General features: G+C 40.0%; 1 protein-coding gene across 1 annotated transcript; it reads left to right on the top strand.

Moving 5' to 3' along the window:
- Positions 1–45,294: 45,294 nt before the first annotated feature.
- On the top strand, positions 45,295–45,657 carry LOC129673016 (mitochondrial import receptor subunit TOM7 homolog). Its single transcript, XM_055602685.1, has one exon. It carries the CDS (start codon positions 45,323–45,325, stop codon positions 45,488–45,490), a length of 168 nt encoding a protein of 55 aa, XP_055458660.1. The 5' UTR covers positions 45,295–45,322; the 3' UTR covers positions 45,491–45,657.
- Positions 45,658–72,089: the final 26,432 nt, after the last annotated feature.

Here is a 72,089-nt window from a genome sequence, read left to right as displayed (position 1 = left end):
TTCTACACCTTGTTATTTTCTAACCATCTTCTACGTATCAATTTGTAAATTAGTGACCCGAATAAAGAGTACTACTAGTCTCCAGCTTCTGTTTTAAGAAAGATACTCCAACTAAAGCAATTCATTAGAAAAGTAAAAATGTAAGTTTCCTATCAAGTCTTTGGTTATCCTTGGCCAGCCAGAGCCATGTTTCTCTCTTCATAGAACTTAGAGCCAGAAAAAAAGACTCCAACTTTCCAACCTAAGGAGGAGAAACAAAATTACTGAATAACAGTCTGACTGATGTGTTCCCTAAGATAACTGGAATGCAAGACCCAAAGGAATGAACAAGTTCAGACCATAGAATAATTCTGTAACACCAGCCAATGTGCCCCATTTGAGGTGTTTCTACAAACTAACCAAGCAGAAATGCCCAGCCTGAGAATCATCTATATCAGAGAAGTAAATTTATTACAGATTTTATTCTTACACGCTGACAGTGAATGCACCACTTTATTGCTCTTATTCTGTAATAAAATCCTGGCAAGCTCAAATTGTGATGAACATAGGACACAATGGGTTGTAGAGGCTTGTGGACTTCAAGGGCAGGTGCGGGACCCTGATGGCAAGTATCCCTCTTACACCTTAGATAAGTGTTTCTTGAACAGACAAAATAAGCTGCAGTGAGCTCCCGGGATACAGGGAAGGAATAGCCTCTGATAGTGTAAAACCAACACTGATGGATGGGGCATGATACACAGCGCTCTGCAGGGCGCCATGATAGGTTAATCTGCTATTCTCAAAGTGCAAGTAAACACGAAAAATGTTTCTATATTTTCAGGAAACTCTATTCTGTGCAAGCTGGACAAATGAGCCCCTCTACAAGAAGACATGAAGATTCCGCCTTAACAAACCAGCTTCAAACGCCACTCATATAGCCTGAATACAACCTCCTGGTTTCCCTTTTGTATTAACAGATAGGCCTATGGAGGTCTATGCATGCTGATGTGTTTCTAAACCATGGAACTTTGTAAAAGTCTTATTTTTCTCTCCAGAAGGTGTAGAGCAAATATGATTTATGTTTTAAATTTGTCAAAGAGCCTTTGCTTGGGAGCCAAAAGTTCATTCCAAGCATCATCGGCAAAACAATCTTATATATATATATATTTTTGGGCAAGTGCTTAAAATAGTCTGTGTCCTCGGCCACTTGTTGTATTTGTTCACTGCTTTTCCTTCAGGATCTTCCAATCCAGAAGTGAGACTGTGTACATGAGAAGCAGTGTTAGAAGGCAGAGTTTCTTCCAGGTTAATTCTGCTGGCTGTGCATTAGCATGGGAGGATGAGGAAGAAAGTGAGGGGTTGCATCAGGAATGACATAGAAATACAAAGAGGAAAGAGGGTAGCTTCCAGGAATTTGTTGAAGAGCACAAGGCTGCAAGTGTTCATAAAAGAGAGGTATCAGTGATAACAGAAACCCACAATGTTGGATGCTTTTGTTAAAGAAGGCCACCCTAATAATTGACTGAAAGCCCCAAGTTTGGATGTTTCTATTGTAAAAGCAGCCATTTCATGCTTCAAGAGATAAAGGAAGGTATAAGGGTTATTTTCATTGTGGTTCAACACAACTTTCCAAATGTATAAAAACAACACTGGTCTGAATAGTGACTATAAGAAGAAAACATCCATCACTTCTGGGGCACATTCATACGGAGGATAAAGAATTGTGACGCATTGAACTTAGAAGAGAGTAAGTGTAGAGTTGTGCTCTTCTTCTACCGTGCTTGTTTGGGGCATAGGAAAAGCTCCACCACCCTGGAGAGTGGAGAGTCAGCATAGATCAGTCTCCAGTGGAACTATGTTTGGAGCCTGAAGCTTCTCACCACGGTCACTCTGCCATTTCCAAAAGACAGTTAATAGTTCAGCTTTTTCCTAGTAATATACTGAGTGTTAAAATGAAACCTGTTTTCATTTCTCTTATAAAATCTAACTCTTAAAAGAAAGTAATAAATAGTTGTTGCCATTAAAAAAAATGTTGAATTTAAAGTTATTTCATTAGCCAGTCATATGTGAGTGAAAGAAATGTACTATGAGTTTTGTTCTTTAAACCTGTGACCCACACTTGCCAATTATTATCTTAACTAACCCTATAATTAGCAACTGTGATGAAGACACTTATCAAGGGTTTAAGGCAAATGGTAATTTTATAAAATTATTTTAATTGTCTGGGAAGTCATTTTTCATATAATCTCACAATTTTTAACTTTACAATCAAACACTGGTGAATATGTCTCTAAAGCAAAAACAGTTAGACATTCCTAGTTTAAAAGGTTAATATATACTCCTTAAGTTTTAATTTTTCCCTCAGAGAACACATTTCAACCCGAAAGCATGGAGAACAGCTTCAGTATGAGGAATGCTGGTGCCCCGCCCACAGCCAGACACGTGGGTCAAGCGGGTGTAATTATTCATGAAATCAATATTTCTTCAAAGGCTGGATACTTCTTTGCCTCCTGGAACTGCTGAAAACAAGAATGAGTCACATCACTCCAATCACAAGCTTTGCTTTTCAGAAAGTGGCTTACACTTCTTAGAAGAGAGAAAATGGCTAAAGATGCAAATTAATAATTGGAAAAGTTTAAAACCTTTTAAACACTATTTAAACATACTCAATTATGGATTTATAAGCTTATAAAAGAAGATAGTGTTTCTGCCTCTACTGCCCATTGCAAAAGCTAAGCAGACATAGTCACACACACACACACACACACACACACACTACAACTATCAAATTTATTACAAGAAAAGAGAGAAGGAGATCCACATCATTATTCCTTGGCTGGATTTGGTCCTGTTCAGGAATATATGAGATCTTTTCCATATTTACGGTTTATAGAAGACAGTTGGGGAGTTGTGTTTTCCTCCCACAAGAAGGGGGAGTTTTACCATGTGAGCCAGTGATAATCATGCCGACTTATGAAAAATTACTCTTGTAAAGATATCAGGGCCACACAAGAAAAACTTGGGGGTCTGAAGTCAAGTTCTTGGCAGGGGAAGGGACAGATTTTAAGCAAGAGAGCAATTAGTTCTGGGTTTTCCTACTTTTCTGTGTCCAAAATCTACCGTTGGGGGGAAATTATGCAGTTACTTCAGCCCACTCTCAAGAGTTCTTAAAACAAATCTCCACCCCTTTCTCTTTTATTCTAATATGCTCTGTGGCAAGGCAAAATTCCAGGGCTGCCATTTAAACATAAAAGCAAAGCCACAAAAATTTGCTGTCTCAATTTGAATTCCAGAGCATAAAAGTGAGTCTCAGGTTGCCTTCAGACGCTCAAGATACAGGGTGAACTTAGAACCGGTCAATACCCTGAACTGGTACTTACTTTCTTGTCCATGATTAGGGTCTCCTGTTGCTACTCCCTGTAGCATCCGTTTCTTGCTGAATGCAGTTGGAAGCTTAGGTGAGCTGTAAGCATCCTACTGCATTTCCTCAGGGTAAACTGCAGAAGCATTATTGAGCAGAGTGTGAGTCAAACTCTTCTGGCAAGCTTAATAAAGCACAGAATGGTAGGCCCATCCTAGAGCTTATGGCTGGCTGGGAGCAGGTAACAGGAGTAGTAGCAGACAGGAGATTTGTATTTCCCAGGAGTTTCATTTCCTGTTACCTGGGAGCAACTCTTTATGTAGAACCTTTCTGGTATTGATCACAAATACAAAAACATTGATGAATTCTTCTCACAACAATTACATGAATCCATACCCTAGGTCCTCTGGCTCAACAATGCACATCTGAATAAAGCTTAACGAAGGAAATCAAGCACACACATTGACATTATAGTTGATTTATGTGGTGAAGTGAGGTATAAGGAGGAAGGGATCACGTGCCTGCAATATGTGACTGGCTTGGCTCAAAAAGTTTGAAGAGAAGATGAGTATATTTTCTGTTGGTCAGTTTTCTCACTGTGACACAGTACCTGAAGTGAGAAACATAAGGGAGGAGCAATTAACTGTGGCTCCAGTTTCAGAGATTTTAATCTCTCAGCCAGTTCTACGAGCAGTGCTAAAGAAACCATGTATCCATTCACAGAAGAATGAAATTATATACACATCCCTCACTCTTTACAAAACTTTACACTGAAAGGAAGAGCTTAATTTAAACCTGAATCCTGAAACAATAAAAGAAAAACATAAAAAGACTTTTCAGAATACTGTATAGACAAGCTCAGTAGCATAAGAAATAGACCCCAAGAAAAGACAAATACTGTTATATGAAATTAAAAACATTTTGCACAGCAAAAGTGAAAACGAATTGAATGAACTGAAAGATGGATGTATGTATGTATATATATATATATATATATATATATATATATATATATATATATATATAAACTGCTAAAAATTAAGGACAAAGAAACTCCACAAACTTACACATCAATAAAACAAACCAAAGAATTGAGAGGCCATTTCTTAGAAGAATAACTGCAGGACGGAAGAGATGACTTAATGATTAAGATCATGGGTCCCAGTACTAATATCAGGTAGCTTACAAGCTCTGTACTTGCAGTTCGTAAGGACCTGATACCATCTGATTGTCATGGGCACCTACATACAAATGTTTCACATAACGTTATACAAACACATAAAATTATATTTATATATATGCAAATATAAATTATATAATTATATATGCATATATATGCATATACTTATATATGCATATAATTATATATGCATATATATTAAAAGGACAACTGCAAATGACCTTGAATATTCTTTTAAATGTTCAACATCCTAAACAATCAGGAACATACAAATGAAAGCTACTCTTCTATTCATACCAGACAGAATGGCTATCATCAAGAAAAATTCTGACGAGGTTATGGGGAAAGAGAAACCCTTATTCACTTTTAATAGGTGTGTGAACTGGTACAACCATTATAGAAATTAGGTTGGAGCTTTCTCAAAAAAAATAATAACAGTAGAACTACCGTATGATACAGTTATGTCATTCATGTATATAAGACTCTACATCCTTCTACAGAGGTATGTTCGTATTTGTGTTTATTACAGCTATATTCACAAAAGAGAATAGATTACATTCCGAAATGTAATAAACTTAGATATCCACCAGCTACTGCTTTTTATTCCTTGAATAGCTGCTTTAGAAAAGAAACTCCCTAGGTAGTTACATTTTAGTGGAATACCCCAGTAGCTTTCTCCTCAGACTATCTCTTCGTGAAAAAAAAAAAAAAAAAAGATTTTTCAAATGGGCTTTTATTTTTGTGCACTAGAACAGTCAGCTATTCTCTGGACACCATTCCTGTTGACCCAGTGTTCTTGGCTTATCTTTAATGTGACTGGCCGCTGACAACCATAGCTGACTTGTTTGCACTGTCTTTGTCTGTGACGTCAAACATATCCATGCTTCTTTTCTTGTCAAACTCTGCTGGTCTGTGAACCACAACGAATGGGACTCAAAGCGGAGTAGTTTGTGATAACCTAAGGGCACATTGCCTTGAGAGTTTCTTCACCAAATAAGTTAGCCTCTCACATCTGCATTTAGGCCCACTTCCAGTTTCGGGACTGGCAGAGTACAGGTCAAGCCTTCTCCAGAGCACAGCACAAATGGCTTGTAGCCCAACAGGTAGTTGAGTCTTTTTTCACTGGAAACCTTGTGGGCACAGTATTTTCTATGTTCATTTCTACAGTCTGCCAGACTTCTGAACTTGCACAAAACTCACACATCAAGATCTGATCACAGCATTCCAAGCCCTCTCTAGACTCCACACTCTTCCACATTTGTTTCCACAGCCCAGACACAAAGGCCTACGAGCTAAATTACAGGGTTAGTCATGACAGCCACCCATCCTCTCCCTGCTGCTGATTTCCTCATCAGTGTGAGAAAAGATCCGATAGAAGCAACTTAAAGGAAAAACATTATGTCTTAGGGTTTCAGAAGTTAGTCCACTGTGACAAGGAGTCCATTGGTCAGAATATAATAGAGGATCCTCTGTTCACAACGGACTAGAGGTCAGAGGCTGGGTTATAACTTTCTATGCCTGCTCTTAGTTACCTACTTCTGTCAACCAAAACCTTAGAAGACCTATAACCTCCCGAAATAGCTCTCCAAATGAGGAAAAAGGTGAGCCTAAGCAGGTAGGCAAACCATAGCAATCATCTGGGCACTATCTGGAAAGGTTATAGAATGTTGAGGGCATAGATCCAGCCTGAAGGAAGTATGCCACTGGGGTACAGCGTTGAGATTTTTATACTCTTGCTTTACTTCCTGTTTACCCTGTCTTCCTGACTTCTGAGGCAATGTAAAGAAAAATGCCCTCATGCTACCACATCTTCTCTGCTATGATGGTCTCTGTTTCTCTGGAATTGTAAGCCAAAATAAACCCTTTTCCCGTTAACTTTTACCGTCTCTCAAACTTTTCCTTTGTGTTAAGAAATTTTACATACTACTTGTACAAAATGGATTTTCTGAGCCATGAGTTAGAATGCAGACCCTTCCTCAAATTGCTAAGGCAATGAGACACACACAGTGAAGCTGTGCAGATTTTATTTTACAACATTCTATCTTTATGAAATTTGCATCAGCAAACTGAATTTCATGTCAGATGTTGAGGTATGAAAAGAGTGGTGATGGGGTAAAGAGAACAAACTAGATGAATAATTCTTTTTAAATGAAAAAAGGAAGGCTTAGAATCATTTTATTGGTTTTTAGATGGAAAAATGTTGGCCGGTCAAAACGTTAATTTCAAAAATTCAGAATTTTGAAAACAAAAGATAGAAATATAAAATTAGTACAGGCCATTGAATATTTAAAAGTGGTTGAGGAAATGAGCAAGGTGGTAGGTGAGTGAGTTCGTTTTGGATATTATCATTGCCTATGTAAAGAGTAATAAGACTATGGAAACAGGAATGTACAGACGTACAGACAGAGCATGGAGTAGAGAGCGTAAGATCACGGCCTTCTCACCTGATTAACTGCCCACCATTACTTGATTTTGGGAAAGAGTATCAACTTGGCTCTATGGCTCCTGCCTCTCCCTTCTACATGTTGGAATTAGAGGTGTGTACCACCACATGTAGAGTTCAGCTCTTCCTTTCTATCCTGGAAAGAAAAAAACAAGGGGGAGGACACACACACACTCTCACATATACACACACACCTCTTCTTCTCCTCCTCCTTTTCTTTTTCCTCCTTCTCCTCCTCCTTCTCCTTCATCTTCTTCTTCTTCATGACGCCAACCACCACAAGGTGATAATCTCTTGGGTGACTCGTATGACAGCTGGCAACATCTGTATAGACTTTCTAATCCCAAAAACTGTTCACTACAGAAAGTCCTTGAATATATAAAAAAATTAGTATCATTGATTTGATTATATTAAGGTAAATTGACAAGTAGATACTAATTGTTAGGACCAGCAACAAAAAAACTGAGAATAGACTACTTGAATTAAGAAGTGGAACATCATTGTGACCTGTATATCAACTGGAGTCAGGTATTTGGTTATAGTGGATTAAAATAAATTAGGAGACTCCCAATTGTTCAAAGTCAGTTGACTGTGACATGGTCATTTCTGCATCTCAACAGGTGAGAGGATTTGCTCTTCATAGAGCTGCATGCTTTCCTGGAGAGTTTTAGTTAGTTGCTTTCTGTGAAGAGTGAAGTCTATGCCTCTTTTGATATGTTTGTGTTTGCAAGATGTTTGCAGGCCTAAGCTTGAGTAGAACATAAAAGCTTCACTGCAATGAGGTGGGCTGGGGAAGATAAAGTCATGAATGCAATCTTATTAAAAAAATTTTCTATACATATATCATCATACCGCCTATATTTTCTTCTAGAACTTTTAGCATTTCATTTTCACATTGGAGCTTTTGATTCACATAACATTAATTTTTGTGCAAGGTGATAGATGAGTATAATTTCATTCTTCTACATGTAGACACTGAGTATTTTTCCAGCACCATTTGTTGCAGATGCTCTCTTTCTTTGGTGTGTGTTTTGACACATTTGTCAAATATCAGTGGTGGGAAGTTTCAGAGATACTAATCATTATAACATACATCTACAAATATGGGTGGTTTACTTCCTTTTTCTATTTATGTCATTTTGATTTTTTTCTTGTCTTATATCTGGAGCTAGCACTTCAATAACTACAATGAAAAAGTAAAAAAGGGATTGAGCAATTTAAACCTTAAAATGTCCAGAAAATGTTTACCTATGGAACGAGAAGAAAAACTGAAGATGTTTGTGGTAAAGAATACTGGTATTCAAGACCTCCCAAGTTCTTGAGGGTACTCCCAAAAGACATGACTCAAGATGCAAACAGAGATTGTTGAGTGATGTGTGAGAAGCCAGGATCTCCAGACAAACAAGATGATGGCTGAAGGAGATTAAGGAAGACAGACATGCAAGTAACAGTGTTTGAGGCTCATCAGAGTTGTCTAGTTCACAAGAGGGGTGTTGCCTGAAGGTAGGAGCATAAGGATATACAGGTTATAATCAATGTCATCAACATTTGTTTATACAGGCATAGATATTGTCATAAACATTTATAAACCTTTCCTTCTATCTTGACTCTGCTGAATGGCATTACCTGGAAAGATCAGAAGAATTCAGTGCCACTCAAAGACAAACAAGACAAGATAATTACCATGAGAAAAGCATTGAAAATTGTGTAATATATAGGAATCCAAGTCAGATGTACCTGGCCAAATGCCTACAGTCAAGCCAAAATGAGCACGGGCCCAAGAGAACACAGACAGAATAGTGTGCCAAATTCAACAAGAATCACCTGTTTAAAAAAATATTTATTTTAATGTTATGTGTGTATGGCTGTGTGTGAGTATGTGTACTTGGGTACATGAGGAGACCACAGGTTTGTGATAACTGCAGCTGAGGTTAGAGCTGGTTTTAAGCTGCACAAATGGGTTGTGGGAACTAAACTAGGATACTCTGCAGGAAAAATCCATGTTCCCAACCACTGGACCACCTGCACAGCCCCTAAGAATTGCTTCTTTTAATTCTAATTTTTATATGTGTGTATATTTAGAAAAACATGAATTCTTTATTGAATTGGCTGCATATTCTAAGCTAAAGGTCACGATAAACAGAAAGGAATGAAGAGATGAGATTGAATGGAAAATATGGCTCTGGGCCATATAAGAGTGTGTTCCAGGAAAACCTGCCCACTGATATTGATAGGGAAGACCCATTGGGGTGCAGGGACCTTAACATTGAGTACTCTGCCTCCTTGCTTCTGTACACAAAGCAAACCTTTGAAAAAGGTAGTAAGATAACTCTACGTTTTCCTGCTTTCTTCTCTTTGTTTTCTTTTATTTATTTTTTTTATTATTTCAGTTTATATAATTTGCATTGCAAGGATGCCTCCTTCCTCCTATCCTCACAGCCCCTCCCCTTTCTCTCCTTCTACATTTTCCTATCCCTTCCCCCCAGAAAATGAAATCCCCCTCCTTGTATCAACCCTCCCCAGCACAACATGTCACATCAGGACTGAGCATAACCTCGTCCCCTGAGGCCACGCAAGGCAGCTCTGCCAGGGGGAATTGATCCAAAAGCATGCAGTAAAGTCCATATTAGAAACACCCTCCTCCACTTGCCAGGTGCCCATGTGAAGACCAGGCCACATACGTGCGGGGCCTAGGTCCAGACCATGCATCTCCTTAGTGGATGTTCCAGTCTCTGGAAGCCCCCCATGGGACTAGGTAGGCTGTCTCTGTTGGTCATCTTGTGAAGTTGCTGTCTCATCCTTCTTTCCCCTAACTCTTCCATAGGACCCCCAGAGCTCTACCCCATGTTTGGCTGCAAGTCCCAGCATCTATCTCAATCCAACGCTGGCTGGAGCCTCCCAGAGGACTGTCACGTTAGGCTTCTGTCAACAAGCATAGCAGAGCATAGCGGCTTTATTCAAAATAGCCAGAAACTGCAAACAACCTAGATGTCCCTCAACCAAAGAATGGATACAGAAATTGTGGTACATTTACACAATGGAATGCTACTCAGCTATTTACATGGGGAGTAAAGATGCAGAGGCAGTGGGAAGAATCTTCCATCACAGAGATATAAACTGCCAACAAAGACAGAGCCTTTAAAGAAAGAGAACTGAGGAGGAAAGCAGGAAGGTAGAGAGGCAAAGAGTAAACAAAAAGCGTCTCCTGGTGCTCTGGTGGGACATACCACAGAGCCTGAAAAGCACTCAACATGTGATAGTAGAGAGAGAAGAGAATCATTAATAGTGTCTGGAGCTGGCTATCTACTGTGGGGTGGGTCTCAGGTTGGGTCAATTATTGGTTGGACATTTCCTCAATCTTTGTTCCCTCTTTATCTTTGAATTTCTTGTTTCAGCTAGAATCACACATATGTCCTCACAGGAGCCTACCTGTCACAGGCCTCCATCTTGACAAAGAGATGTCCCTCTTCAGTTTGCATTCTTATTCCCAGCCCTTTCCCCTCCCTCCCTCATTCTCCCTGCACTGATCCCCAGGCTCTTGACATTTACTGCCCATTCATAGAAAGTGCCATTAGAGACTGAATCTGAGCCAACTGTGAAATGCCAATGACTCTAACAATTTATCTACAGCTTTCTGATGACCAGATCTTGGAAGAAGTCGGTCTAGTGCTGCCTAGCTCATAATCCTCTGAGGTATGAATAGAATCATGGGCTTCCCCAGAGCCTAGTGTAAAAGCAAGTTTCTTAACTGTTCTGTCTGTCCCACAAACACGGAGAACAGCACAGCCTACCCTGAAGAGCTGTAGTCATAAAACATAATAAAGGGCCACAAACGGGTCAGGATTTAGATGTGAATAGAGGGTTAGAGAAGCACTGAAATGTGAGGCAGCAAGCAGTCTACAAATGAGCACTCCAGCATTCTGCCAGCCGAGAGGGTCTCTCTGCTGTAGGGAAATGCTGTCATCCTCAACCTTTCTCTTTCCCTGATTTGAAATTTCTTTCTTGAGCTCCAGGACACCGATTTCCCTTACCAAATGATCCTTTCTTTTCTTCCCACCAAAAGCCTCCATCTCTCTATTCCTTCATGGAGCAAGCTTCATACTGGTACAAATTATTTTCTCTGCACAGCCCCAGAAGTTAGGTAGGAATCTGTTGGACACTATAAATAGTGAGTGTATTAACACAAGCTGTAGTCGTGGTAAAAGTAAATGGTTTGTTAGGTCTGGTAGCAAGGTTAAAACTCTGAACAAATATGTAAAATGTTGTAAGTTAAGTGTTTATTGCAGATTTCAAGACAAATAAATACTTCACAGCGTACAGGGCAGGGTTTGCGTTGCTCATGCCTTCAAGCATGTTTCAGCTATTATAAAAGTGGCTGCTCATTCCACACCCACCCCTGAGGGTCAACTGTCTATTAACTGCAGAAATCATTGTGTTGGGACACAGTTCCTACTTGGCTTCAAGTGAGTGGGTAATCATTATGGCCACTTTCTCTTCCATACCCTACTGAACAAGGGGGGCCTCTTTGATCTGCCCCAATACTTCAGTATTTTAGAAAACACATACAAATCAGGTTTTCCCTGTACAAACACAGCTTATATGATAATCTCATCTTTCCCTTTAGCATTGTCATTAATGTTGTATGTTTGAGTCTTCTGAAGGATTCACTGTTGCCGCTACGGCTCCTTAGTTTCTCCATACCATAGTGATAATCTCTACAATTTATTGGACATTTTTTGGTTTTTAAAATATTTCCACATGTGTTACCTCACTTGATGGAGCACTATAACTAGTCCATAATTGAGAGGGATGGCTTTGAAATAATAACATATTGCCATCCAAAATTTTCTTGGGACGGTACATTCTAGCATGTTGGAAGTTGATTAAGAAACAGGAACAAAAATTACCTTTGAGGCATTATTGGTCATTGATCTTGGCCCCAGTGGAGCGAGCAATTATTTCAACACCAAGTGAGGGAAGATGTAAAACTGAGCAGAAGCTAACCAGTGCTCTATTCACCATCTGCCTCGCTTTGGGGCTCATATTCTACAACATATCCTATTAAAGCAAGATCAAAGTCACAGTTCACAGCGAGTCTATACTTGTGGTCAGCTGATCTCTAGAAACTATATCAAAACAAGTTAAAATAAGAAGTAAGTGTTTTCAAGAAATGGAGTTAGGGCTGCAGATGTCCATACATCTCAGCATGAAGGAAGACTCCTTCTCACAGAGTATGTCCTTCACTTGCAGTGCAAAGAGGTTCAGTTTTTGGAGCATCATGATAACATTTGCATGTGTTACACTAAGGGGGTTTTAGAATGTGAGGTTTTTGCTTTTGACTTGTCATGGTTACTAGCTATAAGATTTTTAAGTAAAATAGCTATTTTTCCCCAAGGGAAAAAAAAAAACCAAACAAACAGAAACTAGACTTCTGGGCCTGAGGCAAGGGTGTACAGCAGTAGCCTGGGGAATAACTGGAAATGTGTGTTCTGGACCTGACTGGTATTGGCTTGTAAGGTCAATTATAAAGCTCAGTTATTCACCAGAAAACCATTGCATGCTTTTACAACATATGCATAGTATCTTAATAACGTTTACACACATTTGGGATATAGAATTAAATTTCCCTGATCCACCTTGACTTAAAAGAAAAATGAAAACTATTATCTTTTAGGCTTTTCTTACATTTTGCTTTTCATGTGCATTTTTACATTCAGTTGTCTCTGGATTCAATAATTCAGCACAGCAAAACTGTTCTGAAAGCAGAAGACAGAATTCCATTTTGTTGTTGTTGTTGTTGCTGTTGTTGTTTTATTTTTTCTTCTTCCTCTATCTTACCTCTGCCTCTCTCTGCTTCCTGTTTTCCATCGTGTGCTCTACACAAAAGCTGTGTGTGTATGTGTGTGCGTGTGTGTGTGTTTCAGACTCTCCTGCAAATAGAATCAATCACCTTGTAGCATGTTTTTGTACAAAGAAATTTGGAAGTACATGGTTCAAAGTATAGGCAGCAATGTTATTTAACTAATTGTAAGTTTATGGTCATTCTTAACCACAAGATTTATGTGTATGAATAGATTATATACATATATATGAAATTGAGATTATGAGAATATAGTTTGATACTGGAAAATTTGGAACCATGAAATTAAATATTTCTGAGGTCATCCTCATAACTAATTTATGCCTTTATGCCTCAATGCATATACAGCTTAGATTGAATAGAACTGAAGTGATGTTAACAAAATTTGCAGCAAATTTTTAAAATTTGCTTCAAAAATTGAAGCAGGGAAGTATTAATATGTTAATGAATGTTAAACATCACTGGCTTAGATAATCAGTTTGAGGTGTTAAAATTACTTTCAGCATTGGACTGTTAATGAAACGCTCACAGTATCTAACTAGGATACCCACAGGAGACAGAATGTCAGCACATTTTAACTTAGAAGTAAAATTATTTTTTCAGTAAGTAATGCTGGCAAAACGTTTTAAACAATCCCCATCCCTACAGTATATTCTCTATATCAGTGCTTCTCAACTGTGGCTCACAACCTCTTTGGGAATCGCTTATCAGAAATCCTGCATATCAGATATTTATATGGTACATGACAGCAGCAAAATTACTGTTAGGAAGTAGCAACACAGTGCATTTATGGTTGAGGGTCACCCCAACATGAGGAACTGAGTTAAAGAGCTGTGGCACTGGGAAGACTGAGAACCACTGCTCTATATGATCCCCTCCACGTCTATGCGAAAAGTTGCCCACACAGAATGGAACATGACGCTGATTAATGATATTACCTGGAGGACAGAATAAATGCTTTTCACATGCAGTGGCTGCCCCTCACTTCCCGACTCTAAATTAGTCCTAAGGTAGTACCTTGGTTTGTTTTAGTCTACTGGTTCTATGGAGCATGAAGTGAAAGATTAAAGGACGGTATCTGATGAGTGTCTTCTTGGTCCCTCATTCTAAGAAGGAAGGTGGCAGAGTATCCATTACACACTCCTTTGCATGGGGAAGAGATAAGGCAAAGCGCTCTATTTCGCATTTATGTCTGCTGCAAGGAGCATGTAGGTCCTTGAACTAACCATGAAGGCCAAGTCCACATGACCTAAAGAAGGAACTCAGAAGTGACATTTTCAGTTGGCTCTGATGAATCTAACTGCCATCTGTAAGGAGAATTGACCTCATAGGTACTCCAAGATCTGAGGTCCTTGAAATTGCTGTAAAACTCTAAGCTCTGCTAACAGTGAGGAAACTTCAGAGAGGGCCAAAGGGAAGATTTCTACCAAGGGAAACCCTGAGCAGAAGGTTGAACTAACCCGTACCAAAATTCTGTCTCATGGAAACTAAACAATGCATTTGTGAAGGTGTGAACTGCTAAGTAGGTAACTGTTTGTTGCTTGGTGGGAAAGACAGACTACAGTAATATTTGGGCAGAACATAGACTAGAGTACCTGAAGAGGGCCAGTTCACACCAATCCTATCCTATCCACTGTTCATGTCCTAGCTGGAAGCCTGATTGACTGTTCCTCATCTTCAAATGGATGCTATGATGCATTCCATGTTGCTGCTTATTCAGGGTGGAGGAGAGAGGCTGGAAGCAAAAGTTCACAGAGGTGTGACAGGACTCTGCCTTTGTTGACCTGGGAATCTTTGACAAAGGCCTTTTCCAGCAAAAAGAAATGACACCATTTGTCTTAGAGTAGCATAGATGGATGGCTATTGCTAGAAGTGCTTTGCCCTTTTCCAAATGGACTTGATTTTACCTTAGAAAGAGCACCAGCTAGCCACCTTAAGTAACTGAAAAAGTAACCCAAAATGAAGTTTCTGCTTGCCTAAGCATCCTGATGTGTGCTAACTCCCCTGCCTCCTGGGCATTGCACCTCGTCTCATACCAAAACCTCATAGATGTTTATACCAGCAGCCATGGAGAAACTCAGAAGAGATGGCAAGTGTCTTCTGAATGGCTGATCCAGACAGCCACCTCTCCTCTCCATTCACTGGGCCTGTAGCACACAGAGCTACTTTGCTTAGCACAGCCTTGCAGGATGCAGCTACCAGTGGAAAGGACCAATATAGTGTCTGGCTGCTGGCCCATCTCAGCGAAATTACCCTGCCTGGGTCTCTGCCAATCATGTAATAATGAATTGCTTTGGTGGAAAAGATCAAACAATGGGGAAGGCCTTAAGAGGAAGAACACATCTGTTAAGAACCCCACCAAAAATGTTGCAAAGTGTTTTTGTTTATGAAATAATTCAAGTCTGAAGCTGACTCAAGGACAACTTAGCAGCCTTCGGAGGAGAGGAAGAGAGACATAAAGACTAAATCTACCAAGGATAATTTTAAAACAATAATCAGTCACACACACACATACACACAGAGAGATAGCAGAGGGGTGATACATGAAATTATGTGTAATTGTAAGTATTATAACATATAACTTAAGATTGATTTTTTTTTCTATACATCTGAGATAAAAGGATTTCAGCAGTTCACAGAAATGCTTTAGACACAGCACATGTGATCCTAATTTAGTGTTGTTTGTAGAGATTTTAAGTTCTTGGCTTTGGACTTGATTACAAGTAACTTAAACGAGCAGAGCTAAACATTTGTTTTCTGGCATATATCCTAGGAATTCTCTGTTAGTCAACAAACAGGATAAGTTCCAGTAATTACTAGACACTTGTATTATCCACTCACATTCTATGAATCTACCTTAGGAAAAAGAGGAGGGACGAAGCCTGTCATTTCCCAGGATTTTGAAATCGTAGATTAGGCACCTGCTTCATTACACCTTGATCCACCGATGCTAACGGTGAATTTTATTCTTCTAAGTGGGTTCTATGGTAGCTTCAGTGTGGCAGAGTTTTCCATCGAGTAACTGCTAAATGACCTGAAAAAAAATCTCTAACACAAAATCCTAAATGTATATCTGTTGGAATTACGACTTCAGACTGAGTTTAAAAATTCATAGCAGGATGGCTGTTACAAACACATAGCCAGGAAGCCTACTGATGCCCTTTCTTCAAATGCAAATAGTTCTTTGGACCTGACAAAAGCCCAAGAAACTGGACACAAAGTGACAATCTGTGGACAGGAAGAGGGAGTCCTTACACAGTTATAAATAGGTTTGTTCTGCGTGATCTGCATAGCAAGTTCTCAGAGTGGCCCGGCTGCAACCGCCCTATCTTCTCACAGATTGTCAGTACAGACAGCAGGAAGGGCCGAGAGAAGGAAATGATCTAATAAAGATTAGTCAGGGTTTGTCTAGTGGAACACTGGCAAGTTTTGATTGTCAATCCCACTCATGGAGGCAGAGGGGTCATCCAAAATGCAAATAGGGTCCCGTCACAACCACAAGGATAGTTGTCCCATGGCACCCAAAAGAGACTTGTGTCAAGATTCTTTGCAGACATTTCAATATGTAGATACTGAAGTCTTTTATACAAAATGGCTTTGTATTTGTACATGATCTGTATGTTCTGCAGTATTCTGGATTATTTGTACAAAATCAAATATGAATGCTGTGTACATAGTTGTTGAACTGTACTCTTTGGTAAATTACAACAAAATGGTCAGTACACATGCAATTTTTGAAAGTACTTTCTATCTGCAGTTGATTGAAGATGTAGGTAGGTGACCTGACACACCGAGAAGCAGCAGCATTGCCACATCAAAAGCACCTGCTTTCGGGTTGGTTGCTGACTCTGATTTCAAGTACTCTCTCCTTTGGCTGGGGCAGAGCAAATTACAGCAAACAGCAAAGGCCAGGTGGCTTTTCTGTGCTTCAGAGAGTAAATGCACAGAAGAAACAGGACGCAAGGCCTCCTGGGATTTCTCAGGGAGAGTGTTTGCAACGTTTGAGCCATTCTTTCTCCACAGGCTCAGGCTTCTAGACCTGGGAAGACCTCTGTTTTAGATGTGATCAAACAATGTTACCTTGAACCCACTGGGCAGAAGTATAATTCTCAGGGACCATGTCATCCTGGCGTCCAGTCTACCTTTCCCTAAATCCCAAAGCAGTCACTATTTGTGTGTGTGTGTGTATGTGTGTGTATGTGTGTGTGGTGTGTGTGTGTGGTGTGTGTGTGTGTGTGTGTAGAGGTGACAGGCAATACATTCTCCTCGTAGGTGCCTAAAATTATAAAAGTTACTTACATGAACAGAGCTAAGTTAATTAATTTCTCATTTCTGAAATTTTTATTCATTAATTTGGACATTGGGTGATTGGGACAAATAAAATTATAGATCATGAAAGTTAAGTAATACTCCCCTCTACTCCTTCCTTGATTCTGAAGTCTCAGGATAGTGTGAGCTACTGGGCTATATTTGCCTCAGAGACAAAAGTTTAAGCTGAGGAAGTAACTCAGGTCTGTGCTAAACGCTGCTGTGCTGTCTGTATGGGCAAAGCCTCAGGCTGTGAAAGAACAAGCTGGCTTTGTTTACCCTTTCTACCTCACTGGGGCTACGTGCCTCCAACCTACGTAAGTCTTGCTTAATAGTGAAGCTCTAATTGTTATCCAGCTTTAAATTTCATATATCTCTCACTGCACATTACAAGAATATTTTTAATGCTCAAAGGGCCTTTGGCCTTTCACAATTCTCTCATTTCACATCTGAAGAGAGCATGAAATAGTAGCTTCAAAATGTATGCATGTAAACATTTTATACAATTTCTAGTAAAATACACAAAATTTTAGGGGAGAAATTATAGAGATACTTAGATAAATAAAAAGTCACATCACCAAATAATTAAGAATTTCCACTGTGGGCATACTACTGAATTTTCTTCCTCCAGTATGTGTTTGTGTGCGTGTGTGCACGTGTGTGTATTTGTATGTGTGGATATACAGATGGAGGCCAAAGGTGAGATGTCTTTGCAATCTCTCACTGAAGCCAGGGCTTCTCAGTCCAGCCAGGCTAGCTGACCAGTGACTCGCAGGGAACATGTCTGCTCACAGCTAATAGTGCTCTTGTGGGAGTTGAAGAACATTTAAGAGATGGGGTCTAGCTTGAGGAAATGGGTCATTAGAAAGTGACCTAGTTCCTGTTCTGGCATAAACTGCCTGTCACCATGCTTTCTCGTCAGGAGACACAGTGGATTGGATCTCCTAAAACCCATCAACCAAAATTCTCCCTCCTCCCTCATGTAGTTTCAGGTTGAGTGTTTCATCGCAGCAATGGGAGAAGTAGCTATATGTGTTTTAATATGCTTTGGGGAAAACTGTGTGATGTTTAATTATTTTGAAAGTTGTATAACTGATCAGTTTAATCCAAATGATGATATTGTTTTGCTTAAGTTTTAAAATAAGACCAGAAGGTAAGTTTGAATGTGTGGCTTTGAAAAGACCCATTCTTTGAAAAGAACTCTCTTTATGCTTTTTCTTCCCTTTATACATAAAAAATCTATAGCCTTTATACCTCTCTCTCTCTTTCTCTTTCTCTATCTCACACATACCCACAAGTGCACAGGGTGCTTCTGCTCCTTGTCTCTGACCTTGTCAATTCCACCTTACTTGTCTAAGAAAGCCAAAACTGCAACAGAGACCAATAATCTAGATTTATAGAATACTTTTTAAATGACCACAATCCTCCCCTATTGGTGGTCTGAGAGAGGGGCATAGGAGGAGAAGAGGGAAGAAGGGTGAGATTGAAAGGGGAGAAGGGAGGAGGCTACAGCTGGGATATAATAAATTGTAATTAATTAAAAATTTAATTAATTAAAAAATGACCACAAGACTGCTAAAATCTTCCAGTTTGGTATCATCTTAAAATGGAGGAATTACTTACTCCCTGGACAGTGATTTTTCCATTGTTGATACATAGCTTAGACTGTCCCAATTCTGGTACATATCATTACAGTTTCTGTCTTCTGTGTAGCCTTTCTTTTCACCCCACAAATAACCACGTGTCCCAGGCATTAGAATATAGGTGTACAAGAAACTTTGTGTGCTGAGAGGAATTAAACATTCTGATGACTTTTCTTCCTGAATCTCAACAGAGTGACACTGCACTCATCAGCCTCACAGAGCTGAAGGTGTGACATGATAACACGAAGAACTTTTCAGCCTGGGTCCATGCTACTTCATGCAGTTCTGGAAATAATATTTTTTCAGTCATTTGCATCCCATAAAATGTATCATCTAAGGCTGAGTCCACAATCTTGGCCAATAATTATAGCTAAGAGTCAATTACAATGAACACAGCTTGGAAGTAGTATCTTTGAGCAGTCTGGAAGATTCCCATTTTAATCATGCTACCTACATTTGGGCAACTGTCGATAGCATTTGGCCTTTTCCCCTTCTCCAGTTCTAACTCTCCCGTTCCAACACTCAAACTACCAATAAATAAAAAATGAATGAATGAATAAATGGCAGAGTTAAATTGGTTTAATACTTTGTTCTTAAAGTTATATTGTGATGTTACTAATTCTTCCAATGTTGGCCATATTCGACAGAAGAGAATAAACAGAGAAGAAATACGTGGGCAAGTGTTGTCTCTGGAAAACTACAGAAAAAGCAGCTTGTTGCTAAAGTATTATCATCTGTCGCCCTCTGCTGGCTCTATTTGAAATTCAGTTTTGTGTTAGAAGGAAGAAATACTACATGTACCCACCAGCACTGTGACCATGTGTGTGGAAGCTGGATAATCAACTTGTCAGCACTTGTAAAAGGCACCTATGCTTAGCCGAGCTTCTGGAGTGTTCTTCTTATCGATTCATCATAGCAGACAAGGTGGAGCCATTAAAGAGAGTTTCCGTTAGAGAGCACGAAACACACATAGCTCATGAGATACAGCTGTCTCTCTTCCATAGGACCAAAGAGGAACCACACCCCATGGATGTAATGACCCAGCTCTGGCACACGGTTTAGTGAGCACTCAGGACTACCTGAAAGTTTATAAAGGATGCAGGGACTTTTAACCAACATGTCTTCCTCCGATGGGTATGTCTCACGTCTTTAACAATTATAGCGTTAGTCAACATGCTTGGAGAACATGACTCAAATGGATATTTAAACCCCACAACCCTCACAAGTAGGTGTTGCTCAGTCTGTTGAACAGATGGGAATTCACCAACCCGGAGGGATTAGTGGCAGCCTTGTCAAGGGACAGAGGAGAGGGAGCAGGTCCACGTTTCCAGGAGCTCCACTTCACGTTTGCAATGCTGCTTCGGCACTGGCCACAGAACCTGCTCACACTGGTGCATCTCAAAGCCGCAGGAGCCCAGCTGTCAGTTGTTTTTCTTGTCACTGTGATCAAAATTGCTAACAGCAATAACTTAAGGGGAAATGTTTATTTTGTCTAATTTATTTATAGAGTTCAGTCCATGGTGGCTTAATCCTATGTGCTTGGGTAGAACACCATAAGAGGAGAAACATGCCTTTCCTTATCCCCTTCCCCTCAGCCTACCACCATATGTATGTACGTATTCATATATATATATATGGTGTCCGCCCAATACAACTTTATTCACTAGCTTATTTATTGTTGTCTCTCTAATGCTTACTAAAAGACAGTTTATCTGATGTTTCTACACTGAAAGAGTGGGCTTCGGAGAGAGAAAAACTACTGGTTTTCTTCAATGCTGTAACACAAAGTCTAACCACAAAGCTTCCATCAACCTATGTCACCATTCATAAGGACATGGGCAGGAGTTGTGGAACTGGTTCTGAGGAGATATTTGCATATGTCTACTCGTCCCAACATAACAGCAGGAGGAAACAGAAATGATTCCACCCCAATGGAGTTGGGGAACCGATTTGCTTAACTGGGGTTAAACACAGGATCACAAGACAGCTTACGGGTGGCTACAATGCCAAGGGAAAGGTGTCTCTCTCTCTCTCTCTCTTTCTTTCTCTCTCTCTCTCTCTCTCTCTCTCTCTCTCTCTCACCATGGCAATTGCCTTACTCTTTGGGGGTGGACAGTGGGGAGACTTCATGAGTCCTGCACATTTCATGAGGGAATGTCAAGGAGCCTAGGTTTGTGTGCTTACCCCTCAGGCACCTGCTTCTGCCATGCCATGCCCAGAAGACAGTTCTCTACAACAGCTGGTCTTAGGGGAAACTCTCCGTGTGTGTCTGTGTTATGTTCCCAGTGAATCAACACTTTTTATATTCTGTAATCTGCTCCATAGTAGGAACTCACGGCCACTTTCCAGGAATATAAAATGTATCCTAAGAAACCACCATGTCAGGCAGTCACAGGAGTGCTGTAACGCCAGCACTCAGGAGGCTGATGTAGGACGATCGCCAGGAGCACAGGTCCAGCCTGGGCAATGAAAGGGGTCCCAGCGTGTCAGTATGTCCAAATGTTTGTATGTTCGGCTCTCTCAGCCTATGTGATGCCCCAGAGAAGCTAGACCTCAATGCAACAAATTCTAAACGAGATAATAATCAAGCCTGCTTATTTCTGAGTGTTGGGAAGTCAGATCTTCCTTGATGGCAGTGGTTCTCAATCTTCCTAATGTTGCAACCCTTTAAGAAAGTTCTTGTTGTGCTGAACCCCAAACATAAAAATTTCATTGCTACTTCATAACTGTAATCTTTCTACTGTTATGAATCACAACCTAAATATCTGACATGCAAGACATCTGATGTGCCAGCCCCAGAGGAGTGGCAGTCTACAGGCTGAGAACCATTGCTTGAAGCAATGTGGACCACTACTTCTCTCTGTCAGCCTGTTCCGCAAAACTCTGGAAACAGAACTGTGCCTGCCTTCAGTCTATCCCACCTGGGGTAGATACGTCTAAGCTTTTCTAACCATTGTGAGTCTCATAGAACACAGAATTTCCTCAATTACATCAAATTACTCAGGCACTTAGGCAGAGTGTTAAGGAACTGAGTGGGGTTTGAAATATTGGCTAAAAGGATATTTTGGAGTTTTTTTGTTTGTTTTCCAACCCTTTCAATAGTTTTGCATAGTGTTTTTGGTTCGTTTATTTATTTTCCTTCACTTTCATTTTCTGTTTGAGCAACATCTTAGCCATGAGAAAAGAATGATGCCTGAGAAGCTACTGTCTTCTGTCTCCTCTGAGGGAGACAGAATGTCCTCTGAGGGGACATTCTTCAAGCTTCATAGTCTGAAGTTGCTGCTGTGTACAGCTCTGCTCCTCTTCTCCTGAGCCTCGCTCAGCACTCTAATCTCTGCACTTCTGTGGCTGGTTCTTGAACCACCAACTAGGATAGAAAGTAGCTCTTGGTTTTTCATGATGTGGAAATTGTCTAAGATGTTAACAGTTGGTGCAGAAATTCAAAATGCCACCTTGGCAAATTTTTAGTATTGTCTCAAAAGAGGAAGGATGGAGCATGCTTTTACTGGTTCTTGGTATCTGTCTATGCTCAAGTGTTGTGAGCAGCTGAGACTGGACATCCTAAGATGAAGGACTTGAAAGTGAGTGTGGGGAAAAAATGTTTGCTGAGTGAGGAGTTGTCCCAGGCTGCCATTCTCTGTTCCGTGAAGATTTTGCCCATATATCTCCTAGTACTACTTTCATTCCCTGTTGTCAGTAGTTACATCTTGTGTTTATTTCTCAAATTACTCATTTTTAATGACTTGAAGCAGCATTCATCACTTTTAGTTTTGATGCTCAGTCTCTCAGGACCACAGGAACCGTAGCTGGCAGAATGGAGGAGAGGCATAGCACTGCTCCTAGAGGCTTGCTGTTCTCCAGATTTCCCATCCTCCTCAACTATTCACGAAGCAGCAGTTCTCACGGTATGAGTTTCCCTTGCATGGGTTATTTTCATCTACTGTCAATAATGTGAACTAGTCTGTAACATTGCAAACATTCTTGTGCCATCAACAGTAACTTTGTTCTGTTAGTTATAAATCTGACTAAAAAACCCACCCCCAAAAAACACCTTAAAATATTTCACCAGCAGTCTTTTTAGGGGAACTATCTAACTTACAGAACTTTTGTGAAAGAGGAATTGGAGTTGCGCTTTGATGCTTTATGAGAAACTTAGGTGAGGGAGGAGTTAGGATTCAAATGTGCTTCCTGTTTGCATTCACCGAAAAATACCAGTGCCTGTCACTGTAAAGTATGAAAGTGAGCGTCCCCTCACTCATCCGTTAACTTGTTGATTGGTCCTTAAAAGCTGTGACGAACATAATTTACGACTTAGAAGAGTCGATTCTTTGAAGCGACTGCTGCCTTCCACATTACATAGGAATCATGTCAAATACCCAAGTGTTCACTGCATTTCTTGACTGGCTTCAGACATGAACTATAAAGGTGGTAATAGTTTCAACCTCTGTTTGTATAAAGTCATATTTCCCGAGACTTGAAATTGAGTAAAGATTTTATTTTCGAAGTTCAGAAATAAAAATCCATAGGTTCAAAAGTTGTCTAGTATTCTGAGTACAATGATAAAACCTGACATCCTACTTCGTTCCACCTGGATTATAAATCAATCAACCCTCTGCCAATGTATCCACGCTGTATATACTACCACCCATCTGTCACGCGGTAGTCATTTCAATTATCACACAAACTGTGAAGTGATTGTATTCAAGTAACTCTTAATTTTAGTGATAGTCTCAAGTCACAAATGAAATGATGAAAACTTGGAAAAAACAAAGAGAAAATAGTAAATGCTTCTTTTGTGTAAAAATAAGAATGGTACAAAGTGATGGAAAGAACAGTAGTGTCATATGCTAAGAAAGCTAAGGTCGTAGTAAACTATTGTTTGCAGTGTTATTAATCTTCCCGTGGCTACTGTATGAAATAAGACTTCCAATAGGTCTGCATATCCCTCCCACATGAATAGAATATATATACAGTAGTATCTGTAGTTTCAGGCACACTTTGGGATGTTGACATACACTGTTATTATTTATTGAGGAGGTGTCTCAGGAGGAATGGACTGAGAGGAGCAGATGAGAGAAAGAGCATGGTGGGTCTCTTCTGCAGAGCTGAAGCTGACAGCGAGAGAATCTCGGGTCACTCATGCAGCAAGGGTTTGCTCTTTTGTTGCAAGGCAAAGGGCTGACCGACCAGGACTCTTGGTGGGACTCTGCTTGCAGACTGCTGGGAAGGAGGACAGCTACGAGGAATCAAGAGGCAGCATTCTCAAAATCTGAGGCATTGCCATACAACCTGGTAAAGGCGAGTGGCTCACAGCTGGACAGGAGCAAACCATGCCATCAAGCTGTGTGTTCATCTCCCTCAGAATGACTTAGCACAATAATTATAAACTGGTTCAGGATAAGATAAGTTTAGGCTAGGCACTTTATTCATATTTGAATGACAAAGAGTCATAAATACCAATGCATTCTTACACAAACTGCCCCATATAACATTTTTAATTTTTGAAAGTTTTGATTGTTATATCCTGTTCCTTTTTCAAACCAATCATAGATTTTTTTTGCATTCTTGTGGGTTATTGTAAATGCAGAGCAGCTGAGAGTTGTAACAGAATGTCAAAGTATGTGTGATTGCAGGAACGTGAGGAAAGAAATCACGCAACTTGAGGTTGCAGTGATCATAACCACAGCACAGAATTCGCTGGGGTAAGTAGTGCAGATCATACTGAGAACTGGTTTAAGGGCCAGATCATGAAAGCCCCTGAAATAGCAAAAGAGTTGGATCATTGTCTTAAGGATAATAGATCTATTAGTATCCTTGAGCTGTCAGAGTAAATTAGCAACCAAAAAAAAAAAAAAAAAATAGATGTCTTAAAACAATAAAAACTTATCCACTTGAAATTCTCAAGGCTAAAAAGTTGGCATTAAACTGGCAACTACATTATACTTCTCCTGGAAATGCCCTACTTGGCTTCTCTAGCTTTTGCTGGACACTGTGGACCCTGGCTATGACGACACTGCTCCCTGCTGACTTCCCATAACATTCTGGATGGCCTCCCCTTATCATGAGGTTGGTGATGGTCCTCAAGGCTTATTAAGAGAATCCAGGATAATCTCCTTATCTCAATGTTTTGAATTATATCTGTGAAAATACCTTTTCCAAATTAAGTAACATTTACAAGTTCCTAGGATGAGGATATATTTCTTAGGAGTGATTGTTGATATAGTATAGTAGCAATGTGTAGACTATTTTAAATCAAGAGAACAACATGGTCAAATTTATATAAGGGAAATAAGAACTCTGCAACCTTACAGGAGTGGGTTAGATACAGTTAATCTGAAGATAAGGAAACTTTATTAATGCTAGGTTAGCATGTCAAATGTCAATGGTGAGGGGTTTTATATCTGTATTGGTGACAAGAAAGGCATGAAGTGGCCACAATATGTTTCAGAAATAAAAGGAAGGTTACGTGTGTCTGAAAGACACCAGTATCTGAGGTACTGGATAGCATATCTGCATGGCAGACACACTTTCGGTGGTCATATCTGTAGGAAGAAGAGGCTTGATAGAACAACTAATGTTAGGCTTCGTTTTGGCTGAAGTGCAAGAGGTATATAGAAACAGAGGAATGAAATCCAACAGTATAATAGATCTCTCCAGAAGATGGCTCTCGTACCATTTCTTTGCTTTCTATTTCTATCTTATATATATCAGAAAAGGTCATTACAAGTTTACCATGATAAACAAAATTGATAAAAGATTTCAATGTATTCTTAGTATACAACCTAAATATCTTTTTAAAGACTGATACGTCCATGTAGTACTGTATCATGGGAACATCATGCCACTGTATCTGGACACCAGAATTCAATATAAAATAAGCAGGAAAGAAGAGCATAGCTTATGCTACGTATCTTCATACAGCCATGGCCAGCCAGCTTATGATTTCTGGATGCCTTGGCTTGAAGTATGTCTGTGGGATAAGCAAGTGGAGTTGTCTGTGACACTTCTTGTGCTCTACCAATATTATCCAAAAATATTTCAAAAAGGCTTACTCCATATATTTATCTCAGTAGGTTGGAGAACCTGACACCTATTTGGGAGAGAATAAGAGAAACAACACAAAGCAAAAATCCCTTCAGCTTTCTTCGTGAAAGCATCAGTTCAGGAAAAGATATAGGAAGGACAATGGCCACTTCTATTACTATTAAGACTGTAGTTGTGAGGTTTATGTATGAATAAATACTCATATTTTCTGGCATTCTTATGAAGCTAAGCTTGGTGCAAGCCTAAATCCCCAGAGGAGTCTGGTCTGGAAATGGGTTTTCTTGTATGTCTTTTCTCAAATGTAAGGTGATTTCCTCTTTGAAATTCCAGAACCTATGACTTTTCCATGGAGTACTTTCCTGGTCACTGGGCACTTTGCATGTTCATACAGAGGCATATGTCTCCAGAGATGCTCCACAAATGACTGAGAAGTAAAGATGACGGAATCCCAGCTTCCTTAGATCTGGAGCATCTTCAGGGAGTAATGTGAATCTTCCCCTTTGAGGACTTCTACTCTTCATTTTCACTACTGCTTCTCTGACTCCCTCCTGCCTTCTCCCAGGAACAAGACCTACATAAATGCCTGCATAACTTCAGTCTCAGCACTTCCCTCTGAGGAACCCAACCCAACACAGTGCTCCAGAACAGATGTACTTACTCCATATCCTGTTTCCCGTTGGCACCTGTAGCAGCTCTGAGTTTTACTGCTGTCTTTCAATTCCAAACCTCCAGATGTCATTTCTAAGCTGGCAAGATTTCCTGCCTTTCAAGTTGAGTACATTCGCTTTTGGAAATCATGAAAGCATCACAGATGGCCCCATGATATAAATAATTAGTGACAAAGACAATTATTGCTCATCTGTGATGAATCAAAGTTCTTTTATTTAGTCCACAACAAGCTGGACATAGTCATTACATTGCCCTAGGGCCTGAACAGCAACGCAATTTAGAAGGTTGTCCTGTACTTTCTTGCCTCCTGGGGTCAGATGCTAAATATTTATCTGCAATGTCCCTTTTCATATGCTCTCACACTATCAGTTTCCATGTTGATATTTTTCTTGGCAGTTGGTCCCAGGCTCTGCCGTATAAAGTACAGGCTCTGTTTTTCAGAGCTCCACTTTTCAGTGCTCTTCAATACCCTTCATAAAGGGAAATTGCTCTTCTGAAGATTTAAGTAAGATACCCAGAAAGCCCTTTAACATCCTCTCTGAGAGGCAGATGACCTCTTGGTGGTTTTAGTCTGTTCTATTTCATTTTCTTCTCTTGACATTATTGATTAAAGCTGTGATGATTATCCTTCATTCTCTCCTTGCCAATTTAGCCTCAGAAATTTACTTATATAAAATTCTTGCATAGGCTCATCAAGGGACAGCACACTGAAGAAGCTGGAACTTTTCAGAGGTGATCTACTTACCTCAATATTAATTGCTTCTTGGCATCAACCAAGTATATAAAATTTAACTTTTTAATCAAATATGAAAAAAGGCAGGGGAATATGGCATGAAGAGTTTCAAATTTTAGCTTTGGTGCAAAATTCTACGATTGCAACTTTTAGGTAGAACTCATTAGAACACACACCTATGCCTTTTAAATGAATCAATAATTAACATTTGCATGGATGGTTATCAATGTGAGATACTAGAATCAATGATACCAGCATTAACCCAGGACTTAAGGAAAGTTAAAATATTGGTCCTACTGAGCGCAACTGAACCAGAAGCTCCAAGAATAGGGCTTTGTTTAAGTCTGAGACTTGGTGATTCATTAAAAAAAAGTCAAGAACTATCAAGATAGTATGAAGGAGTCTATATTACTACACAAGACTTAATCACTGTCAAAATCAGTGAGAAGTGGTTTCACAGTGGCTTTGCAGTGATTTTGATTGAAAGACCTGGAAGAATTTTCAGGAATCTGCATTTCAATAAAGGCCAGTTTAAGACCAGTACCTGAGCTGTTATTCTGCCTTTCCAGCATGGGGCATGAAGTAAGGGTAAAAGAACTGATGGTGGAAACGGAGAAAGGCTGGGGGTGATGGAGAGATAAAGCAAGAAAAAGAGCGGAGATCCTGTCTGCTGTGAAACCAAAACAACTTCTTATTGCTAGAATATAAATATTATTGAACAACTTTAAAATAAAAAAGTCCTTGAGAAGAGGTATTGTGTACTTTTAAAATTCACTGTTATCAGTGGAGAATAGAGACAACGAATATCATAGCCTATTTTCCTACTCCTTATAGATCAAAGGGCAGGCTATGCAAAGTGTATCTGAAAACTTCATTAGCAAAAGTGCAAGGCTCTCTGTCCTAGTATTGTCCCAAAGAAACATGCCACGTCTACAAAGGGCCTTTGAAATGGAGGAGGTTTGAGTTCCAAAACAGATACCCTGGCTGCCTCATCTCTGCTGTTCTGTCATCTTAGAGTGGAAGCATCACATCATGGTTATAAATGGAAAAGAGAATTTGGAATTTTTACAAGAACTTGTCTAAATGCAAAGGTCATGACAGTTTTTAATATATCCATTAACAGTGCTCCTTTCAAAATACAGAAGCTGAGTTTCTCTGAGTTTCCAGGCTCAGTGTACCCACTGGAGATAGAGGTGATGGAAGCAATGTTTTGTGCTATAGTTAGGTCACAGGAAACACTCTACCTCTGCCTGGCCTCTTAGCTAGCACCCCATCTCTCTTTCTCTCTGTCTCTCTCTCCTAATTATTTTAATTTTCTGAGAACTTCATATGTGAGCACTGCATTTCTATAACTCCTCCTCCTCTTTCCGACTCCTTCTATGTTCCCTTCCAAATTCATGATCTCTTCTTTATTATTGTTGCACACACACATACACACAGCAGAGTTCATTTAGCTTTCTCCTGTGTACATGTGTCTAGGGCTGACTACTTGGTATTGGAAAATCCACATGGGACTCCATCACCGAAGGAGACTGAGTCTCACTCTTAAGTCACTGATTACCTTTAGCTCTTACTGCGGTGTTGATATCATGTGTAATTGCCCCTGCTTGCTTCAGCATTGCCAACATGCTGATCATTAGCAGGCAACCATATTAATGAGAGCTCTGGGTTACTCAGGTAGATACAATATGGCAGCAATGCTGTGAGAACACTCAGTCTGTGGGCGCGCAGAAAAACTGAGACCTGTCAATCAGGAGCTTTACTCTGCCTACCACAGAAGTGAGCCACTTTGGAAATAGTCAGTTCTCCAGATGACAGAAACCAAATATTCGCACGAAAGAATGTGTATATACCCCATGAAAGCCAGTCATGCAGAAGCACTAGAGATTGTGCAGAGTCACAAATACTCCTAACTGAAGGACGCTGTCCGTTTCACAAGATGTGTTTAAAAATCTCCACAAGGAGAGCAACAGAACAAGATAATTTGAACACAGGGAACTTCCCAGAGACTCATACTCCAACCAAGGACTATCCATGGAGATAACCTAGAACCCTGACAATGCAGCCACTTCTGATGAGAACTGATAGACTAAGATCAGAAAAAAGGAGAGGAGAACCTCCCCTATCAGTGGACGTGGGGAGGGGCATGGATGCAGAAAGGGGGGAGGGTGGGACCGGGAGGGGAGGAGGGAGGGGCTTATGGGGGGATACAAAATGAATAAAGTGTAATTAATAAAAAGTTAAAAAAAAGTCTTTAAGCTGAACCACAGTTCCTAGTGTCAATGCACATTGAAGACTGTTTACTTGTTCATCATGACATCAGCTCAGTGTGCTTGTCCACATCATCTGAACTGAGAATGTAAAACTTCTTTCATCTCGAACATTACAAATTACATTACAAAAACATTACAACCACATGTAAGGAATTTGGTAAGCTCCATGCTGGCTTTTAATCCATGAAGTGACACATATTCCATTGGCTACATTAAATGCCGTGGAGATAACTGTCCTGAGAAAAACAGAACTATAGGAGAAAACATTAAACAGGAATAAATGCTTACTATGTCTTCCAGTGCTATTGATTTCCACTGATGGGGTAGAAAATGAGGACACTCTGGTCCATATCTCTTGTTGCACAGATGACACATTCATAAGGAGGTACCTCCTGACAGTGGGGTGAGCTCTGCATTTCCTCAGTGTAGGCTGGAAAACCAGAGCTACGAAGCTGTGTCTACCTCTTGCCCTTTGCCCTGAGGCAGCCCACACAAAATCAAGTTCAGCTTTCACACTTCCTCAGTTCTTTTCAGCACATCGACGGGAAGTTTTCCTGTCAGCTTATAAAATTATTACCATAACACATATGTTCTTGCAGCCAATGACTAGTTCAGGGACCAGGCCTACAGATGTGGAGAGGTTTCCCTCAATGGCCTTCATTAAGTGATGTTTTCCTGAACGTGTCTACACTGCAGCTCAGCCCAGGGACGAGTCTGCCATACATAACTCAGCCCCCTCCTCTCTCCCACATGAGAACCAGCTGAATGCACAGAATCTCCTCCTCCAAGCAATAGATCTTATAAAGACGTATACACAAAACAGATACCCACAGTAGTTCAGAAATGACTATATCTGGGTTTAAAATATAACGTTTGCAGTGCCATAACAGGAAAGCCTAGTTTTGTTTTGTTTTTTTTTTTTCCTGAACACCCAAACAATCTATCATTGTCTGATGTCTTATAGACATTTTCCTTGCATCTCAATTGGTGAGCCTCTTTGTCACTATGAGTTCCCAAATATAGTTAGAAGTAAGACATTCCTTTTTTATATTTTATTTTTTTTCAAGACAGGCTTTCTCTGTGTAGTCTTGGCTATCCTGGACTCACTTTGTAGACCAGGCTGGCCTCGAATTCACAGAGATCCAGCTGCCTCTGCCTCCCCGAGTGCTGGGATTACAGAAGACATTTCTTATTGACAGGATGTCTTTGAAACTTCTCCCCTCAAAACTTACCTGGAAATCTCCATTTTTTTCTCTACTTGCACAATCATTTTTCCCTTTTCAACCACACTCATTTTAATTCATTCAGACAATAGTAGGCCATACGAGTTAACACTATGCCTTTCCATAATGAATAACACTTTCCACAAATAGTTACTCTCAGGTACTTTTTGTTGCTTCTTACTAGGGGAAATAATGATATTTTTTATAAAATGCTAAAGGTAGAGTTTAGGTTTGTTTTTTTTTTTGTTTGTTTTTTGTTTTTTTAATTCAAATAAGCATGTGATTTTAGTGGCCAACAGAGATAATAGTATTGGAAGTAGAGACATTTGAAGGCAAGCACCTCACTTTTGAAAGAAAAGCAGACTTCAGAGTCTAAAGCCTGACTCTGAAAATCAGTACAGCCAGAGCCAAGAAGCAAAGCTACAGTATAGAGAAGACTGGGTGGGAAGGGAGAAGCAGCCTCAGCGCAGGGACACTGCTGTGGGTCAAAGGAGCACTGAGTCACAGGACGTGAGAGACACTCCTCCCCCGACGGAGGCGTGGCCTCAGGGCAGATGCCTGGTCAGCAGCCTTTGGCACTCTGCGGCAGCCAGCCACCCTTTCCTAGGGAGCCTCTTCCATGAGCCAGGAACTGACTTTCTGGGGTGTTTCTGCTGTTTCTTCTGTCTGCTGGTGCTGCCAAGAAGCCAGTTCAGCTGGAGGTTATTCAGTTCTAGGTGCAAAGGTCTAGGCTGTAGTTCTAAGTGTCTTCCCCTCCAGGTGAACGATGTCTGGGGTGTTTTTTCACTTTCTACAGCAACTTCCAGAATATAATGACCCTGGACATCAGCTGAGCCCGTCAGTTTGTTTGCAGATCTCTCTTTTCTCAGAATGCCTTCCTTCACTTTCTCATCGTAACAGCTTAAAGTTTTATAGACTCAAAAATTATCTTCATGTTTCTATGACTACATTTTCTTTGGGATATGTAGGATCTTAGACACAGTAATCTTGCCCAATCCAAATGGCTTCGGTTTTAAATTCCATTAGGTGTCTCCCCCTTTCTCTACACATCACTCTTCTGAATTTAGATGAGGAGAGAGTGAGTTAGAATCTCTGGTGACTGACTGCCCTCTGTGCACCCTCATAGAAAGTATTATAGACACATTATGAAGTGGTTTTAGTACAACCAATTTGATGCTTCCATGCTTCCCAAATGGGTACAAGGAAGAGAGAACTGCCAAGGCCTTGGTCCCTGCAAGAACTCATTTTTATCTTTGGGAAACCTAGAGGTTGTGCTAGTTTCATTCCAGAACAACAGAGAGGTTTTTCTGTCAACACTTTTTAGGTTTTTCTGCCTATCACTTTCATTCCTCTTTCTCAAACTGATGCATTGCTACCTTGAATAAGAATGCTTGTTTTAAATTGGAGAGAGCTTTAATTTATGAAAACATACTTCTCCAATGCTGGCTGAAATGCATAAAAGATAATCTCGTGTATTTGCATAGAACACTTCATCCTCTTTTTATTTATGAGATCTCTTGCTCATCCTCAGGTAAAAAAAAAATGATTATTATTATTATTATTATTATTTTTTTGGTGTGGAAAATAGAAAGAGAGACATGTTTTCTGCACTGTCAGGTTTCAGAGCTCTTGGTTATGTCAGTCTGTCACAGATATAAATGTTCAAACTATTTCCATGAATATTTACATTCACAAAGGAGCAAGTGAAATCCAAGGATGTGATTTCCTAGACCAAGGCCAAATGAATTAACTGATAACAAAGCATTCAATGGCAAAATCCCATTTGGTTCTCATCTTTAATAAATATTTTAAATGGATCCCCTGCCATAGTGTTTGCAGGAACATGGTGGAGTGTAATAGGAAAATACTTGCCAGTTCCAGAATCTGGAAGAAGTTTCAACACTGAATCTCAGTACCTGTTGTTTTTTGTTTTTTCAGTACCTGTTCTCATATTGGCAGCTTTTTTTACACTGACTGACTTGAATGGTTTTGTTTCTATGTTTTAATTGTTTAGTAGCTTGTCTATGCAGCAGGAGATAGGGAATAAATTGATGAAGGCTGAAGAGACAGGTCAGCGGGTGAGAGTGCTTGCTTACTCCATGAAGACCTAAGTTCCGACGCCAGCGCCTTAACCATGCCTGACCAGCAGCGGTGCGCCTCCGACACCAGTAACAGTGCTGCTTGTGTGCAGAAGCACGTGGCAGACAGGAGGAATGCAGGTGCTTGCCAGTGTCAGCTGGGCTCGAAGGTCACTGAAAGACCCTGTGTCTTGTGTCCAAGAAATGAGGCAGAGAGTTTTAACAGCCTGCCCCCCCCACACAACATAGGCACATCTGGGGGGGGGGGAGGAGATCAGGGAAAGAACAAATAAATTAAATAATACATGGATGGAGCTTTGTGTGCCACCGAACAGTCGCTGAGTCTCTTTCTATACACACATGTATTCAAAACTAAAATACAAACTGCTTTATATTTTGTTTTTAATCTTGTAGAATCTACATATGCTTGTTTTTCTTTAACATTACAATATGTTTGTTTTCTCACAGAACTAGACATGATGCACATTCCTGCATTTCTCCTTCTGCAGTAGCTAAGATTTGCTAGAGGAACAGAACAGTGTGTCAGTGTGTGTGTGTGTGTGTGTGTGTGTGTGTGTGTGTGTGTGTGTTTTATTACAATGGCAGTCCAACCACAGCAGAAGCTGGGTCCTTTATCAGTCCCAACCCAATCATGAAGGCCTGGAAAATGCAGGAAATCCACTGGGAATCAGTCCACACTGGAGTATGCAGAAGGTTGAGGAGACATGACACACACATTAGACATACTCACCCCATAGAGAAAGCCATGACAGACAAAACCATGGCTACTACCAAAGTCCAAAAAGGTGAAACAAGAGTTTATTGGGGTTACTTACAGGAAGAGAAGTGAGTCAAAACCACCTGCAGCACCAAAGCCCACTCCAGCATGGATGACAACTCACAAAAACTGGGGACATGAAGCCAACTACACAGCCTCCAGGCACCCCAAATGTTGGGGAGTCCTTCACCTTTGTAACACCTACGTTGAAGGCCATGTGTCTCCCCTCACTTAATTATCTCTGGAAAGAGCATGACAGAGATATCCAGGCTAAACCTCTTTCCAGGTAGCCCGTCTGCTTCTTTGAGGACTGGGGTTGTCTGAGAGTCTCCTTTGCAGCTTGGTCTGTTTGAGAGTGACTCTCAGCTGCCTTTAATACTCATTCTTGGGAAGGAGGAGCATGGCGAATCTGGTCAGTTTCAGGGCCTTCCTGAGGCTATTTTGAGTTGTTTTCTTCTGTTTTAAGAAGTTTCCCTGTGGGATGGAATGTTTCAATCTCTAAGGAAGCTGCTACACAACAGAAGATGAATGGGATGCTGGAAATAATTTCAACAAAGGAGGCACCCACAGAAACACTGGGAAGAGGACAAGGAAGTGCTTTTCCTGGCCACTTTATCTCTGGGTCACCTACTAGAAGGTAATACCTGCTCTGAAGGCCAGTTGTCTTCCCTCCAGTACTTCTCTCTGGAAATACCCTCATAGTGATACACAGGGATACCATTTCTTGACTGATTTTAAATATTATCAACTTGAAAAGACCAACCGTCAGACTTTCCACACAGTACTTATTATATAAGTACTTATTATTATAAGATTTGTTAACTTAATTGCTGAGTAGTATTCCATTGTGTAAATGTACCACAGTTTCTGTATCCATTTCTCCATTGAGGGACATCTAGGTTGTTTTCAGATTCTGACTATTAAGAATAGAGCTGCTACGAACATGGTTGAGCAAATGTCCTTATTGAATTGTGGGGTATCTTTTGGGTATATGCCTAGAAGTGGTATAGCTGGATCTTGAGGTAGCACTATTCCTAATTTTCTGAGAAAATGCCAGATTGATTTCCAAAGGGGTTGTACAAGATTCCCACCAGCAATGGAGGAGGATTCCTCTTTCTCCACATCCTCTCCAGCATGTGTTGTCACTTGAGTTTTTGATCTTAGCCATTCTGATGGGTGTGAGATTAAATCTCAGGGTCATTTTGATTTGCATTTCCCTAATGACAAGGAAATCATGAAAATTGCAGACAAATTGTGGGAACTAGAAAAATCACCCTGAGTGAGGTAACCCAGAAGCAGAAAGACACAAATGATATATACTCATTTATAAGTGGGTATTAGCTATATAATATAGGATAAACGTACGAAAATCTATAGCCCTAAAGAAGCTAAACAACAGGAGGACCCCAGGGAAGATGCTTAATTCTTAATTTTCATTCAGAAGGGCAAACATGATAGACATGTTTGGAGAAGACAAGGAACAGGGCAGGAGCTTTCCACAGAGGAGCTATGCAAGTCTCTACCCAACAGGGTATCGAAGGAGATACTGATACTCATAGCCAAACTTTGGGCAGAGTGCCAGAAACCTTATGGAAGAAGAAGGAGATAGAAAGACTTGGAGGGGACAGGACCTCACAAGGAGAACAACAGAGCCAAAATACCTGGCCCAGGGGGACCTGGAGAGACCAATACTCAAACCAATAAGCATGCATGGAAAGGACCTAGACTCCCTGTTCAGATGTAGTCCATTGGCTTCTCAGTTTCCAAGTGGGTTTCCTGGTAATGGGAACAGCAGCTATCTCTGACATGAAGTCAGTGGCAGGCTCTCTAATAACCTCCCCCTGTGGGGTGCAGCCTTGCCAGGCAACAGAGGAAGATGATGCAGCCAGACTTGATAAGACCTGATAGGCTAGGGTCAAATAGAAGGGGAGGAGGACCTTCCCTATCAGAGGACTAGAGAAAAGGCATAGGGGGAGAAGGAGAGGGTGGGTGAGACTAGGAGGAAAGGGGAGAAGGAGTCTGTGTTGATCCTCCTCGGCTGTACAGAAAAATCACAATTTTAGTCATTTAATGCAAAGGTATTATCTTACAATTCATATGGTCAGAAGTCCTAAAATCCATATGCTGTAAGAGTTTCTGTGATATCTAGAAGATAATGTATTTTTCTCCATGGTCAAATGCAGGGTCAGCTGTGTCCCTTGATTTGTGTAATATCTCCTCTGTCATTCAGTCCTCCAGATTCTCAGTTTAAATATATATATTTTTTACCCTTTTAGAATTCTTGGTTAAGAGTTCTCAGCACATTTTCTCTAATACCCTGTAAAAGTTGCTGTTTTTTTTTTTTTTTCCTGCCTAGTTACTAGTTACTCCATACAAGATAATCATTAAAAATTATCTAAGACCTTGGGGATTTATGATAAAGAGCATGCTCCAGAGCACACTTCTGCCTTCTAGCACCAATGACTGCTCTTAATGATACTGAAGATTAACAACTGAGTGTTGGACATGGAGAAAGAGCTTTGAAATCTAGCTCCAAACACCACAAAATATAAACCTTAGCACGCAGCATTGAAGGATCATTCAATGTCATTACAAATGGCCACATAAGAATATGTTGATTCTGAGAGAACTTAACTTTGACATAGGCTATTAGACAAAAATAAAAGAGATTATGTGCTATATTTCCATGAATATACTAAACTTAGAACATTATATGCCAGAATGAAATCAATGTTAGCTAACATTTATCATTACTCTAAAGAAGATATTGTTAGGATCCTGATAGGAACTCTGGAAGCCAATTTTCTCCCAGGAATGCAGGGTGCTTCTGAAATAAAGCCTCACACAAATCCAAATTTAATCAAATACTCCCCACGTTTCCACTGGAGAAAAATTAAGAGGGCAGTTTGTCAAGAAAAGAGTCGATAGTGAACTAAAGCCTGAATGTTCTGAGTCTATGGTACCCAAGGGCTGATCATTTTCAAAACTATCCTTACTGTTAAGAAAATAGGCGAGAGACTTTATGGTATATTATACGATTATCAACTATCATCTACTATCTCTATTCAGATTAAATTTCAAGCAATAATAATGTAGTATCAGCATGGTTCATCCTATACCCATCCTGTCAATAAAAATGTCCATAAATTTAATAGCTCCTGTCAGCTCTTTATCCAACTCATTAGCCCCCTGCTGTACTGGATCATTAAAAATAATTTTGTTTCAAAAGACAGCAATCTCTGAATTTGAATAGTAAATTTTCAAACCAGTGATTAAGTGCAAATGTTTGTGAAGGTGCTAAGATTACTTCCTGTGTGTGTGTGTGTGTGTGTGTGTGTGTGTGTGTGTGTGTGTTTTCTCCATGATAAAAACATAAGGTTTCAGACAATACAGAATACAAATTACGACAACTGGCCTTGTTTCTTGGGAAGTCAGCAGTGTGTTTCCCATGGAAAGAAAAGAAAATACAATAGAATATGGATTTTGATTTCCCTCCTCTTTTTAGTTTGCGGGGATGCGATTTCTTTCTTTACCCCAAGGACCTTTCTCTGTTTTGATGTTGGTGGTGCCTGCCCCGGTCTTTTCTGATGGAAGGATTGCCTGGGGCCTGAAATGATTCTATCTCCCAGTTGTGGCTGGAACATCTGCCTTCTTTCTTAAACCATCAGTGAGACTGGAGACTGAAGGAGAGAAAAAGAAAGGCCAACACTCATCTTGATCTTTATCCTCCCTCTCTGACGCCTTTTCTCTTTCCTCACTATACACACAAATCACTCCTTTAGATCCTGGAAACTGAAGAAAACACTTTAAGTATATAGGCAGAGTTTTTCAACAGCTATTGCTTTTTTCTTTGTACTATTTCTACTTGGAGCTGACCAACACCGTCTACTCATTAGTGAGTGCACCCAGCTCACTGTTCGTGCAGTGGCATTTTGTTGTTCTTTCACTTTGATCTCCTGTGACGCGTTAGGCATTTTTCTGAATAAAAACCTCAGCTTACAAATATTTTACAGTCGAATAGAAATTAAGAGACCTAAATTTTAAACTACTTAGAAAATGTGAAGCTTTATTCATAAAATGAAAAGCTTTGAGGGGTTTATTCTCTAATGATTAATAGCTGTACTTCTATTTTTGGAAAATATTTACTTTGTCATAAACTCATATATTAGGTGACTATGGACTAATTGGGAAATATGTCACATGTTAACAGTTATTATCATGACAATATTAACAATGAAATAAAAAGTTTCTGTATCCAGCAGAACGACTTCATCATGAGTAAATTCAAGTTGGAAACTTTTTCCACCGTTAGCCATGCAGCAAGGGTATAGTGATGGCTCATTACTGTCAGGAACTGATTTCTTCAACGCACGGACGCAGATTTTCTCCTCTACACTGTACAACCAGCAGTTCCTCCGATCAAGAGGCTAATTTATCTAACTTACTGCTATCACCATTAATTTGATGATCTGGGTTAAACCTGAGACCTTAACATGTTAAACAAATGGTCTCGCACTGAACCCCTTGACTGATGTCTCTAACTCTTGAATCTCAGTGACATGGTATGACATTTAATTGAACTAAAAGAACTCAGCAAATGTCTTGCCCTTGGAATTATATTTTACTAGCTCCCAGGCAGCTATAAAACTTATCTAGAAATATGCTCAGTGTCAGCCTCACGCGAAAGTTGTTCTATACTTCTTTGGAACCTAAGTATGAAAAGGTCTCTTGGTCCTAATTAAAGCAAGGATAAATTGGAAAGTCTAACCTCTTCAAAGTATCACAAGGATCTTGAGAACGCATCAAATTAAAATAACGAAAACATGTGTCACGTTGCTCTATAAAGTATACTCCTATATAAAAAACTAACCCAAACTCAGTGGCTAGAAGGTAGATACTCCTGTTTCTCATGATTTTGAAGCTGCTAGGTGTGCTTGATCTATTCTAGACTCAGTTTTGTTTGAAATAAGGCTGTAGGTCAGTTCTCGTCTGTCTTCAGACAGTACCTCTGGAAGTTTCTGCTGCTGCTGAGTGGTAGGCGCACAGAAGGTAAGCTCCACCACAGGGTGTATTTAAAAGTACATATTTATGAAATATATGCACCAACATTCCACTGGATGAATGCCTTCACATGACCAAACCTGAGCCATACTCTCCCTGCACTTTACAGAGAAGAACTGTAGAGCCAGAAAAAAAGTGTATTTTTAGGAAGGAGAGGATGGTGAGGAGACACTAGCATACTGTATGTGGTTGAAAACTAAGTAAATGTGTTTCTACACCAATGTTTTGGTTCATAACCAAATGAATGAATAATGACCATGTTATATGCAATATCAATAATAAATCATGTGGAAACAAGTATATTATAGTTAAATTATAAGTCATATATAGTCTAGATGACAATACAGCAATGCACATTTAACTTCTTTTCATCTGAATTAGGAAAAAATATGGGATTTGAAATTAAAAAATGCAGGGTGAATGGACTGTGCTTGATAAAAAAAATAAAAATAAAAATAAAAATAATTTAAAAAGAGCCATGAAAGGTGAAGACTGGATAAAAGATACATTTGGGATGTGTTATAAATTAAAAATATTGGAAACAGCTTTTACATCAGTTCACTATTGAAAAATCACGTTCACGTATTCTTTTTCTGTCTTTGAGGGCTAGAAAAGGACTCAGCTATTAAGGGCTAAACACACAACCAAACTGGTAAGAATCGCCTTTGAGGAAAAGCCTTCTTCAGTTGAAATAAAAGACACTATTAGTTAAAACAGCACATAGCACAGCTCTTACAAGTATGAGGTGGCAGGAATTTTTAAAATTCATCAAAATTTTAAAGCTACATTACACTGTATCTTTCAGTACATTAGTCTGTTGTGGATAAACATGTTTTTGTTTTAATCCCATGTGTGGGATGTGGGGCTGATTCAGATGGTCCACAGATGCAAACAATTTGTCTTCTGCAGGCTCAGAGAGCTCTTTGCCAGCTGCAGATAGTTTAAATCTTAGAACCCTGGAGAGAGAATAAATGGTAGAGTCTGGAGAGTGTTGTGGGCTCTGTGAAAAAGAGGTAGCTGCTGCATCACCACCACAGCGAGGGCCCCTGGTTGCTGTGGATGTAGTGACAGTATTGGAGAGCTCCTGAAATGAGAATTGGACTGGCTCCAAGGAACCTGATGGCCTTAACCAGCAGGAACAGGCTAAGAGAACTGTGTCCCCTCTCCTACTTACCCTTTTTCTCTCCTACCTGCTGTTGGAGTGTTGGAAGGAATTGGGGTGGTGTAGGGATTAAGAGGTATAATAAATGTAAATAAAAAGAGTTTTTAGAAAGTACTCCAACAAATAGCACCCAGATACCAGGCTTAAAATAATGGGTAATGCTGTGGAGGAGACAGCAGGATATGGAGAGATTAATATACCTCTCAGGATATGAGCATAAGGTTTATTACAGCTTCTATTACTGGTTTCATTCCCGCTTTACACCCAGAGAGGATTCTCTGGATTTGCTTCATCATCTTGTATTCCATTTTAAGGAAGTTTAGGAGAATGGTTGAACAATTAGAAAGGTTTGCAGAGTTGGTAGTGCAACTAGAAAGTTTGCAGGTGGAGGGTGAAATGCTGGGAAAGCAAAAAAAAAAAAAAAAAAAAAAGCATTGATAAAGGGAGAACTCCTGTTAACTAATAGCCAGAATTCTCCACAATTGCCACCCAGCCCTTCTCTGAGCAATTTTGGTGTCCAGTTCTCACAGCCTCTGGGGAGTTGGGAGGAGTAAAAGGCTGTACAGGCTGAAAGGGTTAAAGAGAAACAGCCCATTTCGAGAAAAACAAACAAACAAACTGAGCTGATTGAGAAACAGTCTTGAATTGTGAGATTATCATAATTTGCTTTTCCAGTAGCTGCCAAAATTTTAGATACCAAGATGATCCATGTAGCCTCAGGCTTAAAATGGCCAGTGCGTTGACGCTGAGAAATACAGTCCGTTCTGCCAGGGAAGTGAATGAGCTATTCTGGCAGCACTGGGCTCTTTGCAAGAACGTTTAGGTAACTTCTGGCTGTAGAAAACACAGCTTGAGGCTCAATAGCAAAAAGTATGAGCTGATCCAGACAAGAGCAGCCAAGAGTTATCAGGTTACAAAGGAAATCGTTGATCCAAAATGTTAGTTAGTTAGTTAGTTCCTTGATTATCTCCCTTTAAGAAAGCAACAGCAAGTTTTTTTTATTTTGAAAGAAAAGCTATCTTTTTAAATGGAAAGGGGGAAAATGTGGATATAAAGATGTTTTTGTTTTGATCCCAGGTGTGGGATGTGGGGCTGATTCAGATGGTCCACAGCAGCAAACTATTTGCCTCTTGCAGGCTCTGAATGGAGTGCCTTGCCAGCTGCAGATAGTTTAAGTCTTAGGACTCTAGAGAGAGAATAAATAGCAAAGCCCAGAGTGGTGGGGGCTCCGAGAAAGAACAGAGCTGTTGCTGCTTTCCCCTGCCCCTTGCTGCCTGGTTGCTGCTGATGCAGTGAGATAAGACTTTGGCGATCTCCAGAAATGAGGATTTGATTGGCTCCAGCCGGAAGCAACTATGAGAACTGAGCCCTCTCCCACTAACCCTTTGTCTCCCCTACCTGGTGTGTGTTGGGGAGGGGGGATATAAGAAATGTAAATAGAAGAGTTTTTCTTTTTTAAAAAAAGGATGCCAACATTAATCGAAGTTTGAATTCTGAAGAAAAACTAAACTTTGTTACAGACTGTCTTAGGCCCCTGCCCTGACCCACTGTAAGTGCTTTGATGCCTTGAATTAGCAAAGAAGTTTCAAGCAAAGCAGAACTCATAGAGGACATGTGCTGGTGTCTAGAACATTCTTAATATTCCAGATGATCATGAACTGGATATCTAATAACAGGAGTGTTAAGGAATGTTGGGACAAGAATATTATCCAAATGCAGGATGCCACCAGCTCTGTATTCAACCACATACCCATGCCCTGGAAGCCTTGTGCTAAGAAAAGGGATCTTCAGTTATTACTGTTGCTCAATGTACATATTTCACTTCTCCCTCCCTCCCCTTGGGGAACTTTCTTATCCCTCCTCTTACCTACACTTCCTCTCTGATATACTTCCCCTCTCCTAGACAAATGAAACACTAGCCTACATTCCTGGAAGAGTTTATGTCATCATTGAGTTTAAAACAAAATGAAAAGAGACTTTTCTACAAGACATACTCCTGATTTAAAAGCAAAAATGAACAACTTGCCTGGAATGGAGAGAGTAAGTGGAGCGGTACAGTGGATAAACCACACCTGGCCCATGGCTGACTGCATGGCAGTGGATGCAACCAGCGATAATTAACCTGTCATTATCTTAACACAAAGCTGATTATTTTAATATCATTTTATGCTGACTTTACAATGACATTCATTTTTTTTCTGAGTCATGTTATTTAATCCAGCATGATGGTTAATTAGAATAGGGGCTTTGCTTATTCATTTGTTACAGTACACATTTCTGATGCCTGGTTCTTTGTTTTTCCTCTTGGTGGTTGCAGACTAAAGGGTAGAGCTCGGCAATTAATTTTCATAGCTTCTAGTAAGCCCTGAACACAGCAGAACTCAAATGCTAGTATCTCACAAGAGGACATTTCACAGTGGCTTAATTTCTTCTAGAATAAACTATTATTCACCTACAATGAGCATACATAAGGTTCTTCTAACAAAACAAGATTTATGTAGATTCAGATTTTATTCTAACCCATTCTTAAAACTACATATTCGTTTTACATCTGTTCTTTTATTCTAACTCACTGTTTGAAGGCTTGGGATGTTGCCTTTATTGGTTAAGAATCAAGCTTTTCTCCAATGCTATACTATGTCAACTGCTCATTTTTATTTTACTTATTTTCTTCCTTTGCTTCTTTTTTTCCTTCCCTTCTTCATTCCTTTTTTTCTTTCTTCATTAGTTTTTTATTCTGTAAACTCAACTCCAGGCAGCGAGCGTGCTACCTGCACATTCTGCCATGGACACCTATACATAACAAGATGATTCCTTCCGTTGAGAAAGGATTGGAAATGAGCTCCTGTAACAGACACAAGCCTGAGCCCAGGTAAGATTTTACTCTGTTTTTGCAACTTCATGTTACCACTGGTTACATTGCTTACTTTTCTCCTGTTCAGATAAAATACATGACAAAAGCAACTTACAGAAAAGAGGATTTATTTGGGGGCACAGTCTGAAGTCTGTGTTGGCTGAAAGGAATGATGGCAGGAGTGATGGGCGGCTGGCCACACTGCCTCTGAGGTCTGGGGTCAGAGGTGGACGCTGGTGCTCAGCCGACTACCTCCTCTTTGTTTGGCCCAGAATCCAGCCCATGGAATGATAATACCCACCTTAAGTTCGGGTCTTCTGACTCAGTTAACCAAATCTAGAAACCACCTCAGAGTTGTCCCTGGAGTTTGACTTCCAGGTGATTCTAGGTCATGTCAAGTTAACAGCATAATCATCACAGTGAACTTGAGGAATATAAAATATGGTTCTTACTTCTAAATAAGCACAATATAAAAATATTGCTGGTTCTCACTGTATATGTTAATTCACCAAGTAATAGTTTGCATTTACTCCATATCAGGCAAACATTTTAATTCTACAGGAGAACACACACACAATGGGGCAAAAGCATTGTGTACTTTATTGACTTAAAGAGAGCTGATTCATAAAGTAATATTTTGAACTTTAAGAGGATTAAACAGACTCACAGCTGGAGTATCCAAAAATGACAACGAATCCTCACCCTGGGAAGGTTATTTCCACATTTTCTTGATGTTATGCTGCACTACATGAATGGTGCTATGGTATATACTCACTCATATAGACACATAATATAGGATAAACCTACTAACATCTGCACACATAACGAAACTAATCAAGAGGGAGGACTCTGGCTAAAATGCTCAATTCCTATCCAGAAAGGCAAAGAGGATGGACATCAGAAGAAGGAGAAAAGAGGGAACAAGTCAGGAGCCTGACGCAGAGGACCTCTGAAAGGCTCTGCCCTACAGACTATCAATGCAGATGCTGAGACTTATGGCCAACATTTGGGCAGAATGCAGGGAATCTTATGAAAGAAGTGGGAAACAGTAAGATCTGGAGAGGACAGGAACCCCACAAGGAGAGCAACAGAACCGAAAAATCTGAGCACAGGGGTCTTTCCTGAGATTCATACTCTAACCAAGGACCATGCATGGAGATAACCTAAGACTCCTGCACAGATGTAGCCCATGGCAGTTCAGTATCCAAGTGGGTTCCATAGTAATAGGAACAGGGACTGTCTCTGACATGAACTGATTGGCCTGCTCTTTAATCACCTCCCCCTGAGGGGTGAGCGGCCTTACCAGGCCACAGAAGAAGACAACGCAGCCAGTCCTGATGAGATCTAATAGATTAGAATCAGAGGGAAGGAGGAGAAGACCTCCCCATCAGTGGACTTGGGGAGGGGCATGCGTGCAGAGGGTGGAGGAAGGGAAGTATTGGAACAGGAGAAGGGAGGGAACCAAAGAGGGGGATACAAAGTGAATGAAGTGTAATTAATTAAGAATTTTAAAAATGAATGGTGCTGTGTTAAACTGTCGTGCTGCAGCCATCGTTTTCTGCTGTCCCTATGCTTAAGGTTTCTGCATAAGTTGTGCATGTAAACCATAAACACCCATCACTATATATAGGTCCTAATGAGTGTCATATCAAGACATCCACAACAAAAGTTTAAATCTGAAAACATACAACCTTTGGGGATTTCTCTCAGAACGAAATGTTGCTTAGTTCAAAACAATATTGCCTAATTAGCTTTATTTAATTTTTAACAACTCCACCAGCCAAAAAATTGCTTATCCTTTCCAAGTCAAAATTAAGAACTTATAGGAGACAGCTTCGTGTGCGTGTTCAGCCTTGTCTCCTCCTGAATTAATTCTCCTAAAGAATTAGCCTGTGGGTGTTGACCCCTTTGGGGTCACATATTACATACCCTGCATATCAGACATTTACATTATGATTCATAACAGTATTATTAAAGTTATGAGGTAGCAACAACATAATTTTATGGTTGGCATCACCACAACATGAGGGACTGTATTAAAGGGTCACTGCATTGGGAAGGTTGAGAACCACTGCTCGAGAGTGTCACCTTGATGCTTAGAAGCAGGGTAGTCTGGACTCTGGACTCTTGGAGAAGGGGCCCCAAGTCGCAGCATTTACCTGTCACCTACGTCTCTGCACATGGCTAGAAGCAGATTTCATGGAGTGGCTTCAGCAATGCTTTTCATACAACACAGTCTGATGATGTAAGATTATTCACTGTGGCACCACATCAGCATTCCAGCGGTTTCTGCTTCCAGAGACTGTTTGAGGGTTAACAGATTTTGGGTGTGTTCGGCTTTCACAGAGAAGAGAGGGCAGAAGGGACTGTAGGAGACATTCTGGAAGTTCTGTGCATTATCACTCATCCCCTTCCATGGGCTGCCCATGTCACATGACAAGGAAGGCTTTTGAGCCGTCTTTCCAGATGCAGAGGGATGAAGAAATCGGATTTCTTGGCCAAAGCTTATTTCCAGATGACATTAAGCTGTTCCTGGGGGAAAAAACCAATAAATTTATCTTTACACAATAAATATTTGTCCAAATACACAGCTATTTAAACTGAAAACAAATTAGTTCATTACTTAAGAAACACTATTTTGGGTAGTCTCCATTCCGCTGGTCGGTCGGCACCATGGTGAAGCTGAGCAAAGAAGCCAAACAGAGGCTGCAGCAGTTCTTCAAGGGCGGCCAGTTTGCCATCCGCTGGGGCTTTATTCCTCTCGTGATTTATCTTGGCTTTACGAGGTGTGCAGATCCTGGAATGCCTGAACCATCAGTTTTAAGCCTACTTTGGGGATAAAGGACTGTTTGGTCATCTGGATTTGGAAGAATCCAACACGGAAGGTGTGTACCCTGGCTGGATAAGAAGGGAGCTGTCATTTCAACACATCTGTAACAGAGCAGAGCCTGTACTTATGATAGACTATCAGAATAAATATTTTTAACAATGAAGAAAAAAAAAAGAAACACTATTTTGAGGTAAAGTGACAAAGACAGTTCAAAGTTGTGACATACTTTGTGCCCAGTATAAATCTGAGACAATCGTAGTTCACGTACAAAAATGCCAGCAGTCAACGTTGGCACAGCGCCATTACAGATCTCACCATCTTTTGCAATCCACCACACTTTCCACCAATGAACATTTATTGTTTTAGGCAATTCCGTAGTAATTCTCTCTCTCGTGTGTGTCTCACTCTCTCTCCTTTTTTCCTCCTTCCCTCTCTCTCATCTATCTCTACCTCTCCCTTCTTTGATTCCTTCTCATTTCTTCTCTATGTTTTTGATTCCTTTTTTAAGCTCTGTACCACACTTATTGATTGAATAACTGAGTGATTGTTTACAATTTATTCATTTTGTATCACAGTTGTAGCCCCCCTCATCTCCTCTGAGTACCCCTCCCTCCTCCTTTACCCATTATGCCTTTCCCCTACTCCATTGATAGGGGAGGTCCTCCTTCCCTTCTGACCTTAGCCTATCAGGTCTCAGCAGAGCTGGCTGCATCATCTTCCCCCTGGCAAGGCTGGAGTAAGTGATCAAAGAGTCGGCCATTTAGTTACAGTCAGAATCAGCCCCTGCTCCCCTTCCTAGGGTACCCATCAGGAGACTGAGCTGCCAATGGGCCATATCTGAGCAGGGGTATTAGGTCTTCTCCATGCATGGCCCTTGATTGGAGCATCAGTCTCTGCAGGTCTCCTGGGCCCAGGTTTTTGGCTCTTTCTCAGAAAATTAGGAATAGTGCTTCCTCAAGATCCAGCTAAACCTCTACTAGGCATATATCCAAAATATGCTCAAGTATACATTTGCTCAAGTATACAAGGAATTTGCTTCACCATGTTTGTAGCAGCTTTATTCATAATAGCCAGAATCTAAAAACAACCCAGATGTCTCTCAGCTGTGGAATGGATACAGAAATTGTGGTATATTTACACAATGGAATATTACTCAGCAATGAAAAACAAGGAAATCATGAAATTTTCAGGCAAATGGATGGTTCTAGAGAAGATCATCCTGGGTGAGGTAACAGAAGTAGAAATACATACATAGTATACACTTATAAGTTTTCTTTAATTTCTAAAATAAAATACATTCCTTCACCCATGTACGTTACCACTGCTCAGAGCCCATCAGTCCCATAAAGTGATATGTGGCACACATGGCAAACATCCTAGCTCTGGTAAGGTTTGGACCAGAAATGATAAGAGGGCAACGTGATGGGCTCTGTGATCTCTCACTGCATTGCATGCCTGAAGCTGTGCAATAGCACATTCTTAAAGGTTGCATAAGGCAGGCATGTTGTCTTTCACTGCACCTGAAGAAAACCAAGTTTGTCCTGTTTGTGATAAAAGAGCCTCTTCTCTTATTCTCAGCACCAAGCAGATGAGTGAAAATGAGGAAGAGAAGAATGTAGCCATGCATTTCTAGAGTGGTGGTCTATCTAAACCATACCCAAAGCCACTAAGAGAAGTGATCCCATGAATACACACTCTTCCAAAGAGAACACAGGAGGCCATTTTAATCCTCTTCCTGCACCCATAACTGCATAGCATTTACCTACAATGGCAAAACCTTTCGCTCAGTTCTTGGAAGAAACATTCTTGGAAGAGCAGGACTTGAGGTCCCCAAATGTGATGCTTTTCCAAACCTTGAATTCCTGACACTGAGTCAGATTTCCTGCCTGCATTTCTTTGTGATATTTGCAAATTCAATTTTTCTCAAGGCAGCCTTGCTTTTGAGCTAATTCCTTGACATTCTAACACCCTCTTACCAAGCCTGAAAATTAAGCTGTGTGCTTCTAGCCAGAGGGATAGCCGAGGCTTCTTGCTGAGTAGGATCTGAGATTCAGTTTAGAATAAATCTGCCCTGCTTGTGCAGTAGTTCTCAGTGACAGCCTATGGGCTGTCAGCATCTGCTTCCTCAACTGGGACTTTCTAAGATGTGCAAATCCTCAGGGTGTCTAGCCCAGCCCATCAGATGTTCTAGGCAAGGACACAGTCATCTGTCTTATAACAAACAAGCTGCTTATGATTTTGATGCATGCTGAAGTTTAAAGTTACTGAATTAGTGTCCTATCTGTTTAGTTCCTGTGATGCCTGTTGGCACAGGGGATTAAATTCGAAAGGACCCTGTCCAACAACTCAAAAATTTAGCTGGTTGCAAGACCCTGATTCCTGGTTCAGCCTCCCTGCTTTTTCATTTATTCATTTTTAAAAATACTCGGAAGAGCTATAATCTAACTCTCATTTTTCTGTGTTTGCTGATGAGTAACAGATAGATGGCTGTGGTATCCCATGCTAATCTTAACTGCCTGACTAATGCTTAGCAATGGCTTTTGCACTTAGGTTGTCCTTGTGATTAACCAGGCCTCTTTGCCTTCTTTGGATTTAAACTGCAATATTCTAGTATGCTTGTATTCCATAAATCACTGGGGCATGGATTGAATGTTACATGCTCATCTATCTATAATTAAACTTAATATGGATTTAACCATTAGGAAACTCTCATGCTTTGAGAATTGCTATAATCAAGGAAGGCATGACCTTTATTCTAATAAGCAAAGGCTTTTCTTTTCTTTCTTTCTTTTTTTTTTTTTTTTTTAATCTTGGAGTGTTTGAGGCCAAGGAATGAAAGATAGATTCCCTGTTATATACAAATATTCTACATATGAAGGTAAGTAGTTCAAGAGAGCTCTTCACATTGCTGACAGATGCAAGTAGGGGCCCAGGCAAGTATCAGCCATGGAGATAGAACTGGCTATGTTCGTACTGACTTCTCAGGAAGCGAGGAGAGTGGGATGTGCACCAGAAGTGTTGTGGTGAAATCACTCTTTGGAAGTCACTATTGTAGCTCTTATTAGAAAATGAACTAATAAGCTAAGTAAACTAAACTAAAGAAACAATGAAGACAGCACTCTTATCAAGCTCGTTATCACCTTGGGGATCTGAACTGAAGAGGGAAGGTTTGAGTGTTAATCTAAGCTCTGCAGCTTCTCACCTTGATTCCCTTGAATGATTGTCTCTTTATGTATCACATCCCATTAAAAAAATCCCCAAGATCCCTAGATGGGATGATGATATGGCTATTGATAAATCATGAACGTGATACACATTGCTAAAAATATTAGTTTGACAAAAGTTAGAGTATCAGAGCGATGGGCTTCTGGCATGTCTGTGGGGAGTTATCTTGATTATTTTTTTTTTCTTTCCTCTTTTATCTTTAGTGGGTATTGTTTCATGGTAAATAACAGTAATAGCCAGACCTTTTATGTCCCCAAATTTACACACACACACACACACACACACACACACACACACACAAATTAGTGGAAACCTAGTAACTCTAATGATTCCTTGATTCTGTTCCTTTTTTTTTACCTTTATTTATTTATTTACTTATTTATTTATTTATTATTTATTTATTATAATTTTCATTTTTTATATTAATTACAGGTTATTTACCTTGTATCCTAGCTGTAGCCCCCTTCCTCATTTCCTCCCAATCCCACCCTCCCTCCCTCATCTCCTCCCTGACCCTTACTAAGTCTACTGATAGGGGAGGAGGACCTCCCCTTCCATCTGACCCTAGCTCATCAGGTCTCTTCAGGACTAGCTGCAATGTCCTCCTCTGTGGCCTAGCAAGGCTGTTCCTCCCTTGGGGGTGGGGGGTGAGCAGAGGGAGGTCAAAGAGCAAGCAATTGAGTTTATGTCAGAGACAGTCCCTGTTCACCTTACTAGGGAACCCACTTGGATGCTGAGCTGTCATGGGATACATCTGAGCAGGGGATCTAGGTTATATCCATTCATGGTCCTTGGTTGGAGAATCAGTCTCAGTAAAGACCCCTGTGCCCAGATATATTTGGTCCTTTTGGTCCTCCTGTCCTCTCCAGGTCTTACTAACTCCCCCTTCTTTCATATGATTCCCTGCACTCTGCCCAAGGTTTTATTATGAGTCTCAGCATCTGCTCTGATACACTACTAGGACTTTTCAACATCCTTAGCCATCAGGGAGATGCAAATCAAAATGACCCCGAGATCTCAACCCATAATAATGGCTAAGAACAAAAACGCAAGTGACAACACATGCTGGAGAGGTTGTGGAGAAAGAGGAGCGCTCTTCCATTGCTGGTGGGAATGCAAACTTGTACAACCACTTTGGAAATCAGTCTGGCACCTTCTTAGACAATTAGGAATAGTGCTTCTTCAAGATTCAGCTATTCCACTCCCAGGCATATATCCAAAACATGCTCAAGTACACAACAAGGACATTGTTCAACCATGTTTGTAGCAACTTTATTGTTTTTATAAAATTCTTTATTAATTACACTTTATTCACTTTGTATCGCCCTTGTGGTTCCCTCCCTCCTCCCATCCCAATCCCTCCCTTCCTCCACCCTCTGCACGCATGCCCCTCCCCAAGTCCACTGATGGGGAGGTCTTCTCCTCCTTCCCTCTGATTCTAATCTATTAGATCTCATCAGGACTGGCTGCATTGTCTTCTTCTGTGGCCTGGTAAGGCCGCTCACCCCTCAGGGGGAGGTGATTAAAGAGCAGGCCAATCAGTTCATGTCAGAGACAGTCCCTGTTCCTATTACTATGGAACCCACTTGGATACTGAACTGCCATGGGCTACATCTGTGCAGGAGTCTTAGGTTATCTCCATGCATGGTCCTTGGTTGGAGTATGAGTCTCAGGAAAGACCCCTGTGCTCAGATTTTTTTAGTTCTGTTGCTCTCCTTGTGGAGTTCCTGTCCTCTCCAGATCTTACTGTTTCCCACTTCTTTCATAAGATACCCTGCACTCTGCCCAAAGGTTGCCCATTAGTCTCAGCATCTGCACTGATAGTCTGCAGGGCAGAGCCTTTCAGAGATCCTCTGTGACAGGCTCCTGACTTGATCCCTCTTTTCTCCTTCTTCTGATGTCCATCCTCTTTTCCTTTCTGCATAGGGATTGAGCATTTTAGCAAAAGTCCTCCCTCTTGATTAGTTTCTTTAGGTGTACAGATTTTAGTAGGTTTTTCCTATATTATATGTCTATATAAGTGAGTATATACCGTGTGTGTCTTTCTGCTTCTGGAATAGCTTACTCAGGATGATTTTTTCCAGCTTCTACCATTTACCTGCAAACTTCATGATTTCCTTGTTTTTTATTGCTGAGTAATATTCCATTATGTAGATGTACCACAATTTCTCTATCTATTCCTCCACTGAGGGGCATCTACACACTTATGAACACCTGATTTTTGACAAAGATGCCAAAACCATTCAATGGAAAAAAGACAGCATCTTCAACAAATGTTGCTGGTCTAACTGGATGTCTACATGTAGAAAAAATGCAAATAGATCCATACTTATCACCCTGCACAAAACTAAAGTCCAAGTGGATCAAAGACCTCAATATAAAACCAGACACACTAAACCGCTTAGAAGAAAAAGTGGGGAAGAGCCTTAACTCATTGGCACAGGAGACAACTTCCTGAACAGAACATCAACAGCACAGTCTCTAAGAGCAACAATCAATAAATGGGACCTCAAGAAACTGAAAAGCTTCTGTAAAGCAAAGGACACTGTCATCAGAACAAAACAACTACCTACAGATTGGGAAAGGATCTTCACCAACCCTAAATCTGACAGAGGACTAGTATCCAGTATATATAAAGAACTCAAGAAGTTAAGCAGCTTTATTCTTAATAGCCAGAACCTGGAAACAACCCAGATGTAACTCAACAGAGTAATGGATACAGAAACTGTGGTGCATTTACACAATGGAATACTACTCGGCAATTAAAAACAAGGAAATCATGAAATTTTTAGGCAAATGGATGGATCTAGAAAAGATCATCCTGAGTGAGGTGTCTCAGAAGCAGAAAGACACACGCGGTATATACTCACTTATAAGTGGATACTAGACCTTTAAGACAGGATAAACATACTAAAATCTGTACACCTAAAGAAGCTAAACAAGAGGAGGTTTCGGGGTAAGATGACCAATCCTAATTTAGACAAATGGGATGAACATTGGAAGTAGGAAAACAAACAAGAAACAGGACAAGAGCCTACCATAGAAGACCTCTGAAAGACTCTACCTTGATTATTTTAATTTAATTGGAAAGCTCACTAGTTGTGGGTGGTGCTTTCCCCTTGGCAGGGGACCTTGCAGCGTATAAGCGTAGAAAAAGCGAGCTGAGTAATATCATATTTACATTCAATATGGAAGTGCTTATTTACTTTCTTACGATTGCATAGATGTGGTGTGACCAGTTGCAAGCTCCTGAGACCTTGGCTTACTACTCCTGCAGGCTGTAACCTAGAACTGTAAGCTAAACACCCTCTCCTTTCAGTTTTACTGGAGTATTTAATCACATGTTCTCAAATCTTACTGAGAGATCATATTAACTAGATACTTTCACAAAAGCAAAGGGACTTCGGAATCTGTAAGCCAATGTCAAAGAGAGCAATTCACAACTGTGTGTCAAGAGAAAGCCCAAGCTTTAGTTATAGACTTGTCTGTCATTAGCCAAAGCTTCCAGGTAGCTTCGATTCTACTCTGGCTCTTTATATACACTTTGTCCTGGATTAGGGAGAGTTGCATGCTCAATATTTCTTAGTGCACTTCCTATACATATATAATTGCTTATAAATAATTTTAATAGACATCCAAAGTGTATATGAAAAAATTCAGGAGGCCTCAACCCTATTCAAAGAACTACAGGCAATTAAGGAATGCTGAGAGTGGGAGATGCTTTTCTCAGAAGGACCATACCAATTGGTTATGAAATACCACATAGTCAACCCTGAAAACATGCACACAAGTAACATTATATAGACTGAGCAGGTTATATTTAGGAATATATATATGGATATATATGAATATATGCATGTAACAATAATTAATAAAAATGAGGTCATGAGCTTGCAAATGAGCAGAGAGTGGTATATTGGAGGGCTTATAGAGAGGAAAGGAAAGGGAGAATGATGTAACTACAGTCTCAAAAATAAAATAATTAAAAAATAATTTACAAAAATATCAGAGTACTGGAAAGATAAATTGGTGTAACCACTTTGGAAAACTTTTTGCTAGAATTCACTAAAGCTTAAAATACACATACAATTGTCTCAGTAACAATTGTCCTCCATAAATACAAACCATATGTACACCAAAAAGTACACACTAGAATGTTCATAACAGGCAATGTACATTGACCAAAAAGCACAAACAACACATGTGAAGATGAACTGAAGATGGAAATTAATGTGGTCTATACATATATTGGGTTACTATAATTGATGACAATTTATTATCTACAGGACTATGTAAGAAGAGCACATTGCACAGACAAGCTACTCAGGATGGTAAATCAGATGTAGAAGAAAATGGTAGAACTGCACTTAGAATACTATCCAAAGAAGCATTCATCAGTGCTTTTGGAAGTCACTGTAAAGTATAAGATGGCACTGACTAGAAGAGTAGCTAAGGGAGAACTCTAGTTCGCTGGGGGTTGTTTCAATCTTCTGCTGGTTATGGGATCCATTCCTTTTTGTAGAGAAACTGAGCTATGACATCATGCATGTGTGCTTTCCTCTATGTACAATAAACATTCCAAAAAGTCTACGTAAGTATGGTAATACACATGACTCTATCATGAGAATTAGAAAGACTTAGACGATCATGAGGTCAGCCTGGGCTACAAAGCTCTCTTAAAAAGTTAGGGACCAGAAAGATTTTTGAGTTAAGTTAGATGAATTCAAAGGGTTTAGGTATGATAATCCTGAGATGTGACTCAGATGTCCTCATATCCCTGTTGGCATGGGGCAGATGGCAGGCTCCAGCATGACACGGGGTGGACTGACTGGATTTGTTCCTGTCAACCACATGGGCCTGTCCTTGCCCTGACACTGCTCAGTGTGACTTTCCCTGGTACCCAGCACCGTTGATACAGGATGGCGATGCGTTCAATGTTTCCTTTTTTTATAATATTTTTAAATTCTTTATTAATTACACTTTATTCACTTTGTATTCCCCCTTTGATTCCCTAACTTCTCCTGTTCCAATACTTCCCTTCCTCCACCCTCTGCACGCATGCCCCTCCCCAAGTCCACTGATAGGGGAGGTCTTCTCCTCCTTCCCTCTGATCCTAGTCAATTAGATCTCATCAGGAATGGCTGCATTGTCATCTTCTGTGGCCTGGTAAGGCCGCTCCCCCCTCAGGGGGAGGTGATTAAAGAGCAGACCAATCAGTTCATGTCAGAGACAGTCCCTGTTCCTATTACTATGGAACCCACTTGGATACTGAACTGCCATGGGCTACATCTGTGCAGGGGTCGTAGGTTATTTCCATGCATGGTCCTTGTTTGGAGTATGAGTCTTAGGAAAGACCCCTGTGCTCAGATTTTTCGGTTCTGTTGCTCTCCTTGTGGAGTTCCTGTCCTCTCCAGATCTTACTGTTTCCCACTTCTTTTGTCAGATTCCCTGCACTCCGCCCAAATATTTTCTTTGAATAATGCAGTTTCAAGACATTTCCACTGGGTGGCGAGGGTGCTATTTCCTTCAATCTTCATACTTAGATTTTTCTCCTGCCTTTCCCCTGAATCTCTTTCATAACATACACATTTTCTTTTCTATAGACATTCGAAAACTAGATAATTAAATTTTATGTATCATAATATTTCTATTAACTGCCCCACGACCCAATTAACATATAGGACTGCTCTGAAACCTTAGAACACTAAAGAAAAAAAAAAAAAGAAAAATGAAATTTCAGTGTTGGAACAGAATTTCCAAAGCAGAAAATCAGCCTAGGAAAGGATGAGAGACCTGAAGAAGAACACAGGATGACGGGAGGCTTGCCAGCAGGAAAGCAGCTGTCTGAGGCCCCTGGTGGCCTTGGTCTCTGGGTGGCTTTTACTTCCCCTGAGGGATTTCAAACACGGGCACTTTTTCTCTACTCACACTTCTTGCCGCACTGTGGCTCAGTAGATGAGAGCAGTGACTTAGAAGGCCCGAGAAGAGCCAAACACTGGAGATTTAGAAACATTACTCTTGCAGCGTTACTATTCCTACATATGCACTTAGGGTTTTGAAATCACATAACTTACAAAGCTGCTGTTTGTGGATGGTGAATTGTCTCACTCACTAGGAGATGCTGACAGTGGGTGGGAGGTTCCAGTGCGCTGGGTGCCTCACACAAGCCCACACGGTGACCTGTCACTGAGGTCTTCCCAAAGGCACTGTTCTGAGACTGTCTCCTTGTGCAATTTTGTCTGCATTCACCATAGTTGAAGTTATAGAGAGAGCATAGGCGACCAAGAGACAGGCGATCTATTGGCAAAGGAAAGCGTGACCGGTAGATAGAGGAGGTGAAGATACATATCCTCTTTATTTTTAACACCTTTCCCGTTTATATATTGCAGTTTCTGAATTTATCACATTGATTCAGTTGCATTCAGGGGTTTTCTTTTGTGCTAATTTGTAATATTTTGAAGGTGTGTAAATGAGTGTGTGTATGTTTGTGCATGTGTGTTTGTTTATGTGTTCAAGTGGTTGTGTTCATATATGTGTGTGTGTTTCTGTGTGTGTGTACATCCCGTTGGCTCTGTGCTTCGGATAACTCTCATTAATATGATCATTAAGAATATTTTGTTCTTCATTATAAAATTAAAATCTTTATTGAAAAAGTTATTCTGTATACCTATCTTGTTAAGTGTTCTTTGATTGATTTTGCCATAAGTACTGGCTGAATTTTATTATTTTTTCCTATCAATTATACAGTTTCTTGAAATGTAGATCATGACCCTCAATGAGGTCAAAGAACTGAATATAAAGACGATAAGAATGTGGCAATAGTGAGAAGTTCTGAGTGTACAGTGACCCAAAACTAATTCAAAATCAAGTGTGTAATGCATCTGACGAGTGCCTGGTCGTGCTCACCATGCTCCAGTGCAGAAGGTCACCGAGGACTTCATGCTGGATATGCACCATGAACGTTTTGTCCTGTGCACTCCACCACAGCAGGCAACACCAGTGAGCACCGGCCAGAGCCCCTGAACCACTGTGTTTTACTGTACACACCAACTTCTACTTTGAATTGTATTGTGTGGAATACATGATTTCCAAATATAAATGGGTTGTAACTTGAGTTTCATTTAAAACAAAACAAAATAAAAAACAGAAAAGGCATTCTATCTTGGTATCAGGAAAATGTTTCAACTTTTCAAATAGTCCTAAACAAAACTTCTTCAGTATACGTTCACACAAAAAGTGTTCCCGGCATTTATTATTAAAGATCAAAATAATATTCATTCTTCAAAACACTGAAGATGCTCTGTGCCCTAGAGTATCAAATACTCCACCATGTAAAACAAGCAAGCACTTCCAGGTCAATAGTGGGCAGATTTGTTTCTTCTGTAATAATACTAAAAAGTTAAGAATGCCACAGAAGTGCCTTATTACATATTTTGTTATTGTTTATTGTCAGCAAGTTTAATTGCATACCTATCTTTTTCCCTTATCTTTTATTTTTTTAATTCTTTATTAATTACACTTTATTCACTTTGTATTCCCCCTGTGGTTCCCTCCCTCCTCCCATCCCAATCCCTCCCTTCCTCCACCCTCTGCATGCATGCCCCTCCCCAAGTCCACTGATAGGGGAGGACTTCTTTTCCTTCCTTCTGATCCTAGTCTATCAGGTCTCATCAGGAGTGGCTGCATTGTAATAGGAACAGGGACTGTCTCTGACATGAACTGATTGGCCTGCTCTTTAATTACCTCCCCCTGAGGGGAAAGCAGCATTACCAGGCCACAGAAGAAGACATTGCAATACCTATCATTCTACTTAACATCTTGGGTGTATGAACATGTCTTTGTGGAAAGGTTGATGAGTGGGAAGTTTAAGAGCCCTTGCACTGCCAGCAATGTTATTTCACACCTTTAGTCCCAGAACTCAGGGAGGGAGAGGCAGGTGGACCTCTGTGAGTTCAAGGCTGGTTTGGTCTACAGAGTGAGTTTCAGAACAGCCAAGGCTACACAGAGAAACCCAGCCTTGAAAGAAAAAAAAAAAGGACCACTTGGTCTATTATTCTATGTGAATAGTTTTATAGCTGTTATATTTGGGTCATGTCAAGCAAACATTGTATCACCAAGCTTCCTCTCCAGTCTTTAAAGTTTGTGTTCAGAATCTCACATAGCTCAGGCGGGCTTTGAGCTCACAATCCTACTGCACTGACTTCCAGAATGCTGGACAACTTTTTTCATATATTTATGTAATTTCAACATGGCTGTCGGCATGTATTTGATGCTAGTAATTGCCTGATGAGTAGAATCAACTAATGGTTATTCACCAAATGCTGCTAGAAAATCATGATTAGAATTGACAGATATATGATGGTTAGTGAATGTTTCAAAAGAACTGTTAAATGTTCTTTGAAGGCACAAATTTTGTTTATATTATTCAATTTTATGTTTCCAAGCCAAACAAAATTCTAGGAATAAAATAGGAACTAGAAACATCCTTGATGAATGAAATAAATATACTTTTGAAATGAAAATCTGCACAGAGGATTTTTTAATGAAAGAACCAATTTCTATGCATTGTGTTACATTGGGCATAGAAGTCAATTTGTATTAAGTACACACAATAGCAGAATGTTCAAAGGGGATCCACACAATTTATACAGAATTACAAATTGAATTTGAAGAAAAAATCTTAAGACACATCTTGTTTGAGTGCTATTTTCTTCCCTGATTCTGTAAAAATTCATAGTGGGCTTCCAAATGCAAATCAAAACAACAACAACAACAAAAATTAGCCAGGCAAAGAACATCATGGTCATGGAATTAAATGACAGTGGCTGATTGTTTACTATCAAGCTGTGGCTTATGTTGAATGTTATCATGTTTCAAGGTTAGTTTACAATAAAGACGCTCACTTCCCTACACCTGTCCTTTCGGAGTGTAGCTTCGTGCCCAAGAACACTTTCCATACGAACAGGCGTTGGCTTTTCCAGGAAGTGGAGGAGCTTACTCTCTGTGGCTACTGTTACTAAATTGGTTATGAAGAAATTTTGAGATTATTATTCAAGGTCCAGGCCAGAAAGTAATTGAAAAACTACATGAGAGCAGAAATGCTTGAATTCACACCAATGTCCAAGTTCACTGCGCAAATGTCTTAATTTATCATTGTAAGATGGATCCAGAAACAGTGAGCATATCACAAGAATGACCTGTGGGGATGTTATGGTATCTTTTTGAGAGCCACATGCTGCTGGAGAGGAGCTGTCTTCCACGTTCTTCCAAGAGATCTCGGTGTCCCTGCTGCGGCGTGAGTGACAGCTTAGTACAGGGTGTGCAAGTGGGAGTGGACGCCCTTGCTCAGACTCAGGCAACTGGAGGGGGTGCCCGTACAGGGTGTCCTTTGGCTCCCTCCCCTCCTCAGGGGTTACCGCTCTTATAGCATATTACAGGTGGCCATCCTGTAGAACATGGAGTCCTGCTGGGCGCCTCATATTAGAAACTGAATTCTCACTAAAAACTTCAAGTGCTTTCTCATATTGTGAAAAATTTTCCTTGCTGGCTTTAACAGTATTTAACTGTGGCAATAAAGAAAACATTTGAAATGAAAGAACAATAAAGCTTTTACAAACTCTCTAGCTCAAGTTGGAGTTGAAATTTCAGAGTAGATTTGGGATCTAAAAATATTTCCATGTTCTTATTGTTTTTTTGTTTGTTTTTTAGCTTAATGTGCTCTTTCCACTAAAGTGGAATTAAAAGTAGAAATTGACCAACCATTCTTTCTAAAGTCAAAGTTGATATTTCTTCTTCTTCGTCTTCGTCTTCATTGTAGCTCGGTGGTGGAGCACTTAGCACTCACGCATACGGGCCTGCTTCCATTTCCATTATGAATCAGCCATCAAACAAGGACGTATCTGCACATTGCAAACTCGGTTGTCATTCTTACACGTACTCAGAAAGTCGCAGTGTTGCCCTCTGTGTGCCCGTTATTTTGAACTGTGCTTTCCCTCTCTTGTTTTCCATTTTGCTGTATTTTTTTTTGCACTGTCCTTCCCAATCTCATTTATTTGATTTATTCCATCATCGTCTTCATATAAAAACATTATCAAGTGTCTTAAAAAGTCTATACTTGGAAGAATCTAAGAACCAACACAGGCACAACACTCTCTATAGCTCTGAACCCTTGTTTATGGTTGGGGTTTGGGGATATGATGTGCTGTTACTCTTATAATTAGATTACATTGCACAGTAATTAGGAGTGATTTTGGCAACATAATTATGGTCTTAAAGACTTGACTCTTGAATTAATATAAGAGATTATCCAGGGCCGATGCCTGACCTAATCATGTACTCCCTTATCATAGCCCTATCTAAAAGGAAAGAGATTTCCCTACTAACTTTGAGGGAGTAAATTGTGATGTTGAGAAATGGTCATTCCCACTAGGATGTGAGTGTGGCCTCTCAGAGCTCAAAACTCTAAGTAGTGGTCAGAAAAAGAGGGTCCCCTAATGTTCACTCTTTGGTCAAAATTAATTCATTCCTAAACTGACAGCCTGAAATAAGCGGGGGCCTGAAGTTTTAGGAGAGGATGTAGCCTAAATGACAACTCAATTTCCCGGCCTGAGATGGTGACCAGAGAATTTATTGATGCCAAGATTTGAGAGAAACTGTGAGATAATAAAAATGTTTTTGAAAAACTGCTAACAGTGAAAAAAAAATCAATGACAGAATTAAAACTAGGAAAACAAGTTTTTATTTTCTTTCAGGATTCATGTGTTCTTTATCTAGATTTCTTCCTTCTAAATATAATTTCTATAGTAATAATATAGACTCTATATGCCATATACATAAACATTTAAAAAGGAATAAAATGTATAACTACAGAAAAAATCAATTAAACATAAAGAAAACCAATAAGGGAAAAAATGAACAACAAAAGACAGGACATACAGAAAACAACATAATGTCGGTTGTAAATCGTTTTTATGTAGTAGTTTCTCTCAACGTAAATTAGTAAAACTCTCCATCCAAGGGAAATATTGGCAAGGTAGGTTTAAAAAAACAAATTAAAAATAAAAACAGAAAATACTTATATGCTGTGCATAAGGACACCCACCTTAGATCTAAAGATAGCTACAGACTGAACACAAAAGAGGAGAACAGTTTACTCAAATAGTAACCACAACACAAAAGTTACGATAGCAGAGAAAAGAGAGTATTTTGTAGTAATAAAAAAGGAACTACCCAAGAAGACATGCCAGTTTGCAACTTGTCTGACACAGGCATCACAAGGCAAGTGAAAAGAGAACAGACACCTCCATCACACAGACAGAAAACTGATAGCCAAACAAGGAAGGCCATGAGCACACCTGGGCAGGTGACAGATGGGAAAATAAAGACATTAGACCTTCAAATGCCTCCCAGTAATGAGTATTTAAACATCATGCATCAAATCCATATCTCCCCACCTCTTTTCCTCTCTCCTTTCTTACCTTCCTTCCTATATTTTTTCCTTTCTTTTCTTTTTCTTTTGTTTTTTCCTTGCAGTCAGACGTGAACTTGATATGCAAATTTAATGATGATAATACAAGGAAACAAAACTTCTGAAAAATACACCTTACAGTCTTCAGTACATTGAATCCAAATAATCACAGAGACTTTTATACACATATATCAAAATGCCATTATGAAAATGGGTTTATTTTAAGAACTTGAAAGTTTTTTTCATTAAAAAATTTATCAATCTAATTATCCATCAAATGTTTTTAAAAGAATAATAATTTTCACTATAAATAGACAATTATTTAATAAAACATCATTTTATTCATTAAAAATAAATATTTGCAAACTAATAATAATAAGAAACCTGTTAAAACCTGATAGAACAAATAGTATTCTTGAAGGTAATAGATGATATGTCATAACATTGATGTGAATTCTGCCACAAAATTAAGACACTATGTATGCTCATTTTAATACTGCATAAGAGTCTGAAAAGGCGTTCTTGAATACGAAAGAGGAAAACTTTAGATATAAATATTGTAAACAACACATTCATTATTTATACATACTCTGAATCTTATAATGGTCAGTGGAAGATGCACAAAATAAGTTGTTAGAGTTAAGAACATGGATTAGGATCAAGGCTGGAGATAAAATCCTCATGAAAAATATCTAGGAGCTGGGAACTCACACTAGGAAAACAAACTATTTTTTAAAGATACCTTGTAAAGTATTCATAAAGCTTACACAGATAGACAAAATTATAATTTAGTTTCAAAAGTCATAAAGAGGGACGTCGGTAATTGAGAGATAAACCAAGTTCATGGATGGGAAATTTCACTACGGCAAAAGTGTCAACTTCTCTCATGATTAATCTATAAACTCAATACAACCCAATCAAAATACCAACAGGAACAGGAAAAGCAATTTAAGAACTCGAAAGGAAGAGGAAGAATCACAGCAATGATAATTGGATCACAGAGTAGGGGGTCTGTATCAGTACAGCGACAACTGGCATTATAAAATTTGTGAATAAGGGACTAGAATGCCAATTTCCCAATAGACAAACAAGGTGATAAGGTAAAGAGGCTAGAAAAACAAAACAATAGAGGCACAGGACAGAAATGAAAGTCGATAGTTAATGCGGAAATAACATACTAGTTAGTAAAAGGCTCCTGAAGGTAGTAATTGCTGGAAAAAAGCCGTATTTCTACCAGAAAACATGAAACACTCCAGTAAAATTAAATACGTATTGAAAGTAGAAAACAGTGTTATGATTTTGGTGTACTGAGAGGATTTTCTTTTATACGTAAACATAGAAGAGCTAGTAACTCCAGCCTCATATGCATTAGCAAAGCTTCTAGCACTAAGAGACTCTCTCAAAAGTATGGGACACACTGGTGGTGATGGCCTTTGCAACTCCAGCACTGAAGGGGAAGAAAGAACCTTAAATCCTAAGACAGTCTGGGCTACATAGTGAGACACTTTTGCAAAAACTGATATTTTTGAGGTATTTACTAGATTTCAAGAAAATACTTGTAAAGTACAAGCACGACAAAGTAATATGGGTTTGCCTCAGGTTCACTGTTGTAGCCGAGGATGACCGTGATCTTCAGCTCCTCCCCCAGCCACCTGCTCAGGGCTAGGACTGAAGGCATAGTACCATAGCAGGCTCTAGTTTTCTGTTCCTGTGAAAAGCAAAGTCAAAGATAAAAACAGCAGCAGTGAGTTATCTTATAGTCCCACAGCTAGATAGAGGATACTAGCCAAGAAGGCTAAAATTATACAGGCTTGTTTGATTGGATTTTATCAAGGATATGAAAAATAGGAAGTTTGACGTGGAGAAAAAGGAATTCTTGCACACTGTTGATGGGAACATAAATTTATACAGCCATTGTGGAAAACAACAGTTTCCTTTATAAATTAAAAAATAATTTTCATATTATATAGAAATCTCATTACTGTGAATATATTTAAGAGGCATGAGTCACTATGTCAAGAGATAACTCTTGCATTATTTACAGTAGTCAAGATAATGGATTGAAGAAAGATTTCAACAAAGGATTAATGGCTGCAGAAAATCTCTCTCTTACACACACACACACACACACACACAGTGGGGAAATACTTTTGAGTAGTTATAAAGAAGGAATATTTGCAACAAAACAGATGAATCTGGGTGGTACCATACTAAGTAAAATAGGTCAAGAAAAAGAAAAAAAATACACTCTCCTTATATGCAGGATAAATCAAGGCTAAAATCCTGATTACCAATTTTCCTGGGTGGGAGGAGGCTTGACTTGATAACTAAGTAATGTTACAGGTCACAGAAAAAAGTCTCAGGAGAAACTAGTATGATTACTATGCTTAATAATGCCCTATGTGCTTATTTTTTTTTCTAAGAGAATGCATTTAAAAGGTTCTTATCACAGAAAAACATACAAATGTGAATTGGTTATGCTAATTTCTTGCTTTGATCTTTCAAACAAACCACCACATCGCACTTCATAACTAAAACAAACAAAATACATAAAATAAAAGGAAGGTGCTAGGAAGCTGAAGAATACAGGGTTTCCCAGGGGCCCTATAGTCCTCTTCCTTTGCTCATTCAGGTTGTTGATAGAACACAGTGGCTTGTGTTTGTAGTGCTGACAGAACCTTTTCCTTGTTGACTGTCAACTGATAGCATTTCTCATCTTCTGCAAGTGTCTTCCACATCCTTTCCATTACCTTCAGAACCAGTGTGGGTAAAACATGTCGTGCCTTGAACTTCTTGCATCAGACTGCCCTGAGCCCCTTGACCTCAGCCTGTTTTTAAGGGCTCCTGTGACCACATCACCTTCCTTCTCCTCGGGTAACCTGGTTCTTAGTAAAGTCTGCCAATCCTCTTCCTCCATGAAAGATAACCCATTCACGGGTCCCAGGCATTGAGATATTGAACCTTGGGTAGGAGAATTTTTTGTCTCTATGTCTATCTATAGCTATTTCCATCTGTGCATATATCTTAGACACTACAAGAAAACAAACAAACAAAAAAAAACTACCTAAAATTTTGCTACACACAGCATTTTGAAGCAAAGAAACAAGCCTAATAAAAGAACAAAACTGACAGTTGCTGTGTAATAGGGATTCCTATATGTCAGCTTACAAATTATGAAGCAATAATTGGCCTTAGCAGAAGTTACCTCAATGGAATTATGGGAAAGAGGGCACAGAGTGATATGCTGAGAAATGAGTAGGCAAGGCAATACCTGGGCGAGGAAAAATATGCTTTAATATAATCTCTTCAAGGGACTCAGCCCTAGTTTTCTCTTTTAAGTATGGACTGAACTTATAATTCACTATAAAAAAGTAGAATGAGACAGAAAAATAACTAACCTGGGACATACCACAGTTTTCCACATAATTTCCTAGGTTCTACAGTGTGTGCATCCAAGCTGTCATTTCATGAGGATCCTTTGGTGACTGTGTGAACTGGCCACACTGAGAAAAACCAAGGGCCTCTAAAGAGTGGCCTTTACCAAGTTCTGTGACTGAATCTCCTCAATCAAGGCCTAGTTAACAAGATCCTTGGCTGACACCCACCATAAATTCTGAGGTATACTCAGGTGAGCCATGCACTGTAAGACACTAAATTTTATGGTAATTTAATATGTGTAAGTAGGTTATTTATACAGGGTACAGATTTTCAAGTGTGTTAGCCATGACTGGGGCGGAAAGGTTGATTTGAGAATGGTTTAATGGTTTGTGTGTATGCGTGTACAGATAAACATCTGTTATAATGCGTGTGATACTTTCAGCACAAAGATGAACGTATTTTGATGCTCTGGAAAAAGAATATCAGAAAATTAAAAATGCAAAAGAGAAGGCTAGAGAAATAGTGTTTAAGAGCACCTGTTCTTCCAGATGACCCAGTTTATTCCAAGCACCCTGACACCCTCTTCTGGACTTTGCAAAGCCTAACATGTGACTCACAGATATACATGCAGGTTAAAAACCCATACACATAAAAATAAATATGTTTTTTCTTTCTCTGACTGTTATTTTATTTTTGTGTTTTTTGAGATTTTTTAAATTTATTTTTAAATTTATTACAATGTATTCACTTTTTATCCCAGCTATAGCCCCTTCCCTTGTCCCCTCTCCCTCATCTCCTCCAATGCCCCCTCCCAGTCCACTGATAAGGAAGGTCCTCCTCCCCTTCCCTCTGATCCTAGTCTATCAGATCTTATCAGGACTGGCTGCAATGTCTTCCTCTGTGGCCTGGTAAGGCTGCTCCCCCCTCAGGGGGAGGTGATGAAAGAGCCAGCCACTGAGTTCATGTCAGAGACAGATACTGTTCCCGTTACTAGGGAATCCACTTGAAAACCGAGCTCCCATGGGCTACATCTGTGCCGGGGTTCTAGGTTATCTCCATGTATGGCCCTGGGTTTTTTTTAAGTGCAAAACAGAGTGGGCATAATTGAACTCAGGTGCAAGTGAACTTTAAAACATCCAGCAAACTTCAAGACATCCAGATTTTGAATGTGCACCTTCCTCTCAGCCTGGAGGGAAGGAGATTACGCTAGCCTCTGTGCTCAGACTTCAGCAATGGATCAGTCTCCGTTGAAAGTCTGTGGAAAGGGAAAAGATGTTGGCGTTATAGATGTCCCCTATTACACATGGATCAGAAACAGCAATTACAAGATCAGAAGCACAGAGGAAGGGGAGCTAAGAAGAGGTTAAGAATACGTCTGGGGATCGTTGTTGTAGAAAATGGAAATTGAAAAGGATGTGACCTATAGGGCCACATGGAATGGTGAGGGACCAGCTAAAGCCCGGGACAGTCTGTCTTATCAGTAGCAGTTCCGAGCAATTTAACAGATGTTGATCTGGGTTTTGGTCTTTTGTTCGTGTGTTGCCTAGAAATTTAATTCTTGAACTGATGCACAGTTATAATTTATAAACAAATAGGGACTTTTTAAAAGGCAATAACACAGAAGAGAAGCTGAATTGACAGCAAAGGAAGTTTCCAGAACCAAGAATATTCAAGAGCTTAAAAGTCACTGTGGTTAATTAATAGCTGACATTCGCTTAACTTGCGTCTATCCAATCTTTCAGGTTTTACCTTCGAAGTTTAGGGACATTTATGAAAAACACAAAGGGCTTTCTCTCTGAGGATTTTAGTGTTGCTGTGTTTTTTCTTTTTCTTTTCTTTTTGACCAGTGAACATGCTCCATGTATATAAAGAGGAACCTCAAACTCTTCCAAGAAGCTTTATTTCTGTGGGACACAGGTGATACGGTACCATATGGCATACATGTAACCCAGCCCAGCCTTGGGATGATGGCTGCATGCCTTCTCCTTCTAGTCGCCTCAGCTCTAATGGAGCCTCGGCTCTCTGGCACTGACTTACTTGCTAGTGAACCTGTACCCTTCATGATTTTCTTCCCTGTGCAGTCCCCTGGTCCTTCCTTATCTGGTGTTTTCTGTACCTTCCAGTTAAACAGTTTTCATTGGAGACTTTATAGTCTGCTCTTAAAGAAACTCAAGTGATGATATCCACAATGTCGGTCCATGAAGGAGTAGAAAGGGGAAAATCTGGGCCGCTGCCTCCCTCAGATGGCCTTTAGTTAGCTGATGAGGGTTGGTAAAATAATTGGCACCTGGGGGAGCAGCAGGCTCCTGCTCCTCCTGGGCCTCGTGTTTGTGTTACCCCTGAAGGCCCAGTGGGTGGCCGGTGGCACGTGTGTAATCAGCAAGAGTGGTCCTTACATTTGTGTTCTCGTTATTCTCATTAAAGAATTACTATTAGGTCAGAAGATTTTTTTTCTTGTGGAAACTGTTAATTGACATCTGGGAAAAATTGTAGTGATAAAAGTCAATTTACTTTTCCAGGTTTCCCTGGGTTTTACAGTAGCTGTCTCATTTTAAAGGCCACTGCCAGCCCTCTTGACAGAACAAATGAAAGGACTCTGCAGCAGTAACTTAGACTACCTGTTTCCCAGCAAAGACTGAAGTGAATAGAAGGCTCTGGAAAGAACAACATGAAAAGGCGCCGAAGCTCTCAGGGGGAAGTGGCTACATTGCCTTGCTTTCAGGTGCAGAAGCCAAGAGCAGCAGTTTGTGAAGTAGGCTACATGCACAGCTGGTATTCGAACCCCTGGTGACTCTTTCAGACTGAGCTTAGGATCACAGTTAAATCTGAAGTCATGGGCAAGGGCACAGCATTATGCACGCTGGGGCAGCTTGCAGCAGAAATAATCTGTGACTAGAGTAATTTCTTCTGCAGTGCTATCAATTCCAGCTTTATTTGACTTTCAAGAACCATCTTTAAATCAGCAAATCAATGCTTTCCAGTCATTGACACTTCAACACTGAATCTGAACTAATGGATGGAGTTGAACTAAAGCCGAGGTTTCCAGCTGCAGTTACAACATGCAGAGCCAGCACGTGCTTGGTTCTATGTTTAAAGTACCATGCAGCTGTGATTTACCACTCTATACACCCAAATGTGTTACATTCCATTTTTAAGATTTATTTATTTTATTGTATGAGTATTTTGCCTGCATATATGTATGTGCATATACATATATGCATAATGCATATGCATAGGTATATGCATATGCATTGTATGCCTACCTGGTGACTGCATGGGGTCCAGGAAAGGGCGTTGGATCACCTGATTCCGGAATTATGGATGGTTGTGAGCTGCCATGTGGGTACTGGGATTTGAAGCTAGGTCTTCTGCAAGAACAATAACCAAGGAGACATCTCCCTAACCCACATTCCAAGTTTTTAATCCATCGGAGACTATTTTAGATATTGCCCATTTAACTGTTTTGTTTTGTTTTGTTTTTCTGACTTCTGACTTCTGACCATTCTCTTTGTTCCCTCTGTCTATATTCACTTTGGAGGTGAGTCACATATGAGAAAGAATTATTTCCGAATAGTTGTGTTTTCCTTTTCTAATGTCTTAAGGAATAAGTGTGTGCATATCAAACTATACCTCTGAATTCCACACAATGGGCCTCATTTAGCAAGACAGTTGTGTTCCAAGCTGACCCAGGTACTTTCAGTCTCTTTTTCCCAGAACAGGAAATACTACAATAGATGGGCGAAAGACAGTTTATTGTGATGCCAGAATTTTAGTCTTTACAAATGTTACCTGTTTCGCTTATCATGTATACTAATAACTGCTATCATAGATTTTCAGATTAACACAGTGATTATTTAAGCCAAAAATAAGTCACAGGTTAAAGAAAGAAATAGGAAAATTGAGAAATGAGACCCATGATTCTGATATAATGAGTCTGATTAATAATATGTTTTCAACCCAAGAGTTGGCTTTGGTGATAGAATGAGGTGAAAATCTTCAAGAGAAACTGCTCTTGTTCAGCACCCAGGGACAATAGAATGTGATACCTGTTACTAGGTATTTGCTTCCACATTTCAAGGCCATCTATTATGCTCAAGTACTTACTGTGTTTTCCCCAAATTCTTTGACAGATTTTCTCAATGTTAAATAACATAATTAAAGCAAATATTTAAAGTAGAAAGATAAAGATTTCTGTTTCTTTTGGCATAAGAATCAGACAGCTTTATGTGGAAAAAAAAATCTATGCAAGCAAAATTTAGGTCCAATGACTATAATGCAGTAAAAATTCATTTAAAACCTTAAAGATATTATTCAAGGAGTCATTGAATTTTTGTAAGGTGGCTGGGTCCCAGTGGCTGCAGACAAGCAGCATCAGAGAACCAGCGTCCAACAATTTTATCCAAAATGTTTGACTAATGATAGTGATCATTTTGTATTCAAGTGAGGAAGGACTATCGTGTGGCCATTGTGGCTCAGCTAGGTATGTTTGGGCTTAATGGGGGCTAGAACAGCCGCTTCTATAGTCCTGGCTTCGAGGTCTGCTGCAGAGACCTGCTGGAGGGCACTTCTGCTGGGGTTGATGGTGTCCCTGAGAACTAACGATCCCCAGGCACAAAGCAGTAGACATAATATGCCTTAGGATTTGTCCTTGGAGGTCATACAATGCTACTTCTGTAGAATTCTACTAATTATGCTATTCTTTTCTGTTCACACAGTGCCCACATAGGGCACAGATAGCCAAGTAGAGACCAATATGGGCATCTTATAGTGACTACATCCCTACAAAATAATATATATTACACTTTTTCAATTTTTCTTCTATTTTAACTGAATAAAAATTTCCATAATGCTCTCAAACTTAAACTATTAACCTCCAGAGCTCATTAGCCATTCCTGTTAGAAGAAACAAAGAAAAGAGATTATTGAGAACAAGGATGCTGGAGGCTACTGAAATACTGAGACCAAAGACTTACTGAAAGGAATCTGCAAAGAAGCGATGCATACCAACAATAGCACAGTAACCCTCTTAGAGAACTAAGGAAGTGTGCAATGTTAAAGGGCCCAGCAGAGGACAGACTTCAGATCCATGTGCAGGCCACAAGAGGACATTGTCCATGCTGGCTGGAAGCTGGAAAAACTGACCATGTTTTCAGGAAGACTCCAAATCACTGGTACTGTTTAATTTTATTCAGATTTTGTGTAACTAAAAAAAGAAGCATTTTTAGTTTCAGTGTACTTTCATGTCTACTGGAAAATGTCAACTGAGAAAGAATATAACTTCCTTCCATGTCTCACCTTCTATAAAAGAGTTCTGTCACAATCTGGCTTACGATCCATGATATGCTAGCACAAGACTAATATCTGATAGTGTGTGCGCATGCCCCCCCCCCCATGTGTGTGAGCTCCTTTATGCCATTTGCCCACAACCTTGGTGGAAATGTTCCCATCATAGTTCATTCAAGCCGTCAGCATGCTTCCACATGGACCACTGGAAGAACACACATGAGCAAGAACTCCAGCACTCCTTGTTGTAATACAGAGTAAACACGGTGTGTTCTTTCTTAGAGCTTTCATCCATTTGATATTGGCTAATATTTGTGGTTAATATAGCAGACATTTTTAGTATCTTAGACTCTGTGAGTTACAGAGTCTGTCACAACCATTCAACTGTTCTTATAATTCAAAGCATCTGCTTGTGGTTTTCCATGGTCTTCAGTGAGCAGATTCCCTGGCAACAGAGCTTGAAGCAAGAACTGGGGCACACACGTGTTGAGGAGAGTGATCAGGTGAAGTCTCTGAAGGGATGAGGAGAGAAGATAAGTAATATTAGGCTGAGTCAGGACGTGACTGTGGGTAAATAATGTGTAACTGTGGTTTGTGTGGTGTAAACTTGAGGACGTTTTGGAGTGTCGACCGCACTGTAGCTGTCTCCACATTGCAGCCATGAGCCTGGACATTTGTGTTCTCACATCAGGTGATCATTGTGTCAGATACATGAGTTAGTGTCTCCTGTTCTGAACAAGGTGGTTCAGTTGACGGCAGCAGTTCAGAGGAGGTTCTGTTTGTGGACTCTTAGCTCTGAGACCCACAGATGCCCACACAACTGATCAGGGGAAACTAGAGTGGTCCCGGAATTGTACTGCTCGTAGCCTGAGTTCTGCAAACATGCATGTTCACTCTGTGAAGTTCACCTTCACAACTGTTTCTTCAGTCTAGTGTGAGCCCAAGAATCACATTTCTACGTTCCCAGGGAATAGTGTTGCTGGTCCCAGGTCCTTACTCTGAGAACGGCATGTTAGAATATTAATCTCTGAGTGTAAAAAGTTATAGTAGTTTAAAGCAGAGATGTCCCACGTAGGCTCATATATTGAGCTTTTGGTCCTGGGTGATAGAGCTGTTTGGAGAGGTTGTGGAATCTATGGGGGGCAGGTCTTGCTGGGGGAGGTACATCACAGGCAGCTGGCTCTGAGGGTTCAGAGCAGCACCCTACTTCCAGCTTGTTCTCTCTGATTTGTGTTTGCAGTTGAAGATGGGGTCCCCAAACTTCCTGCTCCAACTGCCTGCTGCCATCTCCCTGCCATTACAGACGTTCACTCTGGGTCCGTAAGCTCCAATAAACTCTTCCTTCTACCAGTTGACTTGGTTGTGGTATTTTATCACAGCAACAGACAAGGTAACAGAAGCTCAAGGCCCAAAGTGACTAGACCAAGACCAACAAGCTGATGTAAGTACAAGAATATTGAGGTCACACTCACGAGTTCCCATACTACCATATCACAACTCTCAAACTACCCAGGGGCTATTTCATTAGAACTTGCCGAAAGAAAGAAAGAAAGAAAGAAAGAAAGAAAGAAAGAAAGAAAGAAAGAAGGAAGGAAGGAAGGAAGGAAGGAAGGAAGGAAGGAAGGAAGGAAGGAAGGAAGGAAGGAAGGAAGGAAAGAAAGAAAGAAAGAAAGAAAGAAAGAAAGAAAGAAAGAAAGAAAGAAAGAAAGAAAGAAAGAAAGAAAGAAAGAAGAGAGAAAGAAGCTGACAGATTGTGCTGACTTCAGGGTGACTAGTGAGCGTTTCGGAGCGTTGACAGGTGCTGCGGTGAATACTTCTAAAGGCAGAACTATGGAGGTAGAGGTCTTGGGGGGGGTCTGCATTGAGCCAGAGATACACAGAGATATTCTGTCTCCTCACACAAAAACTAATAAACATGCAAAGGGGGCCTGGAGCATTGGGCAGAGCCTAGAGCATTGGACGGCGATTCTCGCCTGCTTCTCTCATGGACTAACTACACCCTCAGCACGTTATTAATGTCTCAGAGCCTCCAATCTTATCTGTACAACGGGAAGAATAAGGACTAAATGTATTAATGTGTGCATGTGTGGGTACATCTGGTAATGTAGATACGTATATACAACATAGACGAGCAATGCCTTGCACAAAGCCCCTCAGATAGGTTGAGTAGGAGATTACTGAGGATGCTCATGACATTGAGAACACATATATGCGTATACATTAAGCCCCACCCTTATGCTTCTGACGGTGCTGTGCCACACTGGAAGAAAGACGTCCACAGGGTGCTATGACGTGCTTAACATTTTTAGAGCATTGATTAATTTTAAATGTTTTTTGGGGGGGAAGCAAGTTCCTGATTTAATTTCATTTGGCCAAAATTCTAAATATAAACCTCCCATTTTCAATAATTGAGTTAATTAAGGTGTTACAATGCTGTAAAAGCAGCATTTTCACCCTGATTTCTACAAGGAATGCAAATGTATTTTTGCTTTTCTTTGCCATAGAAAGAAAACATACATAATTAACAGAAATCTAATTGCATACACAAAAATTGTGACTGCATAGATTCATCATAAACCAACGTCATGTACTGACTGCCAATTCACTGGAAAATAAGATTCACAACCAAAGTTTGTTCAAAGTCTAGTTTATGGCCTTCCTTCCTTCCTTCCTTCCTTCCTTCCTTCCTTCCTTCCTTCCTTCCTTCCTTCCTTCCTTCCTTCCTCTTCTTCTTCTTCTTCTTCTTCTTCTTCTTCTTCTTCTTCTTCTTCTTCTTCTTCTTCTTCTTTTCTTTCTTTCTTTCTTTCTTTCTTTCTTTCTTTCTTTCTTTCTGTCTTTCTTCTTTATTTCTGTCTTTCTTTCTTTTAGAACCAACTTGGGTGAACCAAGGTCAAAATAATTTTCCTTATTACAAAACACAGAAAATTGTTCTATAAAACATCTCCTAAAAACAATAGTGTCTGATTATTAAAGAAGGCTTCTTTTTCTTTCTTTCAGAGGGTTTTTAGTAGCTGATGTCTTGTGAAGTATTCATCAGGGAATTTATTGCAGGAAGATTGTGAAATGGGGTCATGGCCTCATAGTTTCTTTTACACACATAGTTATTTGGAACCATGCTGAAGAAATGTGTAATTTCATTTTAGCGGGTAACATTTGCCCTCAGATTTTGGAAAGGTGTTACGTGTTAAAAGTTGGATTATTTCCCATGGAGTATATTATTTGCGATTTATATGTAGTGTCTAAGTAAGGTAGAGTCC

Source organism: Psammomys obesus, unplaced genomic scaffold (genome assembly GCF_907164565.1).
Source record: "Psammomys obesus unplaced genomic scaffold, mPsaObe1.curated_primary_1811, whole genome shotgun sequence".
NCBI lineage: Eukaryota > Metazoa > Chordata > Mammalia > Rodentia > Muridae > Psammomys > Psammomys obesus.
This window is presented reverse-complemented; position numbering and strand designations above follow the sequence as displayed.

Coding starts and splice junctions, on each gene's coding strand:
- LOC129673016 (XM_055602685.1), top strand. CDS start 45,323: ATGGTGAAGCTGAGCAAAGAAGCCAAACAGAGGCTGCAGCAGTTCTTC.